The 72,089-nt window shown below is 41.8% G+C and overlaps 1 long non-coding RNA gene across 2 annotated transcripts; it reads left to right on the top strand.

The window, feature by feature from the left end:
* The first annotated feature begins 36,713 nt into the window (after positions 1–36,713).
* Positions 36,714–55,553, top strand: LOC125338587. Of its 2 annotated transcripts, none has more exons than XR_007208340.1 (4): positions 36,714–36,925; positions 40,630–40,639; positions 43,032–43,038; positions 55,543–55,553. It is a non-coding gene; the product is annotated as an uncharacterized LOC125338587 (long non-coding RNA). The 2 variants fall into 2 exon arrangements; XR_007208339.1 differs by lacking the exons at positions 43,032–43,038; positions 55,543–55,553 and adding exons at positions 44,580–44,589; positions 45,023–45,035.
* Positions 55,554–72,089: the final 16,536 nt, after the last annotated feature.

Here is a 72,089-nt window from a genome sequence, read left to right as displayed (position 1 = left end):
ATGGTGTGATAGTCCCTGGGGGGGAGTCCACACATGGTGGGACAGGCCACAGGGGAAGTCCATGCATTGTGGAAGGGGGTAAGCTGGCACCAAGGAAGTTAGTTCATCAAGCTCTAAGGAGTGGGAAGAGTATATGCCCATTCTGTAGGACAGGCCAATGGAGGATCACATATATCTTTTTCTAACTTGGAAGAGTAACATATTTTTCTTTTTCTGTTTTTCTTTTTGTGCTATTCCTGGGACTTGAACTCAGGGCTTGGGTACCGTCTTCAAACCACCCAAAAGACAGATTTAGAGCTGTAGCTCCAGTGATAAAGTTTAACCCTTGAGCAAAAAACTAAGAGATGGTGCTCTACCTAGAGTTTAAGCCTCAGTACAAACACTCATACACATACATGCCCACGCACATACACACACACAATACCTGACATAAACCACTTAGAGGAAAGATATTTATTTTTGCTCATGGTTCCAGGGAATTTCAATATAGTCTTTGACTCCATTGATCCTATGCCAATTATCAGAGACCATCATGGTGGGTTAAAGGATGGAAGTGGAGGCTGTTTACCTCATGATTGACAGGATAGAGAGAATAAAAAAGGGGTTGAGGACCAGGTATAACTTCCAGCTTCCTCTAGCTAAGCCCCACTTGCCAATTTTTCTACAACTTCCCAAAACAGTGCTCCAGGTAGTGAAAAAAAGTGCAACACATGAACCTAAAACAAATATTTCATATTGAAACCCTAACAATATGTAGGCATGCTTATTAACTGTCATTCACCCATACCATTTAATTATGCATTCTAAGTGGATGATGGGATATGTGAATTATATGCCAATAAAGCTATTTTAATGAGAATGAGGAGAAATAAAATAAGATGAGCCAGGACTCCCTGATGAAGTCCTGGGTGAGACAGAAACCCAGGGGCAGAGCCAGGCAGGCTGGGTCACACATTGACCACATTCTTGCTGTTGCCAAGGTAGCTGGAAGGTGCCCATGATTACAAATACTATCAGTAGATTCCTCTGGCAAAGAACTTCTCAGAGATCTGAACAAAAAAATGTTTAGAGGTTTTTAAAATGTACTGTCATGGGCTGGGAATATGGCCTAGTGGTAGAGTGCTTGTCTCATATACATGAAACACTGGGTTTGATTCCTCAGCAACACATATATAGAAAAAGCCAGAAGTCGTGTTATGGCTCAAGTGGTAGAATGCTTGCCTTGAGCATAAAGAAGCTGGGGACAGTGCTCAGGCCCTGAGTTAAGGCCCCAGGACTGGAAAAAAAAAAGTATTGTGCCACAAGTCCATTTCTGGCCTTTGGCTGGTTAATTGGAAATAAAGAATCTTATATATTTTCCTGTTCAGGCTGGCTTCAAATCATGATCCTCAAATCTGAGCCTCCTGAGCTGCTAAGATTACAGATGTGAGTCACCTGTGGCTGGCTTTCATTCTAGCACTTTGGGCAACTTTTAATATGTTGTATTACTGGGGACACTTCAACAGACCATCACATCTCTTTGTTATCTGAGCCAACTGTGCAAGAGTTTTATTCTGACCCAATTCTCTGGAAGACTGCTTATTTTACTGTAGTTGTTTAAGTCAGTAAGCCTGCATTTTATTTGATTTCTTTTTAACCAGCTGAGTTTGAAAAGCTGGTTGTAAGTCTAGCTAAAAATGTCACTGATTGCTGGGTACTAGTGGTTTATGTTTATAATCCTAGTTACTCAGGAGGCTGAGATCTGAGGATCATAGTTTGAAGCCTGCCCAAGTAGTAAAGTCCATGAGACTCTTATCTCCAATTAATTACCAGAAAACCAGAAGTGGTGCTCAAAGTGGTAGACGGCTAGCCTTGAGCAAAAAAAGCCCAGGGACAGCACCCAGGCCCTGAGTTCAAGCCAGCACCGAGAAATCAGTGACATTTTAAAGTAACTTCTTCTATGTAAGCACAGCAAAAACCCTATAGAAGGACTGCTTGTAGTTTGTCCTGGTGGTTCACGCCTGCAGTCCTAGCTACTCAGGACGCTGAGTTCTGAGAATAGTGGTTCAAAGCCAGGCAAGGCAGGAAAGATGGTGAGAGTCTTATCTCCAATTAACCAGCAAAAAGGCAGAATTGGAGTTGTGTCATAAGGCCAAACCTTGAGCACAAAAGCTCAGGGACAGTGCCCCGACCCTAAATTCAAGCTCTGGGACTGGCACAAATAAAATAAAATATTAAAAAGTGCTGCTCAATGGGAGGATCCATGGTTCCCAAGTCTGTTCATGGGCCCCATCTACAGTGGACGCCCAAGGCCTACCTGCTAGGTGTGAGAACCACAGAGCCCCAGGATTTCACCAACAGGGGAGGAGGGTCAGAATAGATCCACCCCCTGAAAACTGAAAGCAAGTCAAACCAACCAAGCAGCAAAATAGAGTGTAGACCATCGCAAGGAAACCAGAGACTGGAGAAAGCCCACCCAAACAAGGAAGACTCCATTTTTTTAGCTTTTTTTTTTTTTCATTTCTGAAACATCATTGGTTTTTTGGTTCTCCATTTTTACCTGTTTGTTTTATCAGGTTTTTTTTTTTTTTTGGTTGTTCATTTTACTGTTTTTTTTTTTCTTTTTTTAAAAATAACTTTTCTCTGTTTTGTGAATTTGTCTTCCAGTATTTTCTCTTTATTTCTCTCCTCACATTCTTTTTCTTTAAAAATTTACTTTCCTATGAATAACACCTCTACTCTTTTCTGCTAACACTCCATTGACTATCATTTTAACCTTGTTATTTCTACTGATTCTACTCTTCTCCACATTTCCATGTCACTGAAACTAAACCATATCATCACCCCCCATACACTTTACTTCTCTTTACTATCTCTAACTTACCCTCCTGACTTATTTCCAGGACCTCCAGATTTCATTGACCCCTGGTTATTGGATAGAGGGTATCTCTGCTCAAACAGAGTGAATCAAAGGGGTTAAAAGACAAAGCCATACAGTCCAAAAAGAACTTAATATAAGAACAATAATTGCTCATAGGGGTGTAACAGTACATAAATAACTACTGAATACAGGGGTCAGGAGTGGTTGTTATATCAAAATTGTATTCTTTAGGAACACCAAATCTAACTTTATATACAGGTATACAAGGTATCTGTGTATAATTGTGAACTTCTAAGATTTATACAACAGTGCTTGGTAAGGTCTGCTTTGGGTCTTAAATGGGCCTCACAAGTTCTTGTAGATGGGCATTCCCAATCCAAATGGGCAGAAGAAACACAAGAAAGATGGCAAACAATGAAGGCTCATCTCCCACTCAAAACATGAAGGAAGCAGAGCAGTCAATCAAAGACATAGAAGAGAAACCTCAAAATGCTCTACAAAGTCTACTGATAAGAATGTTAAATGAAAAGTTTGAATCTCCTCAGTCAACAATTCTAGAGTGTGAGGAGGCAAAGCAAAAATTAATGGAGAATTTCATAGCCTCCACAAATAGAAAGATAATTGAACTTCAAGAGTCAAACGAAAAGAAGTTACCCAGCTAAAAGATTTGAGAGATAGCACTCAAAACCAAATCAATGAAGTAAGGAAGTCCACGCAGGACCTAACAGATAAGTATAGCAAGGACATGGAGATCATCAGGAAAGTCCAGTCAGAAGGAAAAGAGATTCGAAATCAAGTGCTAGCCTACAGTCCTGACAAACTGAAGCAGAGGATTGAATCTCAGGAGCGGAAGATTCCCTAGAATCTATGGAGAAAGATAAAAAGTCAATACAAACCCAATCCAATCGACAAAACAGATCGCTCCAGGAGCTCCACGACACAATCAGGAAGCCCAATTTAAGGCTAATAGGTATTGGGGAAAACCTGGAGAAGGAAGTTAATGGAATAGGCAACCTATTTAACAGAATATTAGCTGAGAGCTTCCCAAATATCCAGAAGGATAGGCCTATACAGATACAAGAAGCATTTAGAACCCCAAACCGACCAGACCAGAATAGGACATCCCACTGACACATTGTGATCAAAACAGGATCAGTAGAGTCCAAGGAAAGAATCCTTAAAGCTGTTAGGGAGAAGAAAACAATCACATATAAAGGAAAAGCAATCAGAATTACCCCAGACTTCTCAGCAGAGACCATGAAAGCAAGGAGAGCCTGGAATGAGGTATGCCAAACCCTAAATAAAAATAACTATCAACCAAGAATACTGTACCCAGCTAAACTCTCATTCATAGCCGAAGGTCAAATAAAAGTCTTCTACAGTAAGGAAAAACTAAAACAATATATCTCCACCAAACCAGCTTTACAGAAAATCCTCAAAAATATACTATGCAGGGAAAATAATCAAGATCCCAATGCGGACAGAGAAATGAACCCTAAATAGTAAACCAGAATATCAGATCAACAAATGGGAAGACACAGCCTTTAACAAGATAGGGATAATGAAAGGAACAAATGATCAACTCTCAATCCTAACTCTCAACATTAATGGACTTAATTCGCCAATCAAACGACATAGGCTCATAAGTTGGATCAAAAATCAAGATCCAGGGGCTGGGGATATGGCCTAGTTGCAAGAGTGCTTGCCTCGTATACATGAAGCCCTGGGTTCAATTCCTCAGCACCACATATATACAGAAAACAGCCAGAAGTGGCGCTGTGGCTCAAGTGGCAGAGTGCTAGCCTTGAGCAAAAAGAAGCCAGGGACAGAGCTCAGGCCCTGAGTCCATGCCCCAGGACTGGCCACACAAAAAAAAAAAAATCAAGATCCATCTTTCTGCTGCCTCCAAGAGACACATCTATCCAGCAAAAGTAAACATCTTCTAAAGTGAAAGGCTGGAATCAAATCTATCAAGCAAATGACCCCCATAAGCAGACCAGAGTTGCAATACTAGTATCATACAAAACTGACTTCAAATTAAAGAAGGTAAGAAGAGACAAAGAAGGTTACTGCATACTAGTAAAGGGATCTCTCCTACAGGAAGATATAACCATTCTAAATATCTACACCCCAAATGCAGGAGCACCCAACTTCATCAAACAAACACTACTGACTCTAAAAACACTCATAGACCCAAACACATTGATAGTTGGGGACTTTAACACTCCACTATCACCTCTGGACAGATCAACACGCTAAAAACTGAACAAAGAAACCACAGATCTTAATAATTGCATAGACCAACTAGACTTAACCGACATCTACAGAATATTCCAACCAGTGTCAACAGAATACACATTCTTCTCTGCAGCACATGGAACATTCTCCAAAAATAGATCACATCTTAGGGCACAAAGAAAATCTTTACAAGTTCAGAAATATCAAAACCATTCCCTGCATTCTCTCAGACCACAATGGAATAAAATTAGAGCTCAACTCAAACAGACACCACAGAAAATCCTACAATTCATGGAGACTAAACAACACACTGATGAACCATAAGTGGGTCATTGACGATATTAAAACGGAAATTCAAATGTTTATGGAATTCAACCAAGATGAGGACACAAAGTCCCAGCTCCTTTGGGACACAGCAAAGGCAGTACTCAGAGGAAAATTTATATCTCTGAGTGCATACACCAACAAACTGGAGAAACAGCAACTTAATAATTTAAGGAAGCACCTTAATTTCCTTGAACGAGAACAACAAGCCAAGCCCCAACTCAATAGACAGAAGCAAATAATTAAAATCAAATCAGAATTAAATCAATTAGAGACAAAAAAAACCATCAAAAGAATCAACAAAACAGAGTTGGTTCTTTGAAAAAATCAACAAGATAGACAAACCCCTAGCAAATCTGACCAAAAAACGAAGGCAGCACACTCAAATAAACAATATCAGGAAATCAGGAAAGCAACACCTTTTACTATAGCCTCAAAAAACATAAAATACCTAGGAATAACCTTAACCAAAAAAGTGAAAGACCTCTATGATGAGAACTTTAAAAAAATGAAAAAGGAAATTAAGGCAGAACTAAGGAAGTGGAAAAACCTCTCATGCTCCTGGATTGGGAGGATTAATATAATCCAAATGGCAATATTGCCAAAGGCTTTCTACAAATTCAATGCAATACCCATTAATATCCCAACACCATTTTTAATGAAATAGAGGAAGCAATCCAGAAATTTATATGGAACAATAAAAGACCGAGAATACCAAGAACAATCCTAAGCAGAAAGAACAGTGCTGGAGGAATTACAATACCCAACTTCAAGCTGTATTATAAAGCTATAGTAATAAAAACAGCTTGGTATTGGCACCGGAACAGGCCTGAAGACCAATGGAACAGAATTGAAGACCCAGAAATGAACCCACAGAAGTATACCTACTTAATCTTTGATAAAGGAGCTAAAACAATAGTATGGAAGAAAGATAGCCTCTTTAACAAATGGTGCTGGAAAAACTGGTTCAACACATGCAACAAACTAAAACTAGATCCTTATATATCACCCTGCACCAAAATCAAATCCGAATGGATCAAAGACCTCGAAATCCAGACACCCTGAAAACACTAAAGGAGTAGGAGAAACACTTGGGCTCCTTGGCGCAGGATGGAACTTCCTTAACAAAGACCCAGAAAGGCTACAAATCAAAGAAAGGTTGGACAAATGGGACTGCATCAAACTTCAGAGCTTCTGCAGGGCAAAGGACATAGCTTGCAAGATAAACAGAAAGCCCACAGATTGGGAGAAGATCTTTACCGGCCATTCAACGGACAAAGGCCTCATATCTAAAATATATGCAAAACTAAAAAAAATTACCTTCCTCCAAAACAAAACCACAAAGAACCAATAGCCCCCTCATCAAGTGGGCTAAAGACTTAAAAAAGAGACTTCTCTGATGAGGAAATGAGAATGGCCAAGAGACATATGAAAAAGTGCTCTACATCACTGGCCATAAAAGAAATGCAAATCAAAACAACATTGAGATTCCATCTCCCCCCAGTAAGAATGTCATATATCAAGAAAACTAACAATACCAATTGTTGGAGGGGATGTGGCCAAAAGGGAACCCTACTTCATTGCTGGTGGGAATGTAAACTGGTTCAACCACTCTGGCAAGTGGTATGGAGATTCCTCAGAAGGCTAAACATAGAACTCCCCTATGACCCAGCAGCCCCAGTTTTGGGTATCTATCCAAAAGACCACAAACAAAATCACACTAAAGCCACCAGCACAACAGGGTTCATCGCAGCACAATTTGTCATAGCTAGAATCTGGAACCAACCCAGATGCCCCTCAGTAGACGAATGAATCAGGAAAATGTGGTACATATACACAATGGAATTTTATGCCTCTATCAGAAAGAATGACATTGCTCCATTTGTAAGGAAATGGAAGGACTTGGAAAAAGTTATACTAAGTGAAGTGAGCCAGACCCAAAAATCATGGAATCTATGGTTTCCCTCATAGGAAATAATTAGCACAGGTTTAGGCAAGTCACAGCAGAGGATCACAAGAGCCCAATAGCTATACCCTTATGAACACATAAGATGATGCTAAGTGAAATGTACTCCATGTTATGGAAATGATTTTTATATCACAGTTGTAACTACTTTCAATGTGCCATGTGCAACTGTAGCTTCTATTATTGATGATCTTCTTGTATCACCCTCCTGTGGTTGTACCTACACTAGCTCTGTATCTTATCTTAGTATATTGGAAACTGTGTATACTGGTATTAGAACTAGGAAATTGAAAGGGAATACCAAAATCGAGAGACACAGGGTAAAAAAAGACAAACAACTACAAAAGCAATACTTGCAAAACTCTTTGGTGTAAATGAACTGAACAACTCATGGGGTGGGGGGAAGGGAAAGGGGGAGGGGGAAGGGGATTGATGGGCGAGGTAACAAACAGTACAAGAAATGTATCCAATGTCTAATGTATGAAACTGTAACCTCTGTGTAATTCAGTTTGATAATAAATACTTAAAAAAGTAAATAAAAAGTGCTGGTCATGGAAGTCTGGTGCAGCCAAGCCTTTTTGATTGTGCAATATTCTGCCATGGCTGCAAGATGTAGAGACAGATTGAGAGTGTATAATGATCCCTAAGACAGACTGTGCCCTGCCGGTTGAGACCCTGGTCTATTCCAGGCAGAAACCTATTACATTTTTAACTATGGCAGCTGACTCTCCTGGGCCATTGATGTCAATCAGTGTGGTTCTGGGTTTTAATATAGAAGTACTAGCTGCCTGTGGGAGTTTCTCCCTCACCTCTGCTACATTTTATTTCCACCCTGCTACAAAGCAAAGAAGTATTTTGATCCAGTCATGTTTTATAACCATTGGGGGGGATTACAAGGGGGAAAAGTCAGTATCGTTGTGTCATTGCACTTTTATAAACTGCTGCCATTTCTTTCTGTCAGATGAATTGAATCCTTCAAGCTAGGGAACTCTAGAATCCACACATAATCATGTTTTTGTGATTTGTACCTTGCCACAACCAGTTCTCCTTTCAACCGAGGCTAACAATATGTCAGAGAAGAACCACCAGGGTTGCAGCAGGCCCTTTGAACTCCTCAGGCTTCCTAGTCATGTTTCTTTCATGAAACTCCTTTGCCAGGAAGTTTGAATCCGCTCCAGAACCCAGACATGAAAAATCTGTCCAATTATGTTACTGACAAGCTGTCTTCATCTATTTTCTGGTGCTACAATAAAATTCCTGAAACTTGGAAATTTATAAAGAAAAGAAGTTTTGCTTAGCTCATTGTTCAGGAAGGAGGTATGTTTACTATTGGGTGCCCACACTTGGACAGGGCTCCATGCTGTGTCATAGAAAAATTTCATCACAGGGCTAGAAATGTGACTTGTAGGGCTGCGCATTGATGGCTCACATCTATAACCCTAGCTACTCAGGATGCTGAGATTTGAGGATTGAGGTTGGAAGCCAGTCAAGACAGGAAAGCCCATGAAATTCATATCTCCAATGAACCAACATAAAGCCTAAAGTGGAAGTGTCACTCAGGTGGTAGAGTGATGGCCTTGAGAGAAAACACCAGTGTGTGTTTTGGGCTTTATGATGGTTCCTTGGAGGTAAGCATCTCCCCAATTTCATTTTGAATATCAGTCTTCAGATCTCAGCCTCCTGAGTAGCTTGGATTGCATTAGCTACCAGTACCTGGCTTGATTCAACATTTGCTTCCCTGTGAACAGGAAAATAGTCTATCACTGTGTACACAAATCAATGAGGTAAATAAAATATTTACAATCCTGCAGAGATATTCACACATCTCAATTAATATGTAAGAAGCAGAATACTAACATTTTAATCTATCTGCCCAATGAGAAATGGAATATTCAAGTAACCATCATTTGGGGACCAGCCCAGCCAGATCAGTGCTTATCTAGTCACCATAGCAACCAGTATACATTTCACCCTTACTCTGGCTAAATGATTTTTTGAATATGATTTTTTTCAAAGGTAATTATGGATTCATTTTAACATCAAGCAGCAAACAGGATCATTTTAACTTAGAAAGTAAGCTTGCAATAACTTACGCCACCTGAGCACCAGTGGCTCAAGGCCAGTGATCCTAGTTATTCAGGAGCTTGAAATTTAAGAATCTAGGTTCAAAGCCAGACGAGGCAGAAAAGTCCATGAAACTCTCTTATCTTCAATTAACCACTAAGAAGCCAGAAGTGGAGGTGTGGCTCAAGTGAGAAAGTGCTAGCCTTGAGTGAAAAAGCTAAGGGATAGTAGCCAGTTTGAGTTCAAGTCCCAGTACTGGTACCAAAAAGAAAATATTTTAAAAAGCGTAATATAAGAGGCAAGAAATTGGTTTGTATGACATTTGGACTCTAGAAAATAGATATTATCTGGAGGCTGACCCATGACAACTTGAAAGCATTAAGCTGAGTACCAGTGGCTCACACTTGTAACCCTAGCAACTCAAGAGGCTAAGATCTGAGGACCATATTTTGAAGCCAGCCTGAGCAGCAAAGTCTGTGAGACTCTTATCTCCAAGGAACCACAAAAACGCTAGAAGTAGAGGTATGGCTTGAGTGATAAAGGTTAGGCCTTGAATAAAGAAGCTAAGGGATACTGTCCAAATCCTGAGTTCAAGATCTAACACCAGCACACACACACACACACACACACACACACACACACACACACACACACACACACACGGGGGGGGGAGAGAGAGGGCAAAACAACAAACCAAGCACTTGCTTAGGAAAATTTTGTTTCTTAAATACCCCTGGAATCCAATTGAATCTCTCTTTCTGTCTCTCTCATTCCTCTCTTTCTGTCTCTCTTTCTCTGTCTCTCACTCTCCCTAACCCTGTTGGCATTAGAAAAAAAAGAACATTCTGAATTATCTGCTTAACTCATTCAAGGTATTCATTTTCACGGGGAAATAAGATAATTCCTGATGTTCTTGCTGTAGTCATGAAGGGGTGGGTTATTTCTGCTGAAATGGATTTCCATAGAGTTTCACACTTCTGACTTGGCAAATGGAGGGAGAGGGCAGGGGTCTGTGTTCTGGCAAAGGCAGGTGGGGCAATCCTATCATTCATGGCACTGAACTCCCCCAAGCTGTTGGCCAAGGCTGAGAATAAATTATTTCCCTTCTTTATTTGCTATGCCAGAGCAAGATAATGCAGGGCCTTCTGCTAACATTTGTCACTGGAGTTCCATCCCCTCTAGGGACAATATGTGGATTTTGCCAGGACCTTGTGTTTCCAATTAATCAGGGCCAGGATTACTCTTGCAAACCAATACCTCCCTCCCCCCTAAGGAAAAAACCAACAGTGAAACATTTCGTATTTGGAAGCTAAGTGAAAGCAATAGCCAAATCTAATCAATATATAGTTTCTGCTTTTAATTTACATGACAGCTTCTGTTTTCTTACTCACTTCAATTCCTTTTTAAAATATATTATTTTTATTTTTATTATTTGTATATTTTTGGTGGTATTTCTGAGACTTGAACTCAAGGTCTCTCTCTCTCTCTCTCTCTCTCTCTCTCTCTCTCTCTCTCTCTCTCTCTCTCTCTCTCTCTCATTCCAGTAATGGATGGGACTTAAACTCAGGGCTTGGGTACTATCCCTGAAATTTTTTCCTCAAGGCTGGCACTCTATCAGTTGAGCCACAGTTCCACTTCAGGGTTTTTGATGCTTAATTGGAGGTGAGAGTCTCACATAGTTTCCTGCCTGGGCTGGCTTCAAACTATGATCCTTAGATCTCAGACTTTTGAGTAGCTAGGATTACAAGCATGAGTCACCAAGCCTGGTTCAAAACTTTCACATTTGATTGTTTCTTTTTCTCAAGGCTGGTGGTCTACCCCTTGAGCCACACTTTCACTTCTGGCTTCTTGCTGCTTAATGGGCGAGTAACAGTCTCATAGATTTGTCTTCTTGGGTTGGCTTTCTATCTTGACCCTCAGATCTCAGCCTCCTGAGTAGCTAGGATTCCAGATATGAGACACCAAGACTTGGCTATGCTTCTCTCTTAAACCCAGGGTGACCAGAAACTAATTTTGACATTTGCTTTACATTCACTTTATTGATTATTTTTTGGTTTTGTTTTGTTTGTGTTTGGGTCCCTTAGCTTTTTTCATTCAAGGTTCCTAGTCTAACACTTGAGCCATACCTCCACTTCTGGCTTTTTTCTGGTTAACTAGAGATAAGAGACTCATGGACTGTCCTGCTTAGACTGGCTTCAAAATTAGATTTTGAGCTCTCAGCTTCCTGAGTGGCAAGGATTACAGGAGTAAGCCAGTGATCCAGCCCTCTTTGTCCTAGAGTGCATCCTGGTAGTTATGTGTCCACCTCTGCTTTTATTCCAAGATGCAGGACCAGGATTCCACTATCACTTCCAGGGAAATTTCTGCCAGCACTGTTAAGGCTGGGCACAGCTCTCATTGTAATTAACTGGTGGTTTAAAGTGGGCTTTTAAGCCAGGTGCAGCTGGTATCACCTGTAGTCTAAATATCACAGTAATATCATGCCATGGGACCAAGAGGCAAACTGAGGTACACAGTGCCATCCTGAACAAACTATGCAGAGCCTGGATTTCCAGTAGCTTATTAGTTTTAGCACTTCATAAAATAAAAGGATAGTCCATGGTTTCTAGCGAAACCATCATGATGGAAAATGAGACCGCATCAGTGAAGAAGAAGGTCCTCAATGTAGAAATAACTATAGAAGCCAAGTGCTGGTGGCTCACACCTGTGATCCTAGTTACTCAGGAGGCTGAGATCTGAGGTTCACGGTTCAAAGACAGCCCAGGCAGGAAAGTTCATGAGACTCTCATCTCTAATAAACCACCTAAAAGCCAGAAGTGGACCAATGGCTCAAGACATAGAGTGCTAGCCTTGAGTGCAAAAGCTCAGGTATAGCACCTAGGCCCTGAGTTCAAACCCCAGGGCCATCACTAAAACAATGAAAGTAACTACCAACTCTCAGGGCATCTGGGCTGAGTTCCAGCAGATAGCAGACTATGAGGTGGATGACACCCTCACATTGATTACATTTATTTCTCAAGGAGTTCAGAAAAAATGCCAAATAACTCAATGTTTCCTCATGAGTTCATGTTTCATAGCTCAACACATATCCACAAATGTGTGTGAGGAAATCCTCAACATGCACAAGATGACAGAAATTCCAACATATCTCAGGCCAATGACAGGGCAGGGCTGTACACAGTGTGGCCCATGAAGGATGTGCCCTCTTAAGAGGTTCCCAACATCACCCTAACAAGCAGGAAAGGAAGTACAAGATGAGAGGAATGGGGCATGCCTCTAATCCCAGCGCTAGGGAGGCTGTGGTAAGAGGATTGGGAATTCAAAGTTAGTCTAGGCTATGTAGCAAGCCCTTGTCTCAAAAGAAAGAGAAGGAACAGAAAAGAAGGAAAGGGAGGAGAGGGATGAGGGCAAGGGAAGGAAGGAAAGAGACACAAAGCAAAGAGAAGAGAAAGAGAATAAAAGTCAGGCACTGAACAGTGACTCAGTCTTGTAATCATAGCTACTCAGGAGGATGAGATTTGAGGATAAGGGTCCAAAGACAACCCAAGCAAGGAAGTTTATGAGACTCTTATATCCAATTAACCACCAAAAAGCTAGAAATGGAGTTATGGCTCTAGTGGTAGAACATCAGTCTTGATGGAAAGAGCCAAGTGACAGTGCCCAGGCCCTGAGTTCAAACCCCAGTGACCCAATACTGGAACAAGAAATTAGAAAGAAAAAATGAAAGGAGAAAAGGAAGGATGGGAAAGGACAGGATGGGAAAAGAAGGGAAGGGAAGGGAAAGGAAGGGAAGGGAGGAAGGCAAGCAGGTTGGAAGGAAGGAGGGCGGGTGTTCAGGAGGCAGGCAAGAAATGCATACTATCCATTTTTATTAATAAGACCAAGCAAATACCTTACCTGTAGTTACTTGAAACATATAGTTAGCTAACAAGCTTAAGTGTATGTGTGTGTGTGTGTGTGTGTGTGTGTGTGTGTGTGTGTGTGTGTGTGTACTGGGACTTGAACTCATGGACTGGGCACTGTCCCATAGCTTTTTCATTCAAGGTTGACCCTCTTCCACTTAGTCCACACCACCACTTCCAGCTTTTTGCTGGTTGATTGGAGATAAGAGTCTGCCTGGGTTGGCTTCAAATTGCAATTCTCGGCACTCAGCCCTCTGAGTAGCTAGGATTACAGGGCATGAACTACTGGTACCAGTGAGTTTTTATTTTTTAACAAAAAATTAAAAATAAAAATAGTTTTTAAAATCAGTGAGTTTTTATTTTTAAACTGATACCCTCAGCATCTTTCAGAGGGAAGTCACCAGAGAGGGAAGAAAGAGTGAATAGCCATGTCTCCTGTGTCCCCACAATTTTTTCTTGATATAAATAAGTATTGTTAATTACATATCTATTTCCTCCATCTCCACCCATCTCTTTGCATTTACAGTGCTCTTGTGGCTTTCAGGCTATCTCCCTTAAAGATGCCTGTGTTTAAGAGTCCCTGGGAGCTCCTCGCCACACTGGGTTCTAATTTGAAATGAGTCCTTGTTACATATTTCACTGAGTCTAAAGAGTAGCTTTACTCAGTATGACCCAGCATCAGCCTAGCATCACCTCTGAGAGAGAGAGAGAGAGAGAGAGAGAGAGAGAGAGAGAGAGAGAGAGAGAGAGAGAGAGAGAGAGAATATTATTATTATTATTATTGGTGGTGGTAGTGGTGGTGGTGGTACTAGGGCTTGAACTTGGAGCTACTAACTCTTGTTAAGCTTTTTCATCCAAGGCTGGCTCTCTACAACTGGAGCCACACCATCATTTCTGGAGTTTTGCTGGTTGGAGCTGAGTCTCACAAACTTTCTGCCCAGGCTTCCTTTAAACAGAAGCCCTCAGATCTCAGCCTCCTGAGTAAGCAAGGATGAAAAGAGTGAGCCATTGACACCTGGCCACTTCCACCATCTTGGCTGTCTTCCTCAATATAGAGATTGGCCTTGGGTTAAATATTGAAAATTGGAGACCTTGAAGATGACTTTCTTATTAGTGAGTTTCCTTTCTGTTTTCTATAAAATTATGGTGCCAAAGATTTAGTGTCCCTGTCCTTAATGTTACTTTTTTTTGTTCTTATTTCCTCATTCTTTTGTAGCCCTCATCCCCATTTCTTTGTCAGGAAGGTTTTGATTTATCCACTTACCCTGCTATCAGCTAGTTCTAGAGGCTGCAATTCCCTGATTGGCTATTTTTCTATGCGTATCAAGGATGCCATCCAGAAATCTTCTCTTCTTGGTATTCTGAATTATACAATAAAATGTTGTTCTTATAAGTGCCATCTTTTGTAGAAGAGCACCAGCTCCTGTCTGGATGTTGGGTCATTCACTTGGAGTTATAAAAAGGAGGAATGGGGACCCTAGCAGACCACACTCCACACATGAGAAATACCAATGACTGGGCCTAGAATATCTGCTACCTGTTTTCCAAGGCAGGAAGAAACTCTTTTAGTTCTTCTTCTGTAATTAAAACTCAGTGGCTTGGGGTTCCTGTTCTTTTCATTAAGACCTCTGGCCTAATCCTCTGAAAGCATCAAACATCAGACACGCCTAGAACACTGTCCCTTACTGCTCTTCCTCCCTGTCACCTACCTCACCAAGGTCTAGTGCCTCCTGCTTTCTTTCTTTTTTTAAAATTGTTATTATAAAGGCAATATACAGAGGGGTTATAGTTACATAAGAGTACATTTCTTTTTGGGCAATGTCACCTCTTCCTTCACTCTCTCTCCCAGCTTTTCCCTCCCATCCCCACTCACAGGTTGTACTGAGTACCACTACATGGTGTCTAGTGAGTACCACTGCTGTATTTGTTCACCCTTTGTCCCTGCATATCTGTGCCTACCCTTACACTGCCAAACACAGATAAATGAGCAAACAAGACAAAAAGAAAAGATAGCCAAAACAGCAACAGAGGGGAAAAAAACTTCTTGTTTTCATGTCCTGAAGTTTATTTTGATAAATATTATTTTCTAGAATCAGAGGCACATGGGCATTGCGCCATTGTGTTTCTCCCCTAAGACTATTCTCCTTTGATATCATTGTGTGTGAATGCCTATAGTCCTGTATAATTTACCATATTCTGGTGTATTTCAGATCTAGCTTCTACATATGAGAGAAAACATACACTGTTCGTTTCTCTGAGCTTGGCTTTCATCACTTAACATGATTTGTTCTAAGTCTGTCCATTTGCCTACAAATAATGTAATTTTATTCTTTCTAATGGCTCTGTAAAATTCCATTGTGTATAGGTATCACATTTTTTGATCCACTCATCTATTGTGGGGTATCTGGGCTGTTTCCATAACTTGGTTGTTGTGAATAGTGAAGCCATGAACATGGATGTGCCTGGCTTGTGATGTTCTAGGTAGATGTCCAGGTACTTCTGTTTTCTAACATTGCAAGGACCCCTACCTCCTGGACCTATTTCCATTCCACAGAGACTGTGGCATGAACATGTACTCTGGGCCCCTCTGGGTGTGACTTGGTGCATGTTTCTTTCTCCTGGAGGCCTGAGCTCTGGAATTCCACTTGCCCAATCCTGTCCTGCTCTCAGAGCTTCAGACTGGCAAGTGGCAAGGTCTTTCCCTCAGATCTTAGCCTCCTGATTAAGTAGGCTTATAGGCATGAGCTATAGGTGTTCTGTAGAGCGATGGGCCCTTGTGTAGCCTCTTTTGCTCCAGGCTGATGCTTTACAACTTAAGCAATCCCTCCACTTCCAGCTTTTTTTTTTTTTTTTTTTGCTGGTTAGTTGGAGAGCAGAATCTCACAGACTTTTCTGCCAGAGCTGGCTTTGAATCTTAATCCTCAGATTTCAGCTTTCGAGTAGCTGGGAACATAGGGGTGAGCCATGGCACCCATTCTTCATGCATGTTTTTATACATTGCAGTCTTTCTTTGGCTGCCCATGCCACAAGGGACACGTATTGTCTTTCCAAGCTGTGAATGTCTTGTTGAAGATCTCATCTATCCTCATCACCTGAAAGAGTCACAAAACCTCCCTAGTGACCATTTCTTCCTCATGCTCTTTGAATAGGACAATGTAAATTCATTTCAATAGTGTGTGCTTCTTGGGCTCTGCCAGCTGCCTATAAGTGGAAATGCTGGGAGCAGAGAACAGAGCTTTTCTGAAGTCAAGATAGGTTTGGTCTGTGGTTGCATCTTTGTTTACACCTTTAACAATATACTCCCCATATGCAGTGTGCCTGTGTCACGAGGGGATGAACGAGGGCTTCCTGTTCTAAACAAAATCATGGGGTCTTGAGATCAACAAGGAAAAGCACTGACAATGTGTGACAAATAAGAGACTCTCACAAGGTGAAAGTTTCAGCAAGGGTTTATTTTAGTCTAGCAGGGTTAAAGGAAGGTAGAAAATGATGGGAATCTACAATCCCCAAATGTGACCTCTGCTTGAATTTATTCTCCTTGCCTTTTAAAATCACTCCTTTTCCCTAACAGCAAAGTTTTGAACTTCCATTTCTTGCATGGAGGACAGGAAATGTTTCTCTTTCACTTTTCTGTAACCTGTTCTGTTAAAATAAATCCTTGCTTTAAAAAAAAGCTAGACACTGATGGTGCATACTACCTATAATCCTAGCTACTCTGAGGATTGCTGTTCAAAGGCACTCAGGGCAGGAAAGTCCATGAGACTCTTATCTCCAATTAACCACCAGAGAACTGGAAGTGGAGCCGTGGCTCAAAGTGGGACAGCACTAGCTTTGAGCAAAAGAGTTCAGGGACAGCATCCAGGCCCTAATCTCAAGCCCTAAGATCACCAAAAGAGAGAGAGAGAGAGAGAGAGAGAGAGAGAGAGAGAGAGAGAGAGAGAGAGAGAGAGAGAAAAGAAACATTTTCTGCTCCCCATGCAGAAAATGGGAGTTAAAGACTCAAAATGGCAGCTGTTCTTTGCTGCTTTCATCCTTTCTGAGCTGGAGAAGTATATTTAATTGAAGTATATTTAAATGATTTCTAGCAACTCCCATTCCTCAGATAATGGCAAGGCCAAAGCACAGGTCACCTTCAAGACTTCCTTTTGTGCAACACAACTTTGTCTAGGTTCATTCGTTTCCATGCAAATAATATAATACTATTCTTCCTGGTGGATAACTAAACGACTAAGTTATTATATGTATAATATAGTATAAGTTATATATATATATTCCATAATATATACACATTGAATAAAATATTCATTTGAATGTCATCATATATTGAATAAAATTCTGCCATATATACAGTACACACACATATGCACATAAAATGTGTATATGTACATACAATGTGTGTGTGGGAGAGAGGTATCTTATGGACTTCCCTGCCTGGGCTGGCTTTGAACCATGATCCTCAGATCTCAGCCTCCTGAGTAGCTAGGATGATAGGTGTAAGCCCCCAGTGTCCAGTGCTTCCTGGTACTTTGATACCTCCTCCCTATTAGGTTTTTAAAGTAGGTAGCTGGTAAAGGAGAACACCGTGTAGTATTCAGGCAGGAGAGAAAGTTTATTATTGAACTGCTGGCCACGTGGCTGAGATGATGCATGGTCAGAGAGAGACAAAGGGGCAACCCCCACCCAGCCCTGACTTATCTAGGGCAGGGGCAGGAGGGGACTAGAATGTGACCTCAGGGAAGGGGGAGGTAACTGCCTCCAGGTCTGCTGGTTACCCAGGTATCTGGGTGGAGACTTAACTAGGTGGGGGCATCTGTATGGAGCCCTCTGGGGACAAACCTTACATTCCAGCCTTTTCATAGTTATGAGAAAGGAGAAGACTCTGGCTGCTTCCTGCTGTCAAGGGGCATTGACATTAGGGGTAAAAGGCAGAAATGTGGCCCCTTGGGGAGAAGGCAAGCAGCAGGGTCCCTTGATAGTAGATGCCAGTCTGTGAATGAAGCCTGAGCTTGACAAAAAACAAAAAACACTAAGGCAAAAGGAAGGGTTTAGGGCACAAAATTAAAAATTGGATGACTTGGCTAGTTCAGCTAGTTCTTATAGTCAGGTATGGACATTAGATGGACAAGCTACTAGCTTTTGATCCCTGGCTCTGATTAATTTTGAAAGAGCAAGATAAAGTGACTCCATTTAGGATGTGACATCATTCTCCTCTTACTCTTCTCCATGATCCTTGTTCTCTGAACTGGCTGAGTCCCAGGGGTCTAGGTGCTTGTTGCTGGATGGCTCCCCCCAGTTGGCATTCACAGGAGTTTGAACTCAGGGTCTGGGCACTGTCTCTGAGCACTTCTGCTTGAGGCTAGTACTCTACCACTTGAGCCACAATGCCACTTCCAGCTTTGGTTGGTTAGAGATAAGTTTCTTGAGCCATGCTTCCAGCCTGGCTCTTCACTGGTTAGTTGGGAGATGGAGTTCTAGAGAGATTTTCTGCCCCGACTGGCTTTGAACTGCAATCCAAGGAGTCTTTGCCACAAAAAGCCTTTTTTATTACCAATTAAAGCAACAAGGAGATCAAGAGGACTAGAGCTTACCCTCACCTGGTCAAGAATTGACCAAGAAATACTTGCTAGAATTCTGCAATGACAAAACTCAGTAGATGTGATGAGAGTTTTAGCACAGATTTATAGCTAGGTGGTCATATAAAGAACAACATGCTTATTTTACACCAGTGTTTAAGTCACAGCCAACAATTATACACCAATTTAACAAGCTTTGTCTTATATCAATTTAAGACATACCCATACCATCTTTTCCCTACACTGTTTCTTCAATTTCCTTTTCTAAGACTTCACTAACAAATGATGTTTACATAGACATACACACATGGAACACACATGCACACTGTGCACATAGGTTTTACAGCACACAAAAAGAATTTCAGCCATAAACTCTTTTGGAATTCCAATAGTAAATGACATTTTTTGCCCAATATTTTAGAACCATGTGGTCAGTTAGAAAAACAATTTTGCTAGCAAACAATTTTCATATTATAAAATGGAGAAGCCATATTTTGATAAACTCCAGTGGGATGCCATGTTGAAAGGGGAGGAGGGGCAGGAGGACACACACTAACAGAGAACATGTGGCATGGCATAATGGTGCCTGAGCCGGTGCTGTGCTGGTGCCTGTTAAACCCAATATCCACCATGTGGTCAATGCTAGAGGAAATAACTTTTAGATATCTTTGCTGACAAAGCACATTGGTGATTGAGCCTTAGTTTTGAAGACCTGTGAAAAGAGGCAGTTTTGTTATCAAGGCACATTATCAAGATGGTATGACTTGGAGTTTTGTAAACTAAGCAAGCAAGTAAGCAGGCAGATGAGAGAGGGCTACAAAGGAAGAGAAAGAGAGGAAAAGAGAGAAAGAGAGAGAGAGAGAGAACGAGCCTGAATATAAGTGACTTCTGACTGATAGGGTCTGTGATCAAAGCAAGAGACTCACCCAATTTGCATCAAGCATCTAGATCACTAGCTGACAGGCCAGGACCGCTCCTTGGCCAGCAACACTTCCCTGATCTCACAGGCTACTTTTAAAGCAAAGTAACTGCAAACTGCAATGCCAACAGCTGCCCTTTAACACCATTGGCTCACACTACGGAAATTCCAGCATGGGTTCTCCTGATTGGCTATCTACCCTTTCAGTTACCTATTTTGGCTTTGATATGGGGAACTGACAGCAAGTGATCACCTAGCACTGATGCAGGGGGTTAATGCAGGGGGTTAATGCAGGGGGTAGAGCAAGGCACAAATGGGTTAACCAAGCCATTTACAGAAACAGAATTCTGCAGTCAGGCTGTCCTAGTACCAATTTTATTTTAACAATTGCTACCATGTTTTCCCATTACCACTAAGCAAGCTTCAGTGGGCTAAAACAATGCAGTACTCAATCATAAATAAGCCAACTCAACAGTTAGTATAGCAGTTATTTCTATAGTCTATGCTATGATCATTCTTTCTTGTCCATTACCATGGTTGCTACCTAGGTACAGAGGGGAACAAGGGCTCCCTATATTTTTAAATGTCAAACTACAAAAAACTAGTCTCATGGGTAGGGGTGCAGCTCTCTAGCATGGAGTCATCACCAGGTTTTAGAAGCTGTTATAATTTTTTTTGTAATTTATTTATTAATTAAAGAAAAGGTTTTTTTTGACAAGGTATTGTGCAAAAAGGGTACAGTTACATAGTGTACATTACTTGTGATATCTTACATCCTGTTTTTCTTTCCCTTCCCTAGGTCGGTAGACATATATACAATATACAATGTACCAAGAACATATACTATAGCCACATGGCCTATGCCGAAGAAAATTCGCCTAGGGCTTTAAATGTAATGTCGACAATAAATATGTGGACAATAGTCTTATATGAACGTACATACATAGCTTTTGAGCTATTGTGATCCACTGAGAGGTCAATTTTTGACCTTTATATGTTGAGTAGTTGTTTGGTTTTAGTTACATAGTGTAGGGTCGCTGACCCAAACCTGTGGGAAATACCACTTGACAAGAAGTTTTTGGTTTCACAGACCTGGTCTCTACTGTCTCCCCCTCCCCCCACCTTAACAGTTATATATCCGGGAGATCATGCCCCTTTGTTTTCTGTGTTCTAGGCTTGTCTCGCTCAACATGATTTGTTCAAGTTCTGACCATTTCCCTACAAATGCCAATATTTCACCATTTCTAATCGCTATGTAATATTCCATTGTGTATAGGTACCATATTTTTTGGGTCCATTCATCTGTGAAGGGGCATCTGGGTTGTTTCCATATTTTGGCTATTGTGAATTGTGCAGCAATAAACATGGAAGTGCAGATGTCTTTTTGATATCTTGGCACCTGTTGTTCAGGATAGATGCCTAGGAGTGGTATGGCTGGGTCATAGGCTAGGTCTATGTTAAGCTTTTTGAGAAAGCTCCATACTCTTCTCCCAAGTGGTTGTACTAATTTGCACTCCCACCAACAATGGAGGAGGGTTCCTCTTTCCCCCCACCCCCTCCAGCATTTGTTGTTGCCCGAGTTCAGAGTATAGGCCATTCTAACTGGAGTGAGGTGTTATCTCAGGGTTGTTTTTATTTGCATTTCCTTTTCTGCCAGGGATGTTGAACATTTCCTCATGTTTCTTTGCCATTTTTATATCTTCTCTTGTGAAGTCTCTCTTTAGCTCCTTTGCCCATTTCCTAATTGGTTTACTGGACTTGGAGGAGCTTAGTTTTTTGAGTTCTCTGTAGATGACAGATATTAGGCCTTTGTCTGTTGCTGTGCTGGTAAAGATCCTTTCCCATATGGTTGGCTGTCTTTCTAGTTTGGTGGCTATGTCCTTAGCTGTGCAGAAACTTTTTAATTTGTAGTAGTCCCATTTGTCGAGTCTCTCCCCTATTTGTTGTGCCCCTGGGACTCTATTCAGAAAGTTCCTTCCTGTGCCTATAAGTTCTAGCGTCTTTCCTACTCTATCCTTCAGTAGTTTCAAGGATTCAGGCCTTATATTGAGGTCCTTGATCAATTTTGAGTTGATCTTGGTGCATGGTGATAGGCTTGGGTCTACTTTGAGTTTTCTGCATATGGCTGCCCAGTTCTCACAGCACCAGTAGTTGAAGAGGCTCTGTTTATTCCATTGTATGTCTTTAGCTCCTTTGTTGAATATCAGCTGACTGTAAGAGTGCGGTTTTATTTCTGGGTCTTCAATTCTATTAGAAGCTGTTATAATTTTAACACTAAAACTTACTATATTTAGTCATTCAGGTACTCAGGTTAGTCCTTACAGTTTCCACATTCCCAAGTCCTCTCTTGAGGGTGGTGGTGGTGGTGGGGGGTTAATGCTGAATCATTGGCAGGTTTCTTGCTCCTCCTGAACCAGAGGCTGATGGAGGACCATAAGCTTTGCTGCCTGCATTTTCTCTTTGTCTTGTTTTTGTGGTTTTTTTTTTTTGCCAGTCCTGGAGCTTGAACTCAGGGCCTGAGCACAGCCCCTGGCTTCTTTTTTGCTCAAGGCTAGCACTCTGCCACTTGGGCTAGCACAGCGCCACTTCTGGGCTTTTCTATATATGTGGTGCTGAGGATTCAAACCCAGGGCTTCATGCTTATGATGCAAGCACTTTTGCCACTAGCCTATTCCCAGCCCCTGCACTTTCTATTGAACATATTTCATGAGACAATTTATAAGGCATGGGCCAAGAGTTAGGGTCAAGGGGCCTGCCAAACAACTATCAGGGTAGTCGCCCATGGTGACCATGAGAACAGCAACTGATACCAATTCTCTCCTTGTTGCTTTCTGTTATATTTTTACCAATGCTAAGCATTCCCTAATAAATTCTTATTGATCGGCATAAAAACAGCTTCCTTTGCCTAAAGCCACCTTGATTCATGAGGAGCAAATCCAGCCCTCCCATTTTTTGCAGAACCATCTTAGTGAGGGAATCACATAGCTACAGACATTTATATAAGGAGATCTTTCTGTTTTAGATTTAGATGACATCACAGAAGTCCATTAACCCCACAGATACAGATAAACGTAGAGAATAGTTCAACATCAATGCACCAATTCTGACTCTATTTATATTATAGTCAACTTAATTGCATACCAACTTTACTCATAAGCTCCAATTTTAAGACATACTCATACCATTTGCTACATACTCAAACTTTTGGGGGATTGTCGTCCTCCTTTTTAACAGGCCAAATGCCTTTCTAATCTAACGGAAATCACTTCTGCCTCCCCAACTCTCTTACTCACACCATCAGTGATTTACTTGAACATTCTGTGGCAATTGAATATAATCCTTACTTTTTACATCCCTTTCTCATTCAGAAGAAACCATTTTTGTTTTCTCAATCCCTTTTCCAAGGCTTTTCTCCCCTAACTTTCCTCTTTTTATAGTTCCTCGAACTTCTTTGTGGCTTGTGTGGTAAACATACCTTAAATCAGATATAAAAGAAGCGACATCCTGAAAGTCTGAATTTTGGAGTCATTATTGGGACACCAGTGGTCTGCAGGCTGGCCAATTACAAAAGCCTGCAGCCTTGAAGAGAGCTTGCACCAATCTTTTTTTCTTTTTAGAAAGTCCTGGACCTTGGACTCAGATCCTGAGCACTGTCCCTGGCTTCTTTTTCCTCAAGGCTAGCACTCTGCCACTTGAGCCACAGCCCCACTTCTGGCCATTTTCTATATATGTAATGCTGGGGAATGGAACCCAGGGCTTCATGTATATAATGCAAACACTCTTACCACTAGGCCATATTCCCAGCCCCTTGTACCAACCTTTTAAAGACAAAATCACTAGCTGGGAGAGACCAAGCCTCAGCAAAGCATTACACCTGAACACTTCAAAAGGAGCAGGGCTCCCCTGGGGCTAAATAGCACATAGTCCCCAAAGCAGGGGCCTTCTGGGTCTACCCATTGAGGCAGGCATCTGCAATTCAAAGGATGGCTTGTCTCACCTCTAGGCCTTGGAGCTGGGTGAACAGCCCCATACCTCCTGGCAGGCTCCAGGATATCTGTGAAAGCAATAGCCCCCAGCACCTAGCCAGGCAAAGGATGCCTATGACTCAGTTTCCACATTATGGAAGTATGAATCAAGTGGTAGAGCACTAACCTTGAGTAAAAAAGGTAAGGGAGTGCTCAGGATCTGAGTTCAAGCCCCCAGTACATATACATGCCCCCCCCCCCATATTGCTTTCTGCAATCCACAAAACTTCCACAGGCACAGCCACCACCCTTTTTACATTTGAGCTAAGAGTAATCCTTTCTTGGGACAAAGAATTCCAGCAGTAACAAATCTCTGCTTAACATGGCAAGACAAGAGGCCCTGAGGTGTCAGAATGATTTTCATTCCTGGATGCAACACAAAAATCATACGATGCAACAGTGCCATCATGTGGTCCAAAGAAAAACTTACCAAGGGTAAAATTTGAGCTGGAGAAAGTCATTCAAAACATTTTGATCTCCTCCAGGTGGTAGGCAGAGTCCCAGTTTTGTTGTTGTTTGCTTTCTGTTTTTAACTCAGGTTAGGATTTCTGAAATCCTTGAGTACTTCTTCAGAAGTTTTGTGAATTTGCCTCTCCTCCCTCTCCCTCTCTCGTACCTGTACTGGTGTTTGAATCCAGGGCCGAGGTGTGTTGCTTCACTTTTTTCACTCAAGGCTGGTGATATATCACTTCAGTCAAAACTCCACTTCCACACTTTTGGTAGTTAGAGATAGAATATTAAGCATTTTCCTGCCAAGGCTGGCTTCAAGTCAAGATATCCTCAGATCTCAGTCTCCTCAGTAGCTAGGATTATAGGCACAAGCCACTCAACCCTGTCTTTATCTCTCTTTAGAAAACTTAGTCCTCAGAACTCTGTAGGGTACAACATCCTTTTCACTCACACATAGGCTGAAAAGCTGCCTCCTTCAAATCCCCTTTTGATCTAGGCTTGCTCAAGAAGCCACCATTAGACTTGCCCAGGGAAAGGCAACTTTTCACCCCCTCCCCCCCAAGTCTGCATGCAGGCTTCCTGGGGTCAGTTAACTCCCCCTTCTCTGAGGTCACTTCCTGGACCACCATATTCACTCCTTTTTTGGACCATGGAACCCAGACTCTGAGGTCAAGTTCACATCTGCAGTGGCCGAAACTTCCCCCTGCCCTCTCCCCACATTAACCTCAACCCTTCAGGTGCCCTCCCCTTCGGCCTGCACCTCCACCACATGCAGGGGCAGCAGCTCCTGAATAAAATTTTATTTTTCCACCTGAAGACTGTGTTGTAGTTTCCTTAACCTAATTGAAACCTAAGAGCCACCCCATCTTAGTCTACGCTACCCCACAGCACACTTTAGGACATCTAAGTTTTCATTTCCCTTCAGCCCTTCTCACAGTGTTTGCTTATTACCCCAATTTTCCCTATGCCCATATATCCTGCAGAAAAGAAATCAGAAGAGCAGGTTGTTTTGTGGTTATTTTTGTTGTTGTTTTCCACATTGAAGGATTGACCTCCACCCTATTGCCTCAGGTCCATACAGATACCAGGCAGGAATTCCAATATTTGAACCTGCTTTGATGTGCAGGCACCAGGCAAAACCTCTATGGGAACCTGCTTTGATATGCAGGTGGGACATCTCACCTAGGCCTAGCTGTACACAACCCTTTGTGGGCCAAAGGGAAAAGCCCCAACATCCTAGACCTAGTGGCGCTTTCATTAACCTCTGCCTCCTGCTCACCCCCATATAAGCCTGGTCCCAAATTCACTCCCTGGCACAACCTCCAATCCCTCCAGAAGGTCTGTGCCCCTTGCTGTTCCTCAATAAACAGTCCTCACCTGTTTATGATAGAGTACAGCCTATTCCTTTTCTGTTCTCTTCCATTTTCCCAACATACATCCCATTAACATTGGAACAACCTAATACAGCACATGGTGCTGGGATGGGTGTATGGATGGGTGGACAGATGGATGGTGGATAAGCAAATGGATGGATGGGTGGGTGGATGAGTGGATAGATGGGTGGATGGATGGATGGGTGGGTGGATGAATGAGTGGATGAATAGGCGAGTGCATATGAGTGTGGAAAGATGAGTGGATTGGATAGAAGAAGGGAAGAAGGAAGTCAAGGAAGGAAAGAATGAGGAAGAAAGAAAGGGTAGTAGAGGGAAGGTGGAAGAAAGTGCAGTGCAGAAACTGGGCCGCAGCTATCCAGGCACCTGGTCAGGTGTTGGGGGCTGTTGTTTGTGCAGACATCCTGGAGCCTAACCAGAAGTTTGGGGACTGTCCACCCACCTCTAAGGCCTAGAGGTGAGACAAGCCATCATTTGAGTTGCAGTTGCTTGGCTCAATGGGGAGAGCCAGGAGGGCCCTGGTTTGGGGAATATGTAGTTATTCTGCTCTTTAGACACAGGAGAGCTCTGCTCCTTGAGCTGTGCTTAAGTATAATGCTTTGCTGAGGTTTGATTTCACGTGACCTTTGTTTTTAAAACTTTGGTGCAAGCTCTGTTTGGAGCTGCAGGTTTTTATAATTGCCTGCATGCAGATTGCTACAGTCTCAATAATCACTCTAAAATTCAATCTCTCAAATTGTGGCTTCTCTATTTTCTCATGACTGGTTTTATATCTGATTCAAGGTATATTTCACCACATAACAGAAGGAAAGGAGGAAAGAAGGAAGGGAAGGAGGAAGGGAGGGAGGGTGTGAGGAAGGAAGGAAATGCCCCTTAGTTTGCCTTTAAGGCCCTGTTGATATGTGTTCATTAGTAATTTCAAAACCAGCATTCTGTTTCTTCTTTTCTTTTTTTTACAAGAATGAGTGAGTTTGAGAACCAAACCCAATATTACCTGTTACTCATTCCTATTTACCTAACACCTAATATCAGTAAATTTAGCTATATTTATATTTATATATTTTTTATATTTTTATATTTATTTTTATATTTATTTATTTTTATATTTATTTTTATATTTTTATATTTTTATATTTTTTATTTATTTTTATATTTATTTATTTATTTATTTTTAATTTTTGGCCAGTCCTAGGCTGTGAACTCAGGGCCTGAACACTGTCCCTGGCTTCTTTTTTGCTCAAGGCTAGCACTCTACCACTTGAGCCACAGCGCCACTTCTGGCCATTTTCTATATGTGTGGTGCTGAGGAATCGAGCCCAGGGCCTCATGTATACAAGGCAAGCACTCTTGCCACTAGGCCATATTCCCAGCCCCTTATTTTTATTTTTTTAACCAAGGTGTAGAATTATTGTGAGTACTATATACAGGCTGCACTTGCTATTGAAATTCCTGTGTGCTCATAATGCTTCTATTAACAGTCTCTAAATGAACCTTTTCTGCATAAGCTGAGCACATTTATGTTGCAATGTGAATTCATGGCAAGAGACAAAGATGGAACATTTGCCCACTCATTGTGCTAATTTCCTAGACTCAAAGGTCTCCTTGCTTTAGTGCCCAGGTACTATGTTGTTATAAATGTGGGCTATTCACATACTTCTGTGTGGGGACTGCTTTCTCTGCTCCGGCTCAAATGCTTATTTTCTCTCTTATTACCCTCGCATCGTCTTCTCCCCCCACCCTCGGCCTGCAGGTCTGTCGGGGTGAGACGTGGGGGTGTCTCCGTCCTGGCTGCGCGCGACCCACGTGGCAATGTGACCGCTATCCTACCCTGGGAGCTACGGACATAGACCATGGGTCAGCTTCTGAGAGCGAACTAACTTTATTGAGAGAGGGACAAGGGTAGATGATCCGGGGGAAGGAGGTTGGCCAGGATTCCCATAGGCCACGAGCTGTCAGGTGACCTCCAAGGGGTTGGTCACTTGACCTCCAAGGGGCTACGTCACTCTGAGTGCGCCAAACCAGGGCGGGGCTGGTAGGCGCCAGGCTGGCTGCCAGCTAAGTCGGGGGTCTTTTAGCCTGACCGGTTTCTCCAGATTCCAATGTATAGAGGATGGAAAGGCCGCATTCCCCAGCTGGGGGAGGTGCCTCAGGCCCCTTCCATCTAGGGGGGGAAGATGGACCCCAACACTTCTGCAACAATGGACATTTATTACCAGATCACCAAAACTGCAGGCAGCCAGGCTTAAATGGTTCATACCTATCAAGCCAGCCCAGGGAGGAAAGTGTCTAAAACTCTTATCTCTAATTAACCAGTAAAAAGCTGTAAGTGGAACCTTGGCTCAAGTGGCACAGCATCAGCCTTGAGTGAAAAGCTAGAGGACAGTGTCCAAGCCCTGAGCTCAAGTCCCTGTACCTCCCTACAAACACATAAAACAAAAACAAGAAAGAAAAACCCTATAGGCAAAAGTTGCCTAAACTAGTATTTTGCAGAAAGCTTTGTCTCCTTAGAAGTAAAGTTAAAGATCAGGTGCCAGTTGCTCACACCTGCAACCCTAGCTACTCAAGACTCTGAGATCTGTGGATCACAATTTGGAACCAGACTGGGTAGGAAAGTCCATGAGACTCTTATATCCAATTAACAACCAAAACCAGATGTGGCACTGTAACTCAAGTGGTAGAGCACTAGCCTTGAGTAAAATAGCTCAGGGACAGTGTACAAGCCCTAAGTTCAATCCCTAGGACCTGCACCAAAAAAACAAAAGCTCAGGGTCAGTGTACAGGCCCTAAGTTCAATCCCTAGGACCTGCACACACACAAAAAAATAAGCTACTTGTTCACATGTTGATATTGGGTTATATTTCTATAGCATATAAACCACTTGGGAAGGCCATGATTGTTAAGTGACATTGCTAAGGATATCCTGTAGTCCTTTCAAACTGTCACACCATTATCTCAAAAGACAATCTGGTACAGCCAAGTGCTGGTGGCTCATCCCTATAATCCTAGCTATCCAGGAGACTGAGATCTGAGCATCAAGGTTTGAAACCAGCCCAGTCAAGAGAGAGTCTTGTCTCCAATTAACTACAATAAAGAGAGAGAGAGAGGAGAGAGAGAAAGTGAGAGAGAAATAAAGAAAGAAAGAAAGAAAGGAAGGAAGGAAGGAAGGAAGGAAGGAAGGAAGGAAGAAGAAAGAAAGAAAGAAAGAAAGAAAGAAAGAAAGAAAGAAAGAAACGAAGGAAGGAAGGAAGGGAAGTGAAGAAAAAAGAAAGAAGAGATGTGGCTCAAGTGGTACAGAGCAACCTTGAATAAAAAAAGCTAAGGGACTTTGCCAAAGCCCTGAATTCAAGCCCTAGTCCCAGCATAAAAACAAACAAACAAAGCAAAAACTAAAACCACAGACAGTTTAGTCTATAGCAAATATTCCACAGATCATCCACAAGTGCCTTCTGATGCAGAACATGGGGATGGGGAGTTCTAGTGGTAAACCATGTGACAGATTGAGGTAGAATCTTCTTCCACAATGTCTCATATCTAAGAGGCAATTCATTCCAACTTCCTTTTTTTTTTTTTTGTCAGCACTAGGGCCTGAACTCAGGACCTTTCACTCTTGTTTGGCTTTTTTGCTCAAGGCTCTACCACTTGAGCCACACCTCCACTTTCAGTTCTTTACTGGTTAATTGGAGATAAAAGTCTCACAGACTTATTTTGCACCATTTGGCTTCAAACCTTGATCCTCAGATCTCAGCCTCCTGAGTTGTTGGGGACAGCTGTGCCTTTAAGAGGCCACAGCTGGCTTTAGCTTGTCCCCTCCCCTTCCGCCTTTAACAAGAAGAGAAGCCCCCAGCCCCTGGGGCGAACACATGTGTGCCATCATGGCGGGGACTTCTACAGAGACCCAGCTCTTGGGGTACTGTAGCCCCCGCCCACAGAGGAAGTTTCATGACATCACCTGATGGGCAGCCCAGCTTAGCCAATTAGCCAATCACCCCAAGTCCTTCCCCTTCTGCCTTTGTCACTGTAATAAATTCTTCTGCCCACCCCCTGGGTGGGCGAGACCTGTTTGACCATCAGGCTGTCTCCCGGAATTTTCTTCCTGCTTTGGACACGTGAGGGGGGCTGACGGGGAAGGGGATTTCAGCATTTCTCCTCAACTCAGCAAAGTCCACAAAGATACGCCTTACTCCTTCTGCCGGTGGGAGGGGTAGGGCTGAGTGTCTTTCATAGTTTGGGTTCAGGCATTTCCCCTGGGAGATAAGGGGAAAAGGGGGTCCAGAGCCCCCCAACACTGAGTAGCTAGGATGACAGATGTGAGGTATAGCATTATGTCTGCTTTAGACTTCCTACCATGAAGAATTTTCAAGGAAGCTGTGAAAATTCATGCAAAATTTTGGAAGACATTATTATTACTATTATTATTACTTTGTCAATCCTAGGGATTGAACTCAGAGCTTGAGTACAGTAACTGAACTTTTCTTCTCATGGCTGTTGTTCTACCACTTTGAACCACAGGTCCATTTCCATTTTCTCGTGGTTCATTGGAAACAAGAGTCTCATGGGCTTTCCTGCCCAGGCTGGCTTTGAATGGCTGTCCTCAGTTCTCAACCTCCTGAGTAGCAGGATTACAGGCATGAGTCACCAGTGCCTGGCTTGGAAGATGTTATTTATAGCCTCAAGGTTGAGATGTATCTATCCTTTTATCTAGTGATGACCTTTCTAACGTCACTGTGAGTACTCAGGAATGGCCGTTGAGCTTACATCCTATTTATAATTAATGTCTCTCACCACTCCAGGTAAATGTGAACTAGAAATATATCTCAGCTCATGCCACTTTTCAGCAGTTCCCTATGCCATTTTCCTCCACTCAATATGTATTTACTGAGCACCTACTAAGTGCTTGTGTCCTACGGTGCCAGGAGTTGGGAGCAATGCTCAGATGGCATCTGTCCCCATGGGTTCAAGGAGAAAGTTACAGCTCAAGGAGAAAACCAGGTTTGGGAAAGGAAACTACAGTGTAGTGGCAAACAGTTACACTGAGGCTTCCATAGCCTATATATAGTCTAAAGGATCTGGAAAGATCTGGAAGCTTTGGGGGTACTGAGGAGAGAGAGGAAATAGCTCCTCATTGCCAGAGTTAGGCAGCTAGTGAGCAAGGTCAGAAAGGTTTCCTAGATGCATGATACTCTGGTGAGTAGGACCCAGTTTCCCTTTGTTCCCTCTCCCTCCCTTCCCTCTCTTTCTTGCACTATTCTCACTCTTCTCCTTCCCTTGTCCTTTCCCTTCCCTTTCTTCACCCTCCCTTTCCTCCTCTTCTCCTCCCTACTCCTCTCCTCCCTTCTCTTCTCCCTCTTTTCCTCCCTCCATGCCTTCCCCCTACCTCTTGCCCTTCCTCTTCCTCCTCCTCTTTCTCCTCCTTCCCCTCTCTCATTTTCTCTTCCCCTTTCCTCTCTTCTTTTCCCTCTCTCCTTCTCCTTCCTCCTCTTATATGAATTTGTCTGTCTGGCTGGCTTTGAAATGCAATTCTTAAATTTCAGCCTCCTGAGTAGCTGGGATTATAGGCATGAGCAAACAGTAATGAGCTACAACTTAAAAAAAATGATCTGAATACATTTTATGCATGTATGGAAATAGCACAGTAAAAACTCTGTTTGTATCATTAATATACACTAATAAAAATCATGTTAAGGAATAAAGAATATTCTAAAAAAAACTACTTTTGAAGCAAGGACTAACCCATGGCCAAAGTAACAATCAAGGCTCTTCTTGGAGGACAGCTAGCTCACAGCCAGAGGCTTTGAATCCCTTAAATATGGCTAAAGTCTGTTCACACCTGTCATCCTAGCTACTCAGGAGGCTGAGATCTGAGGTATGTGATTCAAAGGTAGCCTGAGCAGGAAAGTCTGTGAAACTCTTATCTCTAACTATCAAAAAAATAAACATGAGGGGCTGGTTATATGGCCTAGTGGTAAAGTGCTCACCTTGTATACATGAAGCCCTGGGTTTGATTCCTCAGCACCACATATATAGAAAAAGTTGTAAGTGGTCTTGTGGCTCAAGTGGTAGAGTGCTACCCTTGAGCAAAAAGAAGCCAGGTGTAGTGCTCAGGCCCTGAGTTCAAAGCCCCAGGACTGGCAAAAAACAAAACAAAACAAAAACCCAAAAGATAAACGTGGAGCTTTTGCTCATGTGGTAGAGCACTATCCAATCTGGAGTAAAAAAAAAGCTCAGGGACAGCATCTAGGTCCTGAGTTCAAGTCCTAGCGCTCACGGGCATGCATACACACACACACACACACACACACACACACACACACACTCACCAATGTGGCAAAATTGGCACAGAGAAACAAACTAAATTAGAAGAGCATGAGTGGGTTCTTCTGTGACCATGACAAGAGGAGAGAATAGTCAGGAAAAATACTACAAAACTACAACATACAGGGGCGATTGCATTGCACATGGTGTCTGTGCTTTGCCATCAACCTTTTCTACTCCTGTGAACTTGCCTTTGAACTGTTAGGGCTGACCTGAAAACTAGAGTAACTAAATATAAGTTTTAGTATTAAAATTATAACAGCTTCTAAACCCTGGTGATGACTCCATGCTAGAGGGCTGCACCCCCACTTGTGAGACTAGTTTCTTGTAGTTTGACACTTAAAAATGTAGGGAGCACTTGTTCTCCTCTGTACCTGGGTAGGTAGCAACCATGGTAATGGACAGTAAAAAATGATCATAGTCATAGACCATATAAATAACCATAATAGTAGTAGGAATACCATGGTAACTGTTGGGTTGGTTTACTTATGATTGAGTACTGGATTGTTTTAGCCCACTCAAGCTTGCTTAGTGGTAATGGGAAAACATGGTAGCAATTGTTAAAATAAAGTTGGTACTAGGTCAGCCTGACCACAGAATTCTGCTTCTGTAAATGGCTTGCTTAACCCATTTGTGCCTTGCTCTATCCCCTGCATTAACCCCCTGCATTAGTGCTAGGTGACCACCTGCTGTCAATTCCTGATATCGAGGCCAGTTCCTGATATCAAAGCCAAAATAGATAACTGAAAGGGTAGATAGCCAATAGAAATAGGACAAGACTTTCTTGCTAAATGCCATCCAATCAAGTATCTGCCAAGTTGGAAATACCCTGCCCCTGTTGTAATCACAATAAAAACCCTGCCTATCTGAGGGTCGGGACCCTCAATCCAGATCCACTGCGTCAGTGATGGCTGGGAATCCAGGCTGGAGCTTGCAATAAAGACTCTTGTGCATTTGCATTGGTATTGGCTCCTTGGTGGTCTTTGGGGACCAGAAATCTAGGCATAACAGAACTAGAAGTAAATGTTACTTCCTTCCTCTTCCAGCATACACAGCATTCCTTGCAAAGCATACCCCATTGTTTAACAGGGTTCTTGTGCTTAAGTTCCAGGTCCAATAATGTTGGAATCTTTCAGGATTAGTGCTGCTGCTGCCGTTCAGTGCCACTACTCCCAGAACATCACCCAGGCTGGCACCTAAGCCCTGCCTGCTGCCAGGTGCCAGTGGCTCATGCCTGTCAAATCTAAATCTGAGGATCAGGGTTTAAAGCCAATCAGGGAAAGAAAATCCAGGCAACTCCATTTAACCAGCAAGGAGGAAGAAGTAGAACTGTGGATCCAGTGGTAGAGTGCTAGCCTTGACACAAAGAGTCAAGGACAAGTACCCAGGCCCTGAGTTCAAGTCCCAGCATAGAAACACACAAAAGGGTCGATAAGACTGCTTATCTCCAATTAACCACTGAAATCCAGAAGTGTAGCTATGGCTTTGGTAGTAGAGCTGCCACCTTGAGTGAAAAAGTTAAAGGAGAGTGCCTCAGGCCCTAACTTCAGGCCCAAGAACAGGCACCAAAAATAAAAATAGCCCGTACTTAGATTTTGTTTGTTTGAGCAATCTTAAGGACTTTGACACAGATTCAGACTCTTGGAGGCCCCAGCGAGATGCCAGCCTCAGGCTTTGGCTCTGGGAAACTGGGGCAGGGGAAGTCCCCTCCAGTAATAGGGGACAGCCATCGAGAGATTGCTTTATCCTCAGCCCCAGGACTGTGATGGTGACCCCGCACCCGGGACATTTCCCATAGTCAACGTTTGCAGGAATCTTTTTTGAAATCCTCTGGAGATGAGTGTCTGGGGTGCCAGCTGCAATAGGTGAGGAGGTGGCTTGGACACAAATGTACACCCCTACCTTAGAAGTTGGCAAGACCTTGCCCCTTCTTCTGGGGCCCCAGTGGGTCATTTGGTGTCTGAGTCACCACTACTTGTCTTTGTTTTTGTTTTTATCTTTGTCTGGTCATGTGATATTGTCTATTGTTGTTTCTTTTTGTGGAGCATTAAATTGAGGTCTCTAGAGCGTCTCCCTTCTCAGACTTATGTCAGATGTATTGACTGTTACTGGTGCCCTCATGTTTTTCTTTTTATGGTTCTACTTCTCCTTTTCTGTGAGTGCTACCAAAACCTTGCCAGGCTGTTTTGGTGATGGTGTCTGTTACTGTCCCATTCTGTGCATTAGTTTGTCTCTACTCTTCCCAGTGCTGAGCAGGGCATCTGGTTTCCTTGAAGCCTCTGGAGGGTGGCCTCGGTGGGCTGATTGCCGGACAATGGAAATCTCCACAGGGGAGGATCCCCCTGAGACTTTTCAGGGCCCTGTGGTCTTTCTATGACTCTGGCAGCCAGCTTGTCAACACCAGACATGCCATCCAAAGAAAATATTTTTGAGAATTACTTAGAAATTTTCAGGAATTCTCTCTATCTCTGTCCTGTTTTGTCTTTGCTGGTTCTGTTTTAAGATTGGTAACAGTTTTAAGTGTGGATTTTTGTGTCCCATGTTTGTTGTTCATTTGGACATCTATGGAGGAAAATCAGAGTCTGGAAGAAGGCAGTTGGGAGGGTGCAGGCTGCTGAGGACCTGGTTCAAACAGCTGGCTAATCTTAGTCTCAGAGGAAATTAAACTTGTAAAATTCTCCTGGCTAAAATTGGCAAAAGACAGTCCAGGCACCTGGTGGGCTAAGAGATCAGCTTCAGGTAACCACCTTCTTCCCTCAACTAAAGATATTTAAAAGGGAAATTGATAACTTAAAATGCTTTAGTCACAATTGGGTTAAAGACTAGAGTCAAGTACTGGGTGGGCTCAGCTTAGCTACAGGGGACCCCACCAAGATTTCTTCAGCAGTAAAGTATTTGAGGTGCAAAAAATGCCTTGTTCAAACAAGCAAGCCCTGGAAAAATGAGGCCCTGGTAAAGTACTTTGCTTTAAAAAAAGTTTTATCTTAAATCTTGGCTATCTGCAAGAGTAAGATTGGCAAACATATCTCTTGCCACAGAAAAATGTATGCCTATTTTGTGTGCTGTAAGATCTCTTTGCATGAATGCATGTGTGTGAATGTGAACATATCCAAGATCAAAACTGTCAACATAATGTAAAAATTGGATGAGTTTAAGTTTAAATTCCAAAAAAGGTCATGAGGTTTGGACATTACCAAAAGTCTCAAAAATTATAACATTGTTAAAAAAAACTGGTTAAAAGTTATTCAAGTATTCTTTAATTTGCAGTCAAAAAATCTGGTATCTTAGTGCATAAGGCTGCTTGCACTGTAATCAAGTTATTAAGCTTAGCAAAAGGCATTGGGAACTTGAAATTTATTTCCCTCTACTGTTAAATTTGGGACTACATGTCAGGAATTTGGATATAAAGGTTTGTTTATCACTGTTAAGAAAACGGCTTTGGGTTTCTCACTCAGAGATCAATATAAAAGGACAGGAAAACTTAGGATGGTCTGTGTGCCCATCTTCAAGGGTGAGGGGTGATCTGGCAAAGGTGCAGCTTAGCTGGTCCATGCATGATGGGACAGATTCTGGGGGGAGTCCACACATGATGGGACAGGCCCTGAGGGGAATCCACTAATGGTGAGACAGGCTGTAGGGGGAGTCCATACATGGTGAAAAAAGAGTAAGCTGGCACAAAGGCAATTCATTAAGTCCCAATGAGTAGGATGGATATATGCCCATTCTGTATTTTTTCCTTGCAGGTGGATGTTAAAAACCTGATGGGTGATGTGATGATGTGATTGGAATCTAAAACTGCCCCTTAAAATATATTAAAAATTTAAAAAGTTTTCAATCAAAAAGAATTTATCTGTATGATACAATTTATTTCTATGCTATGCTGCAACTTGGATATATCTTTAAAATAATAAGCAAAGAGGCTGTCTGATTTTCAGTATGGTGCTGTGCTTATAATTCTTACATTAAGGAAAAACTATCATTTGAGTTCAGAGGTGTTCTAAACAGTAACTCAGACTGTAGAAAAAAATGGCTATTTTAAAACAAGCCATGCTTAGGCAATGGGCTATGACTAGTGCCTCTAGGTTTCAGAGTTCTTCAAATACAATTAAAGGCTAAAGTGTAAATTAAAGCAGAGATTAATATTAAACTTTTAAAAATCAGGAATGAATTTCTAGATATAAAAATTAAAAATAAAGTTGTCCTAAATTTTATTTTTTAAAAAAGAGAAATAATTCAGGCTGCCTAAATGATTGTTTAATTGCTACTCCAGTTTGCCTATATGTTTTTGTAAGTTTCCAGCAGGCCCAAAGAGAGGGACAGACGATTCTTATAAGTTTGTCAGATGTAACTTTGGCCCTTAATAGGTTCCAGGTTAGAGCATGCTTAATAATTACTTCTGTGTTGACCACCTAGTTGCTTTTAATTGGAGTAAAATGGCCTTATGTACAGACTCATGATCTGGAATCTGTGGTTCAAGGCCGGCCTGGGCAGAGAAAGGTCCCTGTGAGAATCTCATCTCTAATAAGCCAGCAGAGTGCTGGGAACAGAATTGTGAGTTGTATTGGAGCTTGAAGTGGCAGAGTGCTAACCTTGAGCTGGAGAGCTGAGGGAAAGCACTCAGGCCCTGAGTTCAAGTCCAATGACCAACCAAAAGAAATGCTGAAGATGCATTTATACCAGCATGGAAAAATCACTCCTGGGGCAAAAGTGATGGAGCATCCAGAGGCACTAAGCCACTGCTTGGATGGCAGAGCTGGTGTAAGATCCTAGAGTCACTTGCGTTTGGCCCTTCAAAAGTTAATCAGAGCCAGGAGGTCATTGGAGAATAGTTTGTAAACATGCCTTTCTAATACCCATGTCTGTCTACTGGGCAGGAACTTGCCAGTCATCTGTAACAGTGGGTGGGCAAAAAACTAAGGTTGTCAAATGGGGGCACAGTTTAAAATCCCACCCCTGACATTTTCTCAAAGCCCTTAACTGGCAGTGAATTTTGAGCTGGCACATATGTTCAGGAAAGAAAGCTTGTAGACCTGAGATTGTGTCCTTATTGACATCTGTCTAAGGCCTGCAGAGATATTTAAGGCATTGTTAGGTCATCAGAGATCAGTTTCCCTAGCCAGTCAGGAAAACGCTTTTGTAAACCAAGCGCTAAAAGGCTACAATGCTGTAGCCCATGAAAAGGTCTGTGCAGTTGTTAAAAGCCAAGTGTTGTATGTAATTCCTAAGTGTGGAGTAAAGTTCCTAGTAACATCTGATCCTGGCTGCCCCTTGGTAAAATAGGCTAAGGCTATAGGTTCCTGGCTAAATAAGGTCAATGGCCCTGAAGAAGTCAACCTGAAGAAGTTTCAGAAGATGGATGATCTTTGCCTATCAGCTCCCCTTTAAGATCAAGAGACCAGAGTCATTTTTTAAAAATGAGGTAGGATAAATTAGGGGTATGGAAAAGAGTGGTAACAAGTGTACAGGAGTGGAGACTGCACTTGTGAGAGATGGTTAGAGGCCAAGCCTTCTATGTTGGCCTAGAAAATCCTAGCCCTATTAGAAATAAATAATTACTAAAAGTTATTGCCATGGCAAAATTACCCAAGTGCCATTGTCTTAAGCTGTCTTAAAAACCATAAGGGTGCCAACTTGCAAAAGCTAGTGTACTTAAAAGGCAGGAAAATACTAGGAGATTTCACTAAAGTCAGGCCTTAGCTTAAGCTTCTTTAACCAGTCTATGTAAACGTTTACAGGCCACTCATTGGGAGATGTGACATTCTATCAGAGCTGCTGGGATACACCACTGCAGCTCAGCCCAGATCCAGCCCATCTTTTCTGGAGGTAAAAGGAGAAAGTGGATGGGACCCTGCCTGACTGCATCACCTGCAGATGCTTCCCAGTGGAAGGCTGCTTTGGATCTGCTGAAACAAAGACTTTTGTGGGACATTTTTTCCATGGTAACCTTCCTACTCCTCTGAGTTGACTGGACTCTGTAAAAATTAAACACTGCTGGCCAGCCTTAGGCACGTTTAGACTCAGAAAACTGGAAAAATCCACTCTAAACAAGTATCATTCTCATGATAGTTGGGTCTGGCATGGTAATAACTTGTTTCCTTCTGGATGTGAGTTTAGGAGCAGCAGTCCCACCAAACTGGTCTTTATCTCATCTTTGCTTTCCCCATCAGCCTGCAGGTAGAGCCATAGTAAATTGCCTCTATACAGTTCTGAAATGTAGCACCTAGTGACACCTGGTTTACATGTTCTAAAGACAACTGACAGTCCTGAGGTTGTCCAGGTTCACATTCTTCCCCAGATTTATATCTACAGTGGGGTAGAGGGATTAGTCCACTTTGAAATAGAAGCTGGGAGCTAAAGGCAAAAACAAGCAAACAAAAAAAAAATCAAGGAGCTTTCCCTGTGCTGATCTCCCTGCTAGTATGTCTTGGTGTAGCTGGTTCTGCTGCAGTGGATATGTCATCCCCAGTAAAAAAAAAAAGGATTTAGACTTCAAAGCCTTAAGTAACCAAGTGGCACAGGACCTGGGTACCTTAAAAGACACCCTCTCCCCCCTGGAAAAATAAAATTACTTCTCCCAAGCCACAGAGGGCTAGTCTTGCTCTTTATAAACCAGGGAGGGACCTATATGGCTCTAGGGGAAAATGTTATTTTTACACCAACCAGTTGGGTATCTAAAAAAATAAATACACAGGGAAAATAAGTACACTGGGGAAATAAGTACACAGGTAAAAAAGGGAAAAATCAGTACTCCTCCCTGTTTTCATAGTCACCGTGGAACAACACACTTTTACCAGCCTTCATTGAGCCCATAGCCCTTCTCTGGCTGGCACTAACTGTGGGACCTTGCCTTATAAACTGCCTAACCAAATACAGACAAAATTAAGTACAAGCAGTAAAGCTTATGGTTCTCTATTCCCAGCACCCCTATCAGCTCTTCCTTCAGAAACCTGCTAATGACTTGGCAGATCCCCCCCTCCCCCGACAGTAGCTGGGAATGTGAAAAGCAAGAAAAAGTGTAGCCCCCACCTCCAGCATCTAAAAACAATAGGGCTTGTAAAATTTCACTGTCTTAGAGTTTATTCTTAGCTTCTATAACTCCATTTGGGTGACTCCATGCTAGATGGCTGCACCCCACCCTTGAGACTACTTCCTTGTAGTTTGACATTTAAAAGTATGTATAGGGGCTGGGGATATGGCGTAGTGGTAAAGTGCTTGCCTCATATACATGAAGCCTTGGGTTCGATTCCTCAGTACCACATATATAGAAAATGGTCAGAAGTGGCGCTGTGGCTCAAGTGGCAGAGCGCTAGTCTTGAGCAACAAAGAAGCCAGGGACAGTGCTCAGGCCCTGAGTCCAAGCCCAGAACTGGTAAAAAAAAAAACAAAAACCCAACAAAACAAAAAACAAAAAACAAAAAACAATGTGTAGCCCTTGTTCCTCTCTGTATCTAGGTAGCAACCATAGTAGTAGTTACAGAAATGCCATTGCAACTGTCAGGTTGGTCCACTTATGATTGAGTACTGGACTGTTTCAGCCCGCTCATGCTTGCTTAGTTGATATTAGGGGAACATGGAATAATTGTTAAAATAAAGTTGATTATTAGATCAGCCTGACTGCCAAATTTTGCTTCTGTAAGCAGTTTGCTTAACCCATTTGTGACTTGCTCTACCCCCTGAGTTAACCCCCTGCATCATTTCTTTGTGACCACCTGCTGTAGAATGCATAGCTTCTTCATTTATAAACCCAGTTCTGGTGGCTCATTGCTATCCTGATGGTGGAGAGCAGATGCTGTGCACAGCTAAATAAATACTCCTAGCCCGACTGACTGAGTGCTGATTTGATTGTCATGAGTTTGAGTCCTGGGTGACCAGCATACAACATAGACAAGGAACCCAAAGACCAGAAGGAACACAAACTATACAACACATGGTTTCCATTCAAGAGCCAGCCTCAGCCAGGCGCTGATGGCTCTGTCCTAGCTACTCAGTACACTGAGATCTGAGGAATGAGGTTCAAAATCAGCCTGGTTAGAGAAGTCTAGAAGACTCTCAGCTCCAATTAACTAGCAAAGTCTGAAAGTACAGCTGTGGCTCAAGTGGCAGAGCTCCAGCCTTGATTGAAAAGCAAGCAAGAGCATGAAACCCTGAGTTCAAGTCCCAGTACTGCTCCCCAACAACAAAAGAGCCAACCTCCCCTTAAAGGCAACCAGTGGGAGGTCATGGCCACCAATAAAGTTCATAAGCCTTCAAGCTCTGTAAGGTTAGGAGGAATTTTCTCCTTCTCAAAGCCATTCATATTTTATGGCAACTATGTTGAGATAAAGCACAGTTAAAATCTTTTTCCTTTTCTTTCTTTCCTTCTTTCTTTCTTTCTCTCTTTCTTTCTTTCTTCTTCTTCTTTTTTCTTTTTTTTTGCTATCTGACTTCTTTCTTAAGCACCAAGCTCTCATCACTGTAGTGTTTAGCTCCCTGATTTCATGAACTTACAAGGAGAATAAGAGGATTATAAGATATTAGTTTAGACATCTTGAATCTCTGTAGAAAAAAAAAATCAGTCATGCTTTTTCACTGACTCCTGAAGATTCAATGTCTGGAGGAAGAGCAGAGAGTCAAGTGTTCAGCTGGTATTTTGTTTTGCTATTATACTTGGCTTTTAAATTTGCCAGAGAAAAAGCATTAAAATGTTAGGGTGATTTTTAACTGTTTGTTCAAAAGCAGTCTTCAGGGCATTATTTTTCTTTTCTATATTTCAAGGCTCTATGGGCTTTAACAACCCTAGAAAGAGTGAGATGGGGATGATTTTGGGTGTTCTCCCATACTGAATTAGTTAGGATGGCCTAGATTCTGCTGTAATAACAAATATACATAGTTTTTGTTTGTTTATGCTTTTGGTTTTGTGTTTTTTTTTTTAACAAGTACTGGGTTTGAAATCAGTGTCAGAGCAATCTTCCTTAGTTTTTCTGCTCAAAGCGGATGCTCTACCACTTGAGACACAGCTCCACTTCCAGCTTTTTTAGGTGGTTAATTGGAGATAAAGAGTCCTACCCAGGTAGCTTCAAACTGTGATCCTCAGATATCAGACTCCTGAGTAGCTGAGATGGTAGGTGTGAGCCACCAGCACCCAACTATATTACAAGATTTCCCTTCATAACATCACCTGGCCTTAGAATGTTATGTAGCTCAGGCTAGCCTTGAATTCTCAATTGTTCTGCTTCATCTTCCTGAGTGCCTGGGTTACGGGCATGTACCACCACATCAAGTTTATCTGTCTGTCTGTCTGTTTATCATATGTCTATCTACCCATGTACCTACTTAACATCTATTCTATGTACCTATCTGTCACCTATTCTATCTATCTATCTATCTATCTATCTATCTATCTATCTATCTATCTTCTACCTACCTACTTACTCACCTAACATCTTATCTATCTATCTATCTATCTATCTATCTATCTATCTATCTATCATCTACTTGTCTATTTATCCTTTTATTTGTCTATCTATCCATCCATCCATCCATCTATCATCTATTCTATCTATACCTTCCTACCTATCTATCATCTCTTCTATCTTTCCATCTCTCTATATGTGTCTATCTACCTACCTATCTGACATCTATTCTATCATCTATCTGTGTCTCTATCTATTTACCATCTATCCTTTCTTTCTCTTTCTTTCATCTATCTACCTATCACCTACTCTCTCTTTCTCTCTCTCTCTCTCTCTCTCTGTGTGTGTGTGTGTGTGTGCTTTGTTATAAGGTAACTCAGTCTTAAGAAAACAGAGATGTCATGTTTTGAAATGTTGAATTGGGAATCTTTATTGAAGAGCCGTTGTCTGCAGGTGAACTTCTGTCTCAAAGACCTGCAGCCCAGAACAGAGCTTTAACCAATCTTTTAAAGACAAAAATCACATGCTTTGGGTAGAGATAAAGCCTTAAGTTTTGCAAGCAGAAGTTTCAGAACTATCAAAGGTACCAGCAGATTTTTCCATAAAGTGGTATATTTAGAGGCTACTCAGAGACAAGTTAATCAAAGCATTTAAAGAAAACTGAAGGCCAGCATTCTCTGCAGCTCTCCTAAGGCTAAACAGCATGCCATCTGCAATTCAATGAATGGCCTCTCTTTCCTCTTGGCTTTCAGCACTGGGTGGAAAGCCCCCTCCACCCAGCAAGGCACCAGGAAGGCTGTGAGAAGTCACTTAGATTCAGCCTCCTCAATTCAGTTCTGGTAGTGGCATCTAAACTCAAGGCATCTCCTGTCAGATTTTTCATTCAATATTGACTTATACCACTTGAGCCACACCTCTGCTTCCAGCTTTTTGCTGGCTAATTGGAGATTATTGGCCTAGCTTCAAACTGGATCCTCAGATCTCAGCCACATGAGTAGCTAGGATGATAGGTGTGAGGCACTGGTGCCTGGCCGTATTCTAAGAAGTCTGAATTGATGCAATGGACAGAGCAAAAAGGTTGACTTGGAGGTAAGAGCTGTGCTGAAAATTGCTGCACTGGACACACAGTGTGTGAAGGAAGGTTCTCTGTGGAACTTGAGAGAATGGAGGCAGTGACTAGAAGCTCCAGTTCTCCTAACAATCAATTCAGATCTCTTCACATTACTAGTTCCTTAGCCCAAACTTATCTGATGAAAATCACCAACTTTCTTAATTATATTTAAAAATGAAGCCAGGGGCTGGTGGCTCATACTTGTCATCCTAGCTACTAAGAAGAATGAAGATTGGAAGCCAGCTGGGACAGGAAAGTCTGTGAGGTCCTGATCTTTAGTGTACCAACAGAAGGCTGGAAGTATTGTTTTGGCTCAAGTGGAGTACCAGCCTTGAGCACAAAAGCCTAAAGGACAGCACCTGAGCCCTGAGTTTGAGGAACAGTCTGGGCACACCAAAAAAACAAACAAACACGTAAACAAATAAATAAGTGATTACATTGCAAGCATATCAGTTTGCCAATGGAGAGGATAAGACTCATAGGAATGACAAGATGTCCCCACAGCAAATTGGTAATTGATGTCTGGGCTATAATGATTTTTGTGTGTGTGTTGGTTATGGGGTTTGAACTAAGGGCCTGAGCGCTGACTTTGAGCTCCTTTTGCTCAAGACTAGCACTCTACCACTTGGAGCCACAGCTTCATTTCTGGTGGTTAACTGGAGATAAGAGACTTATAGACTTTTCTGTCTGGACTGGCTTTGAAACATGGTCTTCAGATCTCAGCATCCTGAGTAACTAGGATTATAGCCATGAGCCATCAGTGCCCAGCTATGATTTTTATTTCAGATAAGACACAGCATGTGTCACAAGCCTCAGGACCTGTACGTCAATGTGGCACCCATGGCCACCACCACTGTCTAGCCAGGCAGCAGCTTTGACCAACTTTACTCATTGGACAAAGGGCATATAAATGTCTAGTCTGCTAGGTACCTGTGGCTCACATCTATAATCCCACCTACTCAGGTGAATGAGATATGAGAATCAAAATTTGAAGCCATCCCAAGCAGAGAAGTCCATGAGAGTTTTATCTCGAATTAACTAGCAAAAAGCTAGAAGTGAAGCTATAGTTTAAGTAGCAAAACCCCAGCCTTGAAGACAAAAGCCCAGGGACAGGACATAGACCTTGAATTCAAGCCCCAGGACCAGCACACACACACACACACACACACACACACACACACACACACACACACATACACACACACACACAGTTTGGCCTGAGCTGGATGCCAGTTGCTCATATCTGCAATCCTAGCTACTCAGGAGGCTGAGATCTGTTGATCGAGATTCAAAGGCAGCCCAGGTAGGAAAGTCTATGGTCTTATATCTAATTCACTATTCAGAAAAGGCTGGTAGTAGAGCTGTGGCTCAGGAGTAGAGAACTAGCTTTGAGCAAAAAGAACTTCAAGGACAGAGCCCAGACTCTGAGTTCAAGCCCCAAGACCAGCACCTAAATAAATAAATACATTAAGTAAAATCTGGCCTGTCAAATGAATCAGAAAACAATTATGGAGGAATGGTCCTTGCACAGCAATAACTTAAAATGAATACATGACAATTTATTACTTTTATTATTTAACTATCCTCTTCTTCCTCATTTTGCTGTGCTAAGGTAGTAATTTAAGAAATCTAACTAAGTGCAAGTGACTAACACCTGTAATCCTACCTACCTAGAAAGCTGAGGATAGGAAGGGTCATAATGTTCAAAGCCCAGGCAGAAAAATCCTCAAGATTCTACCTCTAAAGGTACTTGCAAAAAGCAGGACTGGGAGGGTAACTCAGTGGTAGAGTGCCAGCTATAAGCAAGCAGGCAAGTCAAGTAAGCTTGGGGGTCTGAGATCAAAACCTGGTACTTTCAACAAATATATAAAGAAAAAGGGATCCAGAGAATGATGGGAGGAAGGAGTGATACTGATCAAGATACAGTGCACACATAAATTGGTACATATAATTGAAACCTTTTTGTATAGTATTTTTATTTTTATTTTAATTACATTTTATTGACAAGGTGATGTACAGGAGGGGGGTACAGTTACATAATAAGGTAGTGAGTACATTTCTTGTCTTATTTGTTACACCCTCCCTCATTTTACTTTCTCTTTCCGAGTTCAGATAAGCATATATTGTATAGTATTTAAAAAAATTAAATTATTAAAAAAGGACAAATCTAACTTCCTACTTATAAGAGATATGGGGACATGTAAACCCGTATGTAATCCATTTGTATAACTTCTTCTTTGAAGAAGTATTTGAAAATTAAAATCAAAAGGCAATGCACAGTGTGGTGACATATAATTCTAGCTACTCAGTAAGTTGAGACCTGAAGGATCACCATTTGAGGCTAGTCCATCAGGAAAGTTTACAAGACTCCATCTTCAATGACTCAGAATAAGATAGCACTGGAGGTGTGCATCAAGTGGTAGAGCAACAACCTTGAGCAAGAAAGCCAAAGGAAAACCATAGGCCTTGATTTCAATACCTAGTACCAGCATAAGAAATGAATGAATACATGAATGAATGGATAAGTGAATAAAGGATAAAATGTGTAAATACAACACAACTACTCAAAAAGCTGAGATTTGAGGATCACAGTTTGGAGCCATCCCAGGCAGGAAAAGTCTATGAGATTCCAATGAAACACCAAAAAGCTGGAGGTGAAGCTGTGGCTCAAGTGATATAGCAAGAGCAAGATATAACAAAAGATCAGAGACAGTGCGTAGACTCCAAGTTCAAGACCCTGGACCGGTACAAAAAAGATAAACACTAAAATTTTCCTACCTTTCATCCAATAATTCAAATCACAAGAATTGGTAAGGATTTTAAGACTGAGCCTCAGGGGATAATACAGACTCATGTCATGTATTAGTATAACACAAGCATTGACAATGAAAAGCAAAACATGATAAATCCATTTAAAGTGAAGAGCTTAGGAAAACACTGGAAAATCTTCTCATAGCTAAATGAAAAGAACAAGATTCAAATACCAAAATTGAGAGATGCAGGATAAAAAGACAAATGCCTACAAAAGCAATACTTGCAAAAGTGTTTGGTGTAAACCAACTGAACAACTCATGGGGGGAGAGGAGAAGGTGGGGAGGGGAGAATGAGGGAGGTGGTAACAAACAGTACAAGAAATGTATCCAATGCCTAACATGTGAAACTGTAACCTCTCTGTACATCACTTTGACAATAAATAAGAAAAAAAGAAGAGCTCAGGAACGGCACCCAGGCTTAGAATTCAAGCCCCACCACCCACACCAACAACAAAAAATCAAGAACAGTTCTAACAAGATGACATCTGCAAACACATCATTTACATCTCCAAAATGAGGGAAGCCTAGCAGGCCCATCCAGCATGAGGACAAGAATAAAGCTACTCAGGAAGGCTGAGATCGGAGGAGCTCCAAGTGAAGCCAGCCAGAGCAGGCAAGGCTGTGAGACTCTTATCTCCAACTAAACAGCAAAAAGCCGGAATTGGAGGAAGAAAGATGGCGCCGACACAGTAGGGAGGCACCCCAACTCGCTCCAACTGAATAGCAAGCTGGGAACTCCAACACCCAACACCCCATCAAGAATTCAGCAAAACCAGCAGCCAGAAGCAGTGGAGATACGCAGGTAAACACAAAGGAGTAAAAAAGAAGAGCCAAAAACCTACACGGAGCCAGAGAATCTCCGGGGCACCCTCCCCCCACCAGCCTACCCTGGCCCAAACAGGGCCAGGCTGGGAAAGGGAAACCTGGCGATCTGCAGACAGGCTGCCGGGAGCACAGAATTCAGACAGCAGGAGACCCCACAGTGACTAGGAAGGGTGCGGACCAAGACATACGATGGCTGCGACGAGAAGTTTGGGTCCACACTGTGTTCGGACGGACGGCAGCTAGGGAACCCAGCGTGGCAGAAGGAGCGAACCGGGGACCCCACCACGACACTTCGCCACCTCCTGAAGGACCAACGGCTGCGCGGGACACACACATAATCCAGGATCAGGGCCGGGGGATGGCTGGAAGTGCAAGCCCCACCCGAGGCGCCTGAACCTCACAGACTCTTACAACTAAAATCACAGGCGCTGGTGGGCAATACCAGCACAGCAGGGACACCTGGGCCTGATCACGCCCCCCCCCTTGCAGCAGAGGTGAGGTCTGAGGGTGCTATCCCACGCCAGGACAGTTGATCCCACTGGGCCCCACAAATACCGCCCCCCACAACGGACTCACGGGAGGGTGCAAACACAACCCAACAACCCGGGGCTCGCTCTGGGAGGCGTACCCCACTAAAGAGGATGGGGCCACAGCGCCAGCGCCTGTTGTAGTGGGCACACAGCGCACAGGTGGGCGGGGCCCCTGGCTACAGTGCCCGCTCCGGTAGGCATACCCAGCACAGGTGGGCGGGGCCACAGCAGCAGCACCTGCTCTGGTAGACGTGCCTACACAGGAGGGAGAGCAGAGCTACAAACCAAACCTGAGAATTCATCCACAGATCTCCAGATGCGCAAATCACAAAGAAACATAACACAGTTCATCAAAGAGCAAGCCAACTCGCCAGCTCCAAAAAGCAGCATGACTGAAGAGGAGATGGAGAATAAAAAAGCAAATGAGGCCATGTTAACAGGAATGATGGAAAGCGTCAGAAATGAAATCAGAAAACAATTCCAGGAATTTAGAGCGAGAATCTTGAAGGACACCCAGGAAGCCAAGAAAGAAATGGAAACAAAAATGGATACAATACAAGCCTCCTTTAAAGAAATGGGAAGCAAAAATGGATACAATGCAAGCCTCCTTTAAAGAAAATCTTAACATCCTGAGAATTGAAATGCATGAAAAAATAGATTTAAAATACAACTCTTTAAAGGGAGAAATTTCCATGATCAGAGCTGATCTGACAACCATAAATAGCTCTCTGACATCCATAAACCCCGCAATTGAAACCATAACACAAAGAGTTGACCATATGGAATCCAGAATCTCTCGCCTGGACAATGAAGCAGCCGACAACAACCAGAAAATGACCACACTCCAAGAAACGGTGAAGCTTCAGGGCAGACTAATCCAGGAACTAATGGACAAAGATAAGAGATATAATCTGCACATAATTGGAATAGAAGAAGGAGCCGAATACCAGAGCAGAGGGCTTAAACATGTTCTCAATAAAGTTATTGCAGAAAACTTCCCCAATCTCACAGGGGACCCCATCCAGGTAACCGAAGCCTATAGGACACCTGGCAGGCCAGACCCCAGAAAAGCCACCCCAAGGCACATAATATTCAAGACTTCAGACCTCAAGATTAAAGAGCAAATTCTGAATTCAGCCAAAGTGAAGAAAGAAGTTTTCTACAATGGGAAGAGGATTTGAATAACAGCTGACCTGTCCACACAAACTTACCAAGCACGAAGTGAGTGGAAGAACAACATCTAAGTACTTCAGGCTAAAAATATGCAACCTCAGATCAAATATCTAGCGAAATTGGAGTTCACATTCGAAGGGAAAACCAGATCTTTCCACACCAAAGAGGAGCTAAAGGAGTATGTGAATAAAAAACAAGCCCTACAGCGAATTCTAAGAGGGGAGCCCCACCCAACAGAGATCGTACAAGACACACAGACAGAAACAGAAAGAAACTTCAACAGCCAAAGTCCAACAGAAAGAACAGCTCACTAAAGACAAGAAAAAAAAGAGGAAAAAACAGCCCAACAAGAAAATGGAAGGAGGAAAAACAATCTTATCCTTGATCTCTTTAAATATAAATGGTCTAAACTCTCTGATAAAGAGGAGCAGACTGGCAGGATGGATCCACAAACAAAAAGTTGACATCTGCTGCCTACAAGAGACCCACCTTACAGCAAGAGACAAAAACAGGCTCCAAATGAAAGGATGGAGCAAGATCTACCAAGCAAACGCACCTACCAAAATGGGAGGTGTAGCCATCCTGATCTCAGACAAGCTGGACTTTTCATTAAAATCAACTCAAAAAGACAAAGAAGGACACTACATATTAATACAAGGAAAAATCCAGAATCAATACATCACGGTGATAAATGTATACTCACCGAACAAAAGAGGCCCTACATATGTCAAGCAAATTCTCACAGAATTACAGAACAAGATAGATGCAAACACAATCATAGTGGGTGACCTTAATACCCCACTTTCTCCAATAGAGATCCAATACCCAGAGGATTAGCAAGGGAGCTGAGGACCTAAGTAACACCATATCCCAAATGGATCTGACAGACTTATACAGAATCTTCCACCCTACAGAGACCCAATACACCTTCTTTTCAGCAGCCCATGGATCATATTCCAAAATAGACCATGTCATAGCCCACACAAAGAACCTCAGCAAATACAAAAGTATTGACTTCATCCCATGTATTATATCTGATCACAGTGGATTAAAGGTAACCCTCAACAACAAAGGATACCCCAGAGGCTATACACGCTCTTGGAGGCTAAATCCCACACTGCTATCCAACACTTGGGCCACAGACCAAATTAAAGATGAATTCATAAGCCACAATGACAATGAAAACACATCACAAAGAAACCTATGGGACACAGCTAAGTCAGTACTGAGGGGCAAGATCATTGCCCTCAGCACTCACATTAAAAGAATGGAAGCAGAGCAGGTGAATAACCTCACGATGAAACTAAAACAACTGGAGAAACAAGAAATGACAGAATCTAAAACGACTAGGAGGGGAGAGATCACAAAGATTAAAGAAGAGATAAATCTGATTGAAAATAGAAAGACCATTCAACAAATAAATAAGACTAAAAGCTGGTACTTTGAGAAAATAAATAAAATTGACAGACCCCTCACAAGACTTAAAAAAAAAAAAGAAGAGAAGAGACTCATATACGTAAAATCAAGGATTCCACCGGAAAAATTACAACAAGTACACACGATATTCAAACAATCATAAGGAGCTATTTCCAAAACCTCTACTCAGCAAAAAACAATAATTTTACAGAAATGGATCAATTCTTAGAGAAGTACAAACTGCCCAAACTGAACCAAGAATAAATAAATCAACTAAATAAACCAATAACTTAAAGTGAGATACAGGAGGTAATCAAGAACTTCCCAACAAAGAAAAGCCCAGGCCCAGATGGATTCACCAACGAATTCTACAAAACCTTTAGTGATGAGGTAATACCAATACTCCTCAAACTCTTCCGTGAAATAGAAACAGAGGGAGAAATCCCAAACTCATTCTACGAAGCTACTATCATACTCATTCACAAACCAGGCAAAGACCCACAAAAAAAGAGAACTACAGACCAATATCACTAATGAACACAGACGCAAAGCTCCTCAATGAAATATTAGCTAACAGGATCCAGAAACTGATCAAGAAAATCATACATCATGACCAAGTAGGCTTCATCCCACAGTCACAAGGATGGTTCAACATCCGTAAATCAATCAATGTAATTCACCACATAAACAGATCTAAAATTAAGAATTACATTGTTATCTCAGTAGATGCCCAAAAAGCCTTTGACAAAATTCAACATCCATACCTATTAAAAGCTTTGGAGAGAACAGGAATAGATGGAACATTCCTCAAAACAATAAAAGCCATATACAACAGACCAACTGCTAATATCATATTAAATGGAGAGAAACTTAAATCATTACCCCTAAACTCAGGAACAAGACAAGGATGCCCACTCTCCCCATTTCTTTTCAACATAGTGCTGGAATCCCTAGCCATAGCAATAAGGCAAGAGGAGGACATCAAAGGGATCCACATCGGCAAGGAGGAAATCAAGTTATCCCTATTCGCAGACGACATAATCTTATATCTGAAGGACCCAAAAAACTCAGTACCCAAACTCCTACACCTAATAAACCAATTTGGCAAAGTAGCAGGATACAAAATCAATCCACAAAAGTCAGCAACTTTTCTGTACACCAGCAATATACAAACAGAAAAGGAAATTATGGAAACAATTCCATTTACAGTAGCCAAAAAAAGAATAAAGTACCTAGAGATCAACTTAACCAAGGACGTGAGGGACCTATTTAATGAAAACTATAAAAATCTAATAAGGGAAATCAAAGAAGACACAAGGAGATGGAAAGACCTCCCATGCTCATGGGTAGTCAGAATCAATATAGTGAAAATGGCCATATTGCCCAAATTGTTATACAAATTCAATGCAATCCCCATCAAGATCCCAGCTACATTCTTCACTGAAATACAGAAAGCAATCCATAAATTCATATGGAACAGCAATAAACCTAGAATAGCCAAAGCAATTCTAGGCAAAAAAAAGCAGTGCAGGAGGTATCACAATACCAGACTTCAAGCTCTACTACAAGGCCATCATAACAAAAACAGCATGGTATTGGTATAAAAACAGATCGGAAGACCAATGGATTAGAATTGAAGATCCAGAAATAAAACCGCACTCTTACAGCCAGCTGATGTTCGACAAAGGAGCTAAAGACATACAGTGGAATAAACAGAGCCTCTTCAACTACTGGTGCTGGGAGATCTGGGCAGCCATATGCAGAAAACTCAAAGTAGACCCAAGCCTATCACCATGCACCAAGATCAACTCAAAATGCATCAAGGGGCTGGGGATATAGCCTAGTGGCAAGAGTGCCTGCCTCGGATACCCGAGGCCCTAGGTTCGATTCCCCAGCACCACATATACAGAAAACGGCCAGAAGCGGCGCTGTGGCTCAAGTGGCAGAGTACTAGCCTTGAGCGGGAAGAAGCCAGGGACAGTGCTTAGGCCCTGAGTCCAAGGCCCAGGACTGGCCAAAAAAAAAAAAAATGCATCAAGGACCTCAATATCAGACCTGAATCCTTGAAACTACTGAAGGACAGAGTAGGAAAGATGCTAGAACTTATAGGCACAGGAAGGAACTTCCTGAATAGAGTCCCAGGGGCACAACAAATAGGGGAAAGACTTGACAAATGGGACTAGTACAAATTAAAAAGTTTCTGCACAGCTAAGGACATAGCCACCAAAATAGAAAGACAGCCAACGATATGGGAAAGGATATTTACAAGCACAGCAACAGACAAAGGTCTGATATCTGTCATCTACAGAGAACTCAAAAAACTAAGCCCCTCCAAGCCCAATAAACCTATTAGGAAATGGGCAAAGGAGCTAAAGAGAGACTTCACAAGAGAAGATATAAAAATGGCAAAGAAACACATGAGGAAATGCTCAACATCCCTGGTAGTAAAGGAAATGCAAATAAAAACAACCCTGAGATAACACCTCACCCCAGTTAGAATGGCCTATTCTCTGAGCTCAGGCAACAACAAATGCTGGATGGGGTGCGGGATAAGAGGAACGCTTCTCCATTGTTGGTGGGAGTGCAAATTAGTACAACCACTGTGGGGATCAGTATGGAGGTTTCTCAAAAAGCTCAATATAGACCTACCCTATGACCCAGCCATACCACTCCTAGGCATCTATCTTAAACAGCAAACCCCAAGATATCAAAGAGACATTTGTATTTCCATGTTTATCGCGGCACAATTCACAATAGCCAAAATATGGAAACAACCCAGATGCCCCTCCACAGACTAATGGATCCAAAAAATATGGCACTTATACACAATGGAATACTACATAGCGATTAGGAATGGTGAAATATTGTTATTTGCAGGGAAATGGTCAGAACTCAAACAAATAATGTTGAGCGAGACAAGCCTAGAACACAGAAAACAAAGGGGCATGATCTCTCTGATATATGACTGTTAACAAAGGGAGACGGAGAGACAGTAGAGACCAAGTCTGTGAAACCAAAAACTGCTTGTCAAATAGTATTCCCCACAGGACTGGAGCAGCGACCCAACAGTATGTAACTAAAACCAAACAATTACTCAACGTATAAAGGTCAAAAATTGACCTCTCAGGGGAATACAATAGCTCAAAAGCTAGGTATGTACGTTCATATAAGACTACTGTCGACATATGGTCTAATATCGACATTACATTTAAAGCCCTAGGCGAACTTTCTTGGGTGTGGCCACGTGGCTACTGTATATGTTCTTGATACATTGTATATTGTATATATGTCTACCAGACCTAGAGAAGGGATAAGAAAACAGGGTGTAAGATATCACAAGAAATGTACACACTACCCTACTATGTAACTGTACCCTTTTTGCACAACACCTTGTCAAAAATTTTGTGTTCAATTAATAAATAAATTAAATAAAAAAATTAAAAAAAAATAAAAAAGAACAAGATTCAGATCCATTCCAATTTTATAATAAGAAAAGAATATGTTTGGGTAAGGTTTATTATCCATGGCTTGAGAAGGGCTGAGCTACCACTGGGCCAAGCCTTATCTATGGCAAGGGCATGGAGGTGTGGTCTGGTGGATTCCTTGTGACCTTGGAGAAGGTGGGGTGGTAACTGCCTCCAGGTGTGCCAGTTACCTAGGTAACATGGGTACTGGGTGGAGACTTAAGCAAGTTACCTGCTTGAGGTTGGACAGACCTTACAGTTTCAAAATACTATCTTAAAAAATAATGGGCTATTGCTTAATTTTCTCCTTTTCTCTAATTTTATCACTGTTATGCATGTAAATATACTGCTTCATAATGAAATAAAAATGCGTCCCAAATCTCTCTTTCCATGGGGCCTACTGGCATGGATAGTGATATAATTGATATGAAGAATTTTGTGCTCTGTTTGATTCCAACCCATTTGCTTTCTATTGAACACTGAGGTCTCATTTTATTTTTATTTTCTCCTTTCTGTAACTAAGGCTAAAATATAAGAGGGCAAATTGTCATTATCCAGTTCAAATTTAATTAGGCTTTTTGGATTTATTTCTTGTAGAATTGATTAATGGCAATGCACTACAGGCTTTTTCTTCTATAGGACAAAATATAAAACACCATTTATTTATTTGTGCTAGGGCTTGAACTCAGGGCCTGGGCAGTGTCCCTGACCTTTTCTGTTTAAGACTAGTTAGTGCTCTACCACTTGAGTCACAGTGCCACTTCTGGCTTTTTGGTAGTTTATTGGAGAAAAGAGTATTATAGACTTTCTTGCCCAAGCAGGTTTTGAACTGTAATCCTCAGCGATCAGGCTCTTGAGTAGCTATGATTACAGACTGGAATGAGCCCTTCATGCTGTGCTTTATTATTTCCTTTATCTATTTTTTTGTGCCAGTAATAGGGCTTGAACTCAGTCCTGTGCTTGCTTACCTTTTTTGTGTGTGTGCAGGTCCTAAGGCTTGAACTCAGGGCCAGTACTGTCCTTGAACTTTTTTTAACTGGAATCTAGAGCTCTACCCCTTGAGCCAAAGCTCAAGTTAATTGGAAGTAAGAGTCTCAAAGACTTTCCTTTCTGGCTTGAACTATGATTGTCAGATCTGAGCCTCCCAAGTAGCTAGGATTGTAGATGTGAGCCACTGACGCTAGCTTCACTTAGCATTTTTGTTCAAGGATGGTTCTCTATCTCGTGGGCCATTGCCTCACTTGTAGCTTTTTGCTGGTTAACTGGAGACAAGTGTATCATGGACTTTTCTGCCAGGGGGTTGGCTAGTAATTCCATGCTCAGGTATCATCTTCCTGAGTGGCTAGAATTACAGGCATGAGCCACCACCAATGGGCTTGGAATCCCATATTGTTTAATAGTTTTGAACAACTCAGAGTTTAGAGCTTCTAAATCTCATTTGCAGTTTAATTTCTGTACACACAACCTAGCAAACATGACTACATTTGCTGGGATGGGTAGGATAATTTAAAAGGATGAATAGATGCATATTGTAAGGTTGTTTATTTGTCTGTATGACAATAGAACAAGAAAGCCCTGTTGAAATTGTTTTAAGAAGAAAGGAGAGGGATGAGGGGGATTTAACTTGTATACTTTGTTTACAGATATAGAAATGTCACAATGAAACACTTCTTGTATAACTAATATATAATAATGATAATAATAATAATCAAAAGCAGCTCTCCTTCCCCCCCCCCAGCCCCAGCCACGAGTTGCTCAGACCTGTAATCCTAGCTACTCAAAAGGCTTGAGGATCATAGTTTAAAGTCAGCCTGGACAGGAAAGTCCATGAGATGCTTATCTGTAATTAACCAACAAAAAGCCAGAAGTGGAGCTGTGGCTCAAGTGGTAGAGTGCTAGTCGAGTGCCTGGGCCCTGAGTTCAAGTCCTACTACTACTATTAATAATAGTAATAATAATAAACATTAATGGATGACTTTCTGACTCTGATGTTCCCCAGAAAGTAAACCTACCACATGGTTTGGGCAGAAAGGAGTTTATTGGGGGGAAAGCAAACTAGCAGCTCACACAAGATGGAGGCATGGGGAGACAGATGGGAAGGAAGAAGGGAAAAAGAGAGGAAAGAGCAAGAGAGAGTAAGAGAGAAAAGGAAAGACCACGGGGATTGTGTTGAGCCAGATTATATAGGAAAAGGTGGGAGATCTGGCCAGGTGTATTTGATGTGACCTCAGAGAAGCAGGAGGTAACTGCCTCCTGGTGTGCCAGTTACCTACGTAACTCAGGTACTGGGTACAGACTTAAACAGGTGGAGGGCATCTGCATGGAGCCCTCCCCGGGGTGAACCTTACAGTAATTCTTATGTCTTCTCTGTCTCATCTCCCTAAAGAAAGCTGTAAGTCCAGGCATTATTTAATTATGTCTTTCACAAGAGTGGGAACATTACTCAACACCTTCAAAGACCAGATGCCAGGGACACAGGTTACATTACATTGCTCATGGGCACACTGCCCGTCAGAAGTAGATGCCAGTTCAGCACCTAGATGTTGATAAGTCCCTGGATGCTTGAGCTTGGCTTTGCTTCATTAGCAAAGGTATCATTTTAAGTCTTTTACATAAGCTGGTCACTGGTAGCTCAAGGCTGTGATCATAACTACCCAGGAGATTGAGATTTGAGGATGTCTGTTCTAATCTAGCCTGGGAAAGAAAGTCTGTAAGACTTAACTGCAATGAACTACCAAAAAGCCAAAAGTGGAGGTGTGGCTCAAGTCAACCAGACTTGAGAAAAAAATATAAGGGAGGGATAATAACCAGGTTTTGGGTTCAAGCCTCAATACAACTTTTACACGAGGCAGAAAAGTACCAAATTGATAGTATCTTCTGAGTTTCTCAGTAAATATCTCTCCACATACTGTGTGTGAAAGGACTTATAAAGTCTTAAGATCTCCTGTTCATAAGCATCTTTACCAGAGTACCTGTTCAAGCCAGGGTCTAAAGTGCACATATGTACACCTTTTATGATACTTATTTTTGATTTCTGTTGTTCTTTTTCTTTTTTGTGACCCTTGAACTCAGGGCATGAATCCTGTCCCTGAGCTTTCATGATCAAGGCTATTTATTGCTCTACCACTTGAGCCATAGCTCCACTCCTGGTTTTCTGTGTTTATTGGAGATGAGAATCTCATGCCCAGGCTGGCTTTGAACCACGATTCTCAGATCTCAGCTTCCTGGGTATCTAGGATTACAGAAGTGAGCCACCAGCCTCTGGCTCTGATGCTTATTTAAAAAGAGAAAATGAGTTAAAATTTACATACAAATTTTAAACATTTACAATCCTAACCATTTTTGAGTGTGAACTCCAGTGATTTTCAGTACATTGGCAGTGCTATTTAATTAACTACTACTTAATTCCACAAAGTGACTTCATATCCTAAAAAGCCACACCTCCTTTTCTGCCAGCGCAGACTGCCATTAGTCTGATGTCTGTAACTTTAAGTTGCCATGTTTTGGAATCCTGAATAAGTGGCTTTTTTATATGCCTTTTTGAGTTAGACTAATATTTTAAAGTTTATTTGCATTGTAGTATATATCCAAATTTAATCTTCTATTTACTTAGAATATTAAACCATTCTTCCCCATCCCTCTTTCCTTACCTTTCCCCTCTTGCCTCCTCCCGTACCCTCCCCTCTTTTCCCTCTTACCCTCCCCTGCACTCTCTTCCCTCCATTTTCCCAGCTCCCTTCCCCTTTGTTCCTTCTCCACTTCCTTCCCTGTTACCCTCCTCCCTTCCCTCCTTCAGTTCCTCCCTCCCTCCCTCCCTCCCCTCCCTCTCCCTTGTCTTCTCCCTCCCCTTCCCTCATCCCTCCTCTCTCATTCCCTCCCCTCCCCTCTGTTGGTCCTTTCCTCTTCCTCTTCCTTCCTCCCTTCTTTCCTTTCTCTCCCCCACACCCCGCACTATATTTTCTGTTCTTTACTTTCTGTTTTTTTTTTCTTTTCCTAAAATGCTGGAGTTTGATCTCAAGATGCCAGGCAAGCACTCTATCACTGAGCTACATCACAGGTCTTTGAGTGCATTTTTAAAAGATGTGCTCCTCCTCAAGTGCTCCTCCTGCCCCAGCTTCTGACATGTGGGGGCTCCAGGCACACAGCACAGACAGCTGGGTCCAGCTAAGATGTTCTATATAACATCAGTGACACACCAGTGCACATGAATGGGCATTGCTTTTCAGTTCTTTGGGGGATATTTGAGTGAAATTGTTAAATCAGTTATGGGTCCAACTTTGAAGAAATGTCAAATTTTTCTCCCAGCAGCTGCATCATTTGGTATGCATTGTCAGAGTGTGAGGGTATTAATTTTTCTGCATCTCACTAACAACATTTTGTGTGTATGCTGGTCCTGGGGCTTGAACCCAGGGCATGGGCACTGTCTCTGAGCCTTTTGTGCTCAAGGCTAATGCTCTACCACTTGAAGCAAAGCTCCTCTACCAACTTTTTGGTAGTTAATTGAAGATAAGAGTTTTTGAACTTTACTGTCTGGCCTGGCTTTGAACCAGTCCACAGGTCTCAGCCTGCTGTGTAGCTAAGTTAACAGGCATGAGCCATTGGCACCCAACTCAAGCATTATTTTTGAGTGTGTATGTATATGTGTATGTGTGCCAGTACTGAGGCTTGAACTTAGGACCTGGGTGCTGTTCCTCAGCTTTTCCATTTAAGGGTGCTACTTTACTATTTGAGTCACACCTCCGTTTTTGGCTTTTTGGTGGTTAATTGGAGATAAGATTTTTAACAGTCTTTTCTGTCCAGGCAGCCTTTGAAGTGTGATCTCAGATCTCAGCTTTCTTAGTAGCTAGGATTAGAGCCATGAGCCACTGATGACTGGCTCACTCCACTGTGTGTGTGTGTGTGTGTGTGTGTGTGTGTGTGTGTGTGTGTGTGTGTACACCAATCCTGGGGTTTGGACTCAAAGCTTTGGCACTGTCCCTGAGCTTTGTTGCTCGGGTAGCACTCTACCACTTGAGTCACAGCTCCAATTCCAGCTTTTAGGGTTAACTGGAAATAAGAGTCTCATGAACTTTCTTGCCCAGGCTGGCTTCAAACCTCGCTCCTCAGACCTCAACCTCCTGAGTCACTAGGATTACAGGCATGAACCACCAGCACCTGGCTCTACTCTACTTTTTAAAGAACTAAAGTAGGAGCATAAAGTACTTTGCTCCAGTGTCTGGGCATATGGCCTAGTGGTAGAGTGCTTGTCTTGCATACATGAAGGCCTGGGTTCAATTCCTCAGCACCACCTATATAGATAAATCCAGAAGTGGCACTGTGGCTTAAGTGGTAGAGTGCTAGCCTTGAGCAAAAAGAAGCCAGGGACAGTGCTTAGATCCTGAGTTCAAGCACCAGTACTGGTAAAGAAAAAGTATAGTGCTTCAATTTCCTAGATGATGTTTGGTCCACAAACATGAAAATAGTAGGAATTATACCTGAATGGAAATGTTCAAAGGATCAATGTCGATTTATATACTTTCTCATTACTGGGCCTTTTGTGCTAAATTCTAAATATTTGCATAATTTTCCACAGACATTATTTACACAAACATGAAACTGTTAGAAAATATGAATAAATCTATTGTAGGTCTAGAGGGAAAATGGACGATGGCAGCTGCATCTGAAAAAAAAGAGAAAAGCCAGAAGCTCTCATCAGGACTGATGAATCTTAGTTTCTTTCTGAACTGTCCCACATGAGACCTGGCTGGTTTTAGCAGACTATCCTACCACTCTTCTATTTATACACCCTGTGTGGAAATGTCATTCTGCACATTTTGACTACTTCTGGATCTCAGGAGATGATTGCTAAACCTGATTTATGTGCCGGCTTTGTCTTTTGGAAATGCTTGGAAAAACTACTTCTTGAGCAGACAGATTCCTACGTGACTTGCTCTTACTCTTGTAATAACAGATGAAGAATTAGGTTGGGGCAAGGATGTGGTGGTTCACACCTGTCATACTAGCTACTCAGGACACAGAGATCTAATAATTGCACTTCAAACCCTGCTCAGGCAGTAAAGTCCATGAGATTCTTATATCCAATTATCCACCAGAAACAGAGAGCCAGAAGTAGAGTTGTGGCTCAAATGGTAGAGCACTAGCCTTGTGTGATAAAAACTGAGTCAGCACCTGTGCTCTGAGTTCAAGTCACAGTACTGGAAGGAAAAAATGTGAAAGCAACAGAGATTTATAGAAATAGTCTGCTATTTGTCTTTGTGTTTGGTCTATTTCTATATCTTCTGCAACAGCTTTCAAATTAGCACTCACTTTAATCACTTCTCAGTTTTTAAATGTTTATCTTGGAAGTTACAAATTACTGTCTAATTATGTGGCAACTTTGTTTTGCTTGAAGTATAAATGCAATCTTATTATGCCATTAAAATGTGCAGTGTCATCATTATTTTTTCAAAGATAAGTAAAATTCATCAGCTTGACACTGGATCACAGCAACAAATAACTTTAATTAAATTTAGCCAGGTGTAGATTCATTACATAAATTCCTCTAGGTATGAATCTTGTGCAGATGTGTATATTTTGCCTAAATTGAGTAAAAAGATGATTTTCACATGAAGAAACAAACTTGTTATCTGACTATTGAGTTCAAGTAGAAACCTTGCAAAGATTTTTTGTTTTGTTTTGTTTTTCAGTGCTGGTCTTAGAGCTTGATTTCTGGACCTGGGCAACGTCCTTTAAGCTTTTCTGCTCAAGGCTGGTGCTCTACCACTCTGAGCCACAGCTCCACTTCCAATTTTTCTGGTGGTTCAAGGGAATCTCACAGACTTTCTTTCCCAGTCTGGCTTCAAACTGTGATTCTCAGATTGTAGCCTCCTGAGTAGCTAGGATTATAGGTGTGAGTCATCAGTGCCTGGCTTGTCGAGATTTTTATATTTTTCTATAATCTACTTTGTTTTATTTGATAAATAATTAATACATTTAATAGGCTAATTCATGAGTTTACTTATTTTGGGGCTGGTACTAGCTTGAGCTCAATTTGGGTCTTCCTGCAAAATAAACTAAAACACAGCTCCAAAAGAGTTCATTCTGTCTTTGAGAGTCATCCAAGCTCTCTGGATGTCCTGGTGGTGTAAAGGTGTTATTTATTCAAAGCAGTTACATTTTCTCCAGGGAGAATCTCTCCAAGGAGAGAAATATAAGAAGTTTCTATGTCTAAGCCTCTCAAACCAGGTTTGGCATTTGATTTGCTTTGCTTAAAGCAAAAACAATGCCGTAAGATTTTTTCACACGGTATTGAGAACAGTTGTAGTTTCTTGCCAGAAGGTCTACATGTTTATATTTTACCCCAAGAGACAAAGGTCAGTTAAAGCCTACATTGTTCTTCTCTGTTACCCCAAAATTCAGTTATTCTCCACTCACATAGTCTATTACTGTAAGTGATAAAGACTGGCAGAGACCAGTTTGATTCTTTCCCTCATATCCTGGTCAGTTGGAAGCGGGGGCTGGGAGGGGGTGGTCATTTCCCCATAGTCCCAACTATGCCCATGAAGCATACGTCTCTTTTGTGTATCTCTCTTGTGTTTCTCAAACCACTTTAAGTTGCGGGACAAGAGGTACAGTTCCTAAAATCCAGAGTACAGGTAATTTGAATGTGGAAAATAACCAGAGAATAATAATATATAATGTACTTGATTCTCACAAGCTGTCCCCAGATTAAGCTTGGACAAATACATCTTGCATCTGTTTTGATGCTATTCATCGAGCTTTCTCATAGGTACATAAAAGATGAATACCCTATAAAAATTTCCAAGCATGCTTGTCCCTAGCAATCTTCATAATATGCCACAAATCGTGGGAGTCATTTATTCTGGTCTGTAAACGTGGGCACATATTACTTGCTGGGAGAGAGTTTTGTTGGAAGATTTACTTTCATGACTGACACCATTTCACGTATGCCAAGTCTTTCCCACAAGCCCTAAGTAAGAGCAAGTTCTCCTGAAATCAAAAGCCCTGAGCAAAACAAAGCATTTATGGTACTTGCTTTCCTGGTTGAATTATCTCATTCTTCACTTATTTTCTGCCGCAGTGACCTTGAAATGCTTTAAAACTGGGGATGTTTTTTATCTCAATGGTGAGAGAATAGTGAGAAAGACAGAGTCTGCTGTTTCTGCTGCTCTTCCCTGAACAAGTTACACCATGTCACAAATGAAGGGTAAATCATTTTATTTTTCTGTTCAAAATACTCAGCCTGTGAAGCAATGGCTCAAGTGATAAGTTGTCAGTCTTGAGCAAAAAGAGTTGCAGGACAAGTGCCTAGGCCCTGAATTCAAGCCCCAGGGCTTGAATAAACAAGCAAAAATAAAAATACTCAGCCTCATATGCTCAGCCTTACTTAAAATACACAGCCTTACTTAGAAACTATTACTACAACTACTTAAAAACGATAATGACGGGGCTGGGGATATAGCCTAGTGGCAAGAGTGCCTGCCTCGGATACACGAGGCCCTAGGTTCGATTCCCCAGCACCACATATACAGAAAACGGCCAGAAGTGGCGCTGTGGCTCAAGTGGCAGAGTGCTAGCCTTGAGCGGAAAGAAGCCAGGGACAGTGCTCAGGCCCTGAGTCCAAGGCCCAGGACTGGCCAAAACAAAACAACAAAAACAAACAAAACGATAATGACAACTAAACCTACAAAAGGAGAAAGTCATAGAAACCTGGCTAATAAAAACCTGAAAATTTCAAGGGCTATTTGTAACTAAGTCAATAAAGTATATCAATTCAATTGCAATTCTATATGAGTCAGTACACTGATAATGTTCTTATATTGTAGGTAAAAATTTTTGATGTATTGAGGAACTCAGAAGAATATAATTTTATCACTTCCCTTTCTCAGTAAATAATTATGACACTTTGGTATGTCGAGTTTGCTTTGGCATTTCAGCTAATATTGTCCAAAGAAGCGAGTGTAGCTATATTTACACTCTTATCTCCATATGAGTTTCACCACCATACTGCGGCACGTTTTAAGCCTTTCAAAATCAATAAAATCAATTATTCCTAGGGTATATTTCAAATTCACTTATTACTCTTCTCAAAATATTTTTCCAGTTGTGCCCCTGGGAAAAAAATCACTGTCATTTGAAATAAGAACTTCATATTTCTGTTTTATCCTATTGTCTTTCAGGCTAGAATGAGCCAGACACCATATATCTCTAAGCTGAAATGACAATTATTGATTATGAGTCAGAGTATACCAAAAGTTAGTGGTTAATGAAGCCACTTTGTTCTTTTTCATTTCCCATATGGTACCTGTGTTATTGACTGTTGTTAATAATTCTACACCATAATCATAGTGGTCTTAAGCATGTAAAGTAAATGCCATTTAATGTATATTGGGATCTGAATGAAGCATTGACTGGATTTGCTTTTCTACTATTCTGATTAATGAAGAATAAAAACAAGACCATAAACACAAGGAAAAAAATTTCAAGGCCTAGTGGCTCATATCTGTAATCTAGCCACTCAGAGGGCCGAGAACTAAGGATCACAATTCAAATGCAACTCAGATAGAAAAGTCAATGAGTCTCTTATCTTCAATTACCAGCAGAAATCTGGAAGTAGAGTTCATGTTTCTTTGGGTCTGGCTCACTTCACTTAGTATAATTTATTGGGAATAATTAGTACAGGTTTAGGCAAGTCATAGCAGAGTATCACAAGAGCCCAATAGCTATACCCTTATGAACACATAAGATGATGCTAAGTGAAATGAACTCCATGTTATGGAAATGATTGTTATATCACAGTTGTAACTACTTTCAATGTCCCATCTGTATCTGTAGCTTCTATTATTGATGATGTTCTTGTATCACCTTCCAGTGGTTGTACCTACACTATCTCTGTAATCTTATCTGAGTATTTTGGAAACTGTGTATACTGGTACTAGAAGTAGGAAATTGAAAGGGAATACCAAAATTGAGAGACACAGGGTAAAAAAAGACAAACAACTACAAAAGCAATACTTGCAAAACTGGTGAAAGTGAACTGAACACCTCATGGGGGGAAAGGGAAAGGGGTAGGAGGGAGGGGGGTATGAGGGACAGGGTAACAAACAGTACAATAAATGTATCCAATGCCTAACGTATGAAACTGTAACCTCTCTGTATATCAGTTTGATAATAAAAATTAAAAAAAAAGAAAGCTGGAAGTAGAGCTGTGGCTCAAGTGGTAGAGTGCTAGCCTTGAGTGAGAAAGCTAAGGAACAGCACTTAGACCATGAGGGTTTAAAAAATTATCTTTAAGCAGTTATACAAAGGAGTTGCCATTTAATAAAGCAGTTCATGAAAACAATATATTTTGATTAATGCCACCTCTTTCAGCCTTTTCACCTATCCCTCCTCTACCAACTCCTTCCCTCACTCTTGTGAATTTTTTAGGATATACGCTGCATTCTTATCTTTTTTTCCTCTCAGTTATGGGGCTTGAACTCAGAGCTTGGGTACTGTCCCTGAGCTCTTTCTCTCAAGGTTAGTGCTCTACCACTTTGAGCTACAGCACCACTTTCTGGTTTTCTGGTGGTTAATTGGAAATAAGAGCCTTATGGAAATTTCTGTCTGGGCTGGCTTTGAACCATGATCCTCAGATCTCAGCCTCCTGAGCAGCTTGGATTACAGGTGTGAGCCACCAGTGCCTAGCTAGCTTTTAGTTTTGCTGAAAAAAATTCCTACTTTTGAGTTTAGCTGAGAGCAGAAGCTTTTTGTAGGAAAGAAAGATGCAGAATGGTCAAGTTGCAGTGTTCTTGTGTGTCACAGGACCGAATAGCTGACAGAACCTGGGATGTTTACACTGTGAATCAGGAACTGTAAGCCAGGCTGTCTGACATCTAAAATGTTAGCGAAAGAATTCTTACTGTCCTGTTCACCACAGCCAAGTTATAGTAACAGTTAAGATGCCCTTCAGTGGATGAACAGATACACACACACACACACACACACACACACACACACACACACACACACACACAGAGTGGAATTTTACTTATCTATCAGGAAGGATGGTATTATGTCCTTTGCAAAGAAAAGAATGGATCTGGCAGAAATTATGTTAAGTTAGGCCCAGAAAAACAAAGATTGCTTATTTTCTCTCATATGTGGAAGTTATATCTATTTTATAATTATATATGTAAACATAAGGGAAATACATATGTAAGTATAATGAATATGTATGTGTAAATATAAACACGCAAATAAATTATTAATATGCACATGTGTGTAAATGCATGATCATATTTACATACTAATGTATGATATATGCAGGTATATAATTCCAATGGTATAACTCCTTTGAATGACTAACTTACAGTTTAACAAAATGAATACTAGGAAGCTAGAACTTGAGGTATCAGTGTTGGGTGGGGGGGATGGAGGGGTCAGATAAATGCAGAGACAATGGGTAGGCAAATGCAGTCATAATATTCAATGTATATAAGTGAAAGTGCAACTAGGAAAATTGAGAGGAGGGGTGGGGTTGGGAGAGATGGGAGAGAAGAATGGAAGGGGTGACATTGATCAAGAATCATTGCACTAATAGACAGACATGTTGAATTGAAGCCTCTTCGTACAACTACTTAAATCTAGACATAATAATAGAAGAATCTTTACTGCATGAGTCTCCTGGGTTGAAATTTGGAAAATAATCTTCAAGTGACTTTATGCTCAACAAGTATCAACCTAAAATCCACGTTGAGCATATATGGTCTAGATTGGAAACCTTTTCCCACTCTCCCAGATCTGCACCTACAGATCACAGTGTCTGCCTATGACACAAAGTTATTTCAATGGCCATTGAAAAATAATGAATTCAATACTGACTCCTACTATGTTAACACTTGTCTTATTTGGAGATTCAATTAAGGTGATATACTTTTAAGTTCTTTATATATATTTGAAATCAACCCTCTATTGGATGAATATGTGGCAAGAATTTTATTCAAATCCATCAGGATTCTCTTTACTGTTTCCTTTCTGTACAGAGACCCCACATGTCACTTTTTGCTATTGTGTGTGTGCACATGTGTGTACACATGCCAGTCCAGTTCTGGGCTTGAACTCAGGGTCTGAGTGCTGTCCTGAGCTGTTTTGCTCAAGGCTAGTTAGTGCTCTTCTGCTTGAGCCACAGCTCCACTTCCAGCCTTTTTTTGGTAGGTAATTAGAGACAATAGTCACATGGATTTTTCTGCCCAAGCTGGCTTCAATCTGGTTCCTCAAATCTTAGCCTCCTGAGTAGCTGGGATTACAGGTGTGAGCCACTGGTGTCTGGCCACTTCTTGCCTTCTTTCCTGAGCTGCTGGAGTCCTACTCAGAAAGTATTTCCTGTGCTTCTGCAAAGTTGCTTCTCCACATAAAGTAACCAACTGGCTTTCTCACAAGTCAGTAATTCTATGTTGCTACATTAAATGTGATAGTTGAACCCTTCTAGTTCATAGTTAATCTCCCTGCACTGGGAAACAACCTCTCTCTCTGCAGTTCCACACAGCACTTCAGTGCATGGGGTTGTGAATTATTCAGGTCAGGATTTGAGCTGCACCCTTACTATGGGGTGTCACTTTATCACTCAAAGTATTCTCTCACATCTTAAAACTAGGGCAATTCTAGTGTTCAATTTAGAAAGCTGATATGGACAGACAGTAAATTCTAGAAAACAGAGTGAGAATGGTCTGATATAAACCAGATATGCTCAATGTGGATTTTAGCTTTGATACTTGTTTTACATGAAGTCCTTTAAAGGTTGTTCCGAATTTCTACCAAGAAGACTCATGACAGATTTTTCTTTTCTCTTTTTAAACCAAGACCTCACAGTTCCTGTTTCACAATATAAAATATCCCTAGTGCTGTCAGCCTATTCAGTTCCTGATTCACAGTATAAAACATCCCGAGTGCTGTCAGCTTGTTTAGTTTTGTGACATGAGCACACTGCATTGTGCTTCTTTCTTTTCCACAAGAAGCTTCTGTTGTCTGCCAAACTCAAGAGGAGAATTATTCTCAGCAAAGGATAAAAGTATAAAATAAGAATGGTTGACAATTTTCATATTTTCTGCTCAGTTTCATTCTCTTACTCTATGCAGGCTGAACTTCAATTCTCCTAGGCATGGGGTTCAGGGGAAATAACACTGAATACTAGAGAAAGATAGAATTCTCAGGAAAGTTGACACTTTTAAGTAGAAACTTTCACCTTCTGTCTGCCAGGTCTCTCTGATTTCTATCTCTTGTAATCAAAGAGGTTTCCCTTCCAGCCCCCTCTTTTTAAAATATTGTTGGTCATGGGGCTTGAACTCAGGGCCTGGGTGTTGTCTCTGAGCTTTCTGTTTTCTCAGGGCTAATGTTCCACCACTTTGAGCCACAGCTCCACTTGCAGTTTTCCAGTGGTTAATTGGAGATAAGATTCTCATGGACTTTGCTGCTCCCACTGGCTTTGAACCTCTATCCTCAGATCTTAGCCTCCTGAGTAGCTAGGATGACAAGCATGAGCCACCACTACCTGGCTCCCTGAGCTTCTTTTGCTCAAAAAAGCTAAGTGAGAGCTCCGGGCCCCAAATTCAAGTACCAGTATATATTTTCTCATGTGCGCTCTCTCGCTCTTTCTCTGTCTCTCTCTCAGCATCCAGCTCCAGGTCTTTCTTAAGTGTGTGAAAGATTTAGTTCTCTGCTTAGGCTACAAACCTCAGTCCAATTACCCTTCTGAAGAATCTCACTGTCAGTTTCTGTTTCCCTGTGTCTTCCTCATCTCTTTTTTATATATAACCCTTACACCTGTAACACCATTCTATCATCATTGACTTTAGGAAAAACAAAACTTTAGATGTCTCATAAGTTCCTTGAGAATCCAATATATACTTCTCTATTCTCATGATTAGGCTTCAGAAGAATCTGAGTTGTCTATATGCAGTATCTCCACTTCCTCTTACCCTATTCTCTCTCTCTCTCTCTCTCTCTCTCTCTCTCTCTCTCTCTCTCTCTCTCTCTCTCTCTCTCTCTCTCTCCAACTGGCTTTCTCTCCCTGGCTAAAGTTCCCAGGATGTTGGGAAAGTGAATTTATAGATTGCTTAGTCTCACCTTTCTGTGATACATTGAGGAAAATGATCTAGAAGAAAAGAAGTACATTGTCCTCCTTCCATTCCTCCCTCCTGTTCTCCCTTCCATCTTTGCTTCTTTCTTACTCTCTCCCTTCTTTCTTCTCTTCTTTCCTTCCTTTCTTCTACCCTCCCTCCCTCCTTTCTTCCCTTCCTTCCTTCCTTCCTTCCTTCCTTCCTTCCTTCCTTCCTTCCTTCCTTCCTTCCTTCCTTCCTTCCTTCCTTCTATTTGGACTCATGGCCTACGTGCTGTCCCTGAGCTGTTTTGCAAGGCTAGTGCTCTACCACTTGGGCTACAACCCCACTTCTGGCTTTTTGGTGCTTAATTGGAGATAAAAATCTCACAGGACTTTCCTGCAGGTGTTGGCTTTGAACTGTGATCCTCAGATTTCAGCCTCCTGAGTAGCTAGGATTACAGGTATAAACCACCAGCACCCAGATGTCATGGTAGGTTGCTGAATGGAACTGGAAAAGCTAATACATTGATCTCCTGTTTCATTAAGAATAAATAAATAGCCTGAATGTCTTCTGTATTATTTGATATAAAGATGATACAGTAAGAGAAAAACTTAGACATTCAATGTAGTTTTTGCCCATTTGACTCTTATTTTAAAAGCTAGCAATACAGAATTGGCATAAATAGTTCTATGATTTGTTCTTGTGTTCACACATAAACAGGCAGGAGTGATCCTGGTTTTTCCCCAAATGTCCTTCTTTGGGACTCAAATGTCTGAATGAATTTGTAGCTGGTTATCGTTTGTCCAGGAAAAAAATACAGAAATATTCCTTTTCATATCCATTAGCCATTGTGCTTGAAGAAGCAGCCTAAATCAGAGTTCAACTCTCCTGAGATATCCATATCCAGAAAGGGATTTATTTTCACATAGAAACATGACATTCCATTTGGTTCTAGTTTCCTGGCACCATCATGTCTTGAAAGCATTGACACTCAGCATTTTTGTTGCACATGATTATAAAACAGCAACATTTTGAGCGTGGTGCATACTTAATTATATAAAATTGCATCTAAGCCAGGTGTGAGATACTCAAGGAAGCTGAGATTTTAGGATTTAGATTCAAAGCCAGCTTGGGCAGCAAAGTCTCTGAGACTGTTATATGCAATTAATCACTGGAAAGCAGGAAGTGAAGCTGTGGCTCAAAATGGTAGTAGAATAACCTAGAGTAGAAAAGCTCAGGCATTGTGGCCAGGCCCTGAGTTCAAATCCCTGGAGTGGTAATAATAATAAGAGCTGTAGTATTAATAGTAATAACAATAAAGAAATCACATCCAGTTCATAAAATAGAAGTCAGAAAATGTCAGAAATTTAGCCAGATCATTTTGTTGGCTACATAGACATTTGGTGGCTTGGGATTCTGCTCTAAGAGTTAATGAAAGGGAAGAAAGCATAATGCTGATTTTTTTTCTCCATCAGAACTATTCTGTCTTATCTCCTGGCATAGCCAAAGCCACCATTAAAAAAATACCAGTTCAGTTGGGTGCTGGTAATCCTAGTTACTCAGGAGGATGAGATCTGAGGATTGAGGTTTTGTTATACCCAGATTTTGGGTCCCCAAAGACCACCAAGGAACTGATTCCAATGCAAATGCACAAGTCTTTATTGCAAGCTCCAGCCTGGACTCTCAACCGTCACCAATGCAGTGGATCTGGATCGAGAGCCCTGAGCCTCAGATAGGCAGGGTTTTTATTGTGATTACAACAGGGACAGGGTATTTCCAACTTGGCAGACACTTGACTGAATGGCATTTAGCAAGCAAGTCTTGTCTTATTTCTATTGGCTATCTACCTTTTCAGTTATCTATTTTGGTTTTGATAATGAGAACTGGCCTTGGTATCAGGAACTGACAGCAGGTGGTCACCTAGCACTAATACAGGGTTTAATGCAGGGGGTAGAGCAGGGCACAATGGATTAGGCAAACTGTTTACAGAAGCAGAATTCTGTGGTCAGGCTGACCGAGTACCAACTTTATTTTAACAATTGCCACCATGTTTTCCCATTACCACTAAGCAAGCTTGAGCGGGCTAAAACAATCCAGTACTCAATCATAAGTAAACCAACCCAACAGTTACCATAGCATTTCTACTACTATTATGGTTACTTCTATAGTCTATGACTATGTCAATTTTTTCCTATTCATTACCATGGTTGCTACCTAGGTACAGAGGGGAACAGGGCTCCCTATATTTTAAATGTCAAACTACAAGAAACTAGTCTCACAGGTGGGGGTGCAGCCCTGTAGCATGGGGTCATCACCAGGGTTTAGAAACTGTTATAATTTTAACACCAAAACTTATATTTAGTCACTCAGGTTCTCAGGTTAACCCTTACACTTTGGAGTCAATCTGGATAGGAAATTCAGCAGACTCATATCTCCAATTATCCAGTAAAAAACAAGAAGTGAAGGTATAGCTCAAGTGGAAGAGAATCAGCCTTGACTTAAGCTAAGCAAGAATGGCAGGCCCTGAGTTCAAGTCCTGGTAACACACACACACACACACACACACACACACACACACACACACACACACTAGTCCAAAGATGGCAGGCTTGATTTGGGCAGTTAAAGGAAGGCTTCCTTTGGGGGTATGCCTACATTGTTATTTAATTCTCTCTCATTGGCCACAGCTGCCTGCAGCTTTATTTTGTATACTGCGAAGAGAGATGAATTCCAGAGATGATGAGTAAGATGCATAGGGAGAAATAGAGTAAACCAAGTACTTGTTTCTAATGGATGATTTTTGGTTCAAGTATTGGCTATGTTTCTAACTGTTTTCAAATCTACTCAATCTTCTGGAGATTTTGTTTATTTTATTACTTATTTTATGCCAGCACTGAGGCTTGAACACGACTTGAGCAATTTCCTTTAACTTTTCTGCTCAAGACTGGCATTCTGTCACTTGAGCTAAGCTCCACTTCTGGTTCATTGGAGATAAGAGTTGAAAGGATATGTCCTAGCCATCCCAAGGGACCATGTGGAGATAGTCATGGACATGAGAAGGTTTATAAAGAGGTTTATTAGTGGAGCCATATCTCCCACAAGAGAGGGAGCAACATGGCGGCTGGCTGGCTGGTTTCCACACCTTATCCAGGTGGCAGCTTACTTATATATTTTATAGCTCTGGAGCTAAAGGAGAAGTAGGTAAGTCTGAATGGTGAGAGGGAGTGGCCCATTATAGCTATAGGGCAGGTAGTTTAGGTATGGGTGGATCTAGGGGCTAATGGGAGGAGCTGAGGACCAGAGGCAGGGGAAATGCTAACATTCCCCCATTTGTTGTTTATTAATAACTGGGGAGGGGTACCAGGCCAGGAGTATGGGCAGAGGTTGTTTCTTCTGGAGCTACTTCCTGCTGTAAAGGGGAGAAGTAGTCAGGGGTCCCTGATTTGTCGTTTGGCTGGGTACCATCCAAGAAGTATTTGCTTGACACTTTGGTTGGTAAAGGTCCTCATCATTTCCATGAGAATAGTTATCAGAGCCAATGGGTGTCATGGTCTCCTCTGGCTACCTCCTGCAGCTTGGGCACATCAAAGAGTCACTGAGGCTGGGGTCTTCAGGATCCAGATCTGCACTGGGCAGAGCAGTGTAAGTGAAGCCTCCAGTTGCCTGTAGTAACAGGACGGACTTGAACCGCAAGTTCCCAAGTGGCATCCTGGGTGAGGGATGTTATCCTGTTAAAAGAGACTTTTGAAAAGGTCAGGCAAAAGGCTGACAAGTTTACAGGACCAATTCACATGAATGACATGGGAGAACATACCCTAGCTACAAGCCAGAAAAGTTCCATTTGGAGCTTAACCCAATTGTGGCCCATTACAAGGAAGGAGGAATAACTGGACTGGGGGCAGGAAGGGAGTGTTTAGGGGTATTTTTTGGGTGGCAACTGGGTAGTGGACTGGTTGGGAGGAACCAGTCAGAGGCTAATATATATATACAAGAAGCAAGTAACAGAGGCAAGAATGCAAGTTCCTGTCCAGATGGAAGATGGACAGGTATGGACATTAGGTGGGCAAGCAGCTATTCCTCTTGATCTCCCAGCTCTGATTAACTTCAAAAGGGCAAGGTTAATTTGACTCCATTTAAGATGAGACTTTATCTCCATTTACTCCTCTCCATGGTTTCTCATTGTCAGGACTGACCTCATCCTCATGGTCTAGGTGCTCATTGCTTGGATGGCTTGTTCCAGTTGGCGTTCACAAGATTTGAACTCAAGGCCTGGGCAATGTCCCTGAGCACTTCTGCTTAAGGCTAGCGCTCTACCACTTACGCCACAGTGCCGATTCCAGCATTTGGCTGCTTACTATGATATGAGTCTCTTGAGCCAAACTTCCAGTTTTGTTCTTTGCTGGTTAGTTGGGAGATGGTGTTTTAGAGGGATTTTTTTTTCTGCTGTGCTGGCTTTGAACTGAAACCCAAGGAGTCTTCGCCATAAAAGCCCTTTCTTTTTCCAGTTAAAGCAATAAGGAGAACAATAGGAGTAGAGCTTACCTGTAACTTGTTGAGAATTGACCAACAAATACTTGCCAGAGTTCTGCAATGACAAAACTCAGTAGATGCGATAGGAGTCTTCAAAGAACAACTGATTAGCACTTTAGAGTTCCTTGGACTATTTAACAACTAACATTGTGCCATGAATCCAAACTTGGCACTTTTTGCTATTTACAAAAATGCATCTAAATGCAAAGTAGCATAAAAACCAAATCATATCATTTAACATTACCAGCAGGTGGAAGAGAACACAAATAAATAATAAGAGGGCAATGGCTCAGGACAATGTAAAAGTCTCAGCTTCAGTGGATCTGAAGTGGCTTGTGTTTTCCAAGCTAAATCACCAGGCTTAGTCATGTGTGATGGAGTCAGGCAGGAGAGTTGGGTTGGATCTGGGTGAGGCTGCAGTAGCATCTCTCAGAGTCCCTTGGATGGATTGTCACACCTCCTGCTGTGTGGCCTGCAAATTTCTACACAGACTCGTTAAAGACATTTCAAATCTCCCAGCATTCCCTGGTTGCTTACTCTGAGTACTCTGCTTACCCTGGATTTTGCAGGCTGGTGTCCTACTGGTTTAAACAGGGTGACAAATTTAAAAAGATTTTAGAAGGCTTCAGCCTTTTCCCAGTCACAAAATCCACACAGACCAAAGGCCAACCAAATCTGCTCTCTGGAGAAGCCATGACAGTTTCTGAGACATGGAGAGGGAGGATATCAATGC

Source organism: Perognathus longimembris, chromosome 20 (genome assembly GCF_023159225.1).
Source record: "Perognathus longimembris pacificus isolate PPM17 chromosome 20, ASM2315922v1, whole genome shotgun sequence".
In the NCBI taxonomy this organism is placed as follows: Eukaryota; Metazoa; Chordata; class Mammalia; order Rodentia; family Heteromyidae; genus Perognathus; species Perognathus longimembris.
The sequence above is the reverse complement of the archived record's forward strand: the minus strand, read 5'-3'. Positions and strand labels throughout refer to the sequence as shown.